Source organism: Poecilia reticulata, linkage group LG7 (genome assembly GCF_000633615.1).
Source record: "Poecilia reticulata strain Guanapo linkage group LG7, Guppy_female_1.0+MT, whole genome shotgun sequence".
Taxonomy (NCBI): domain Eukaryota; kingdom Metazoa; phylum Chordata; class Actinopteri; order Cyprinodontiformes; family Poeciliidae; genus Poecilia; species Poecilia reticulata.
The window spans coordinates 22,820,189-22,892,277 of NC_024337.1; the positions used below are offsets into that span (position 1 = coordinate 22,820,189).

At 38.8% G+C, this 72,089-nt stretch overlaps 2 protein-coding genes across 5 annotated transcripts in view; one reads left to right on the top strand and one right to left on the bottom strand.

The window, feature by feature from the left end:
- Positions 1 to 11,862, top strand: part of LOC103467511 (dedicator of cytokinesis protein 3-like) — a 60,416-nt gene extending 48,554 nt beyond the window's left edge. The window contains exons 39-54 of one of the 4 annotated variants that reach the window (XM_008413952.2): positions 721 to 807; positions 1,065 to 1,169; positions 2,144 to 2,285; positions 2,549 to 2,715; positions 4,230 to 4,316; positions 4,400 to 4,579; positions 4,686 to 4,769; positions 4,861 to 4,977; positions 5,716 to 5,858; positions 6,459 to 6,594; positions 6,732 to 6,813; positions 7,414 to 7,529; positions 7,658 to 7,748; positions 7,845 to 7,967; positions 8,159 to 8,241; positions 9,106 to 11,862. In XM_008413952.2, the coding sequence (XP_008412174.1) occupies positions 721 to 807; positions 1,065 to 1,169; positions 2,144 to 2,285; positions 2,549 to 2,715; positions 4,230 to 4,316; positions 4,400 to 4,579; positions 4,686 to 4,769; positions 4,861 to 4,977; positions 5,716 to 5,858; positions 6,459 to 6,594; positions 6,732 to 6,813; positions 7,414 to 7,529; positions 7,658 to 7,748; positions 7,845 to 7,967; positions 8,159 to 8,241; positions 9,106 to 9,720 (2,358 nt within the window). In that variant the 3' untranslated portion in view covers positions 9,721 to 11,862. The remainder of the gene's footprint in view (positions 1 to 720; positions 808 to 1,064; positions 1,170 to 2,143; positions 2,286 to 2,548; positions 2,716 to 4,229; positions 4,317 to 4,399; positions 4,580 to 4,685; positions 4,770 to 4,860; positions 4,978 to 5,715; positions 5,859 to 6,458; positions 6,595 to 6,731; positions 6,814 to 7,413; positions 7,530 to 7,657; positions 7,749 to 7,844; positions 7,968 to 8,158; positions 8,242 to 9,105) is intronic. The other 3 variants (XM_008413953.2, XM_008413954.2, XM_008413955.2) reach the window with 3 other exon arrangements.
- A 2,473-nt stretch (positions 11,863 to 14,335) lies between these two features.
- LOC103467510 (poly(rC)-binding protein 4-like) lies at positions 14,336 to 56,685 on the bottom strand. Its single transcript, XM_008413951.2, has 14 exons — positions 56,253 to 56,685; positions 39,350 to 39,539; positions 39,175 to 39,198; positions 36,845 to 36,877; positions 35,294 to 35,410; positions 31,007 to 31,138; positions 29,749 to 29,877; positions 28,328 to 28,402; positions 24,960 to 25,031; positions 21,680 to 21,721; positions 20,773 to 20,848; positions 20,260 to 20,309; positions 16,046 to 16,215; positions 14,336 to 15,274 (listed from the first exon to the last, which is right to left on the bottom strand). The coding sequence occupies exons 2-14, from the start codon at positions 39,455 to 39,457 to the stop codon at positions 14,929 to 14,931; spliced, it is 1,374 nt and encodes a 457-aa protein (XP_008412173.1). The 5' UTR covers positions 39,458 to 39,539; positions 56,253 to 56,685; the 3' UTR covers positions 14,336 to 14,928.
- Positions 56,686 to 72,089: the final 15,404 nt, after the last annotated feature.

Sequence of the window (72,089 nt, forward strand, 5' to 3'; positions counted from 1 at the left end):
CTGCAGAGGAAAATGCCCAGTGGACCCAGGTAGCAGCTGAAAAGAAATAAAACTGTCATCTTCCATTAACTTATTGCCTTCTTCTGCTGTTATTGCTATATATGAAGGGAAAAGAAAATTATAGAGCCTCCTCAAGCAGTGAGTGTTAATTTTTTTTACTGGATAAAAATAGCTCAATGTGTGGTTAAAAAGCACCCGGCAAGTTGGTACCGGAAGGAATGTAAAGATTTTTTTTAAAATGAACCCTGCTGCTTTCCCTTGGTACAACTTAGAAACTGCTATTTGATTAAATCAAGGAGAGCAAAGAGTTAAAACTCCAACATATCACTGGTTCTAGCATTTTTGTGCCATCCATAGCCAACCCCAATGGAGGGTAGTGCAGTGTCAATTTACAATTTTAGAATGTAAAATCTAATTACTTCCCTCCTAATAAGACGGCCTCTTTTCCCATGAACAAAGATGCTTCTTATATTGCCATTTAAAACATGTTTGTTCTTCAGTCAGTCAAGCTACTAACAGTGGGTGGAGTATCCAGAAATTTTTCTCAAGTAAAAGCTTCTGTTCGATCAGAACCATCTTCCTCAATCCTTACACGCAACAGACAAATATAATAACAAAATTGATCATTTTAATGGTGTCTTTTTTGTGTGTGTGGCTAATGCAAACAAAAATTTTAGATTAATTTCTCATTCTTCCATTATCTCTTTTATATCTCCACAGTGCTGGGAATATGGGATCTCTCTCTGCCGGGAGCTGGCTTTCCAGTATGAGACGTTATATGATTATCAGAGTCTCAGCTGGATACGGGTAAGTAAAGTGCCGCACGCAACGCGTTTCTGCTGCTACTGCTGCCATCAAACAAGCATCCTCTGTGATGCTGTAAGGAAAGATTTTCAGCTCCCTCTGTCACCGTGATGCTCGGTTGTGGGGTGTGAAGTGCAAACACAACGTCCCAATTACCTGAGCACGCCCACGCGCCTCTGGAAGCGCAGAGAATTCAGCAAAGTGTGTGATTAAATTATTATTCATCATGGCTCCGCTGCTTGTTTGTCTTGGTGTCACAGAAAATGGAGGCAGCGTATTATGACAACATCATCGAACAGCAGAGGATCGAGCCGGAGTTCTTTAAGATGGGCTTCTATGGGAGGAAGTTTCCTTTCTTCCTCAGGGTAAGAGACTGCAGTGATCGGAAATCCGCATTACAGCAGGAGACCGTGTCTGTTATTCCCACATGTAACTATTGGGATAGTGGACATGTCTGCTTTCTTCTGATGTGTAGAAAAGATGATCTGCAACTTGTTTAAATGTAATGTTCAACTTGTCTGCTGCTGGTACAAAATTTTAGCAGGAACACATAAAAGAAAATCCTACTATTTGTTTTTAAGGTCTTAAACAGCCTCGCCCCGTCTTATTTAATAGAGCTTCTCACTCGGTCGCTTGGCTCTGCTGACCAGCTGCTTCTGGTCATTCCCAGTGGAAGCTTTGAGGGATCAAAACCTCCAGGTTTAGTTATCAAGACCCCCAAGTTAAAGAACGCTTATAAATTTGACAGGTCAAGTGTCCAGTTTTAAAACTCGTCTAAAAATATTTTACTCATTGGGTCTCATTCAACCCAAATGAGACTGAATTTTACTTTATTTTGATCAGTTTTACTGCTTTGTTTTATTATGTTCGGTAGAATTTAAAAAAAAAATTAATTTAATGTTTTCTTTTATCTATCTCTCATGTTCAGCATGTTTGTTTCAGCTGCAGCTGGTGTTTATGCGCTTTGTAAATTAAGTTGTTGATGTTTATGGTCGGGGTTTGGCTGCAGCCAGTTCATTGGAGGTTTGAAAATAAGTAACTGTTTTAAATTTGGTGCATGCAGTCATTAATAGTTGCTTCTTAACTGCTCTAGAGAAAAGGTTTTTCATTTTAAAACTACAACCTTAGTGTGAAATATATTATATTATGTTAAGGTATAATGTTAGCTGTTTTTCTTTTCATAGTAAAAAACTGAAATTTGTGAGTATTACTATCACAGCAGCTGGTGATGAGATGAAGTTAATTTCAGATCCAGCAGGCTTGTGCTGCAGATTTTAAACAGAGTAAGACGTACAGGGTTTGTGTGAGGTTTGAACATTTCCCTGCTTTTTTTCTGCAGAATAAGGAGTTTGTCTGCCGCGGTTACGACTACGAACGGCTCGAGGATTTCCAGCAAAGGATGCTGGGAGAATTTCCACAAGCCATTGCAATGCAGCACACAAACCAGCCTGATGACACCATCCTGCAGAGCGACGCCCAGTGTATCCTTATAATTTCCCTACCGCTGGTGGCGCCACTCAGAGATGAAGATGTTTTGTGTTAATAGAAAAAGTTAATGATGACTGAAAAAGGTTGCATATTAAATAAAAAAAAAGAAAAAAACTAAACCTCAATCTGTCATTGTTCCTCCAGAGTCAGGCAGTTAAAGCATTTTCCCTTTCATCTCCCTCCTTCTCTTCCTCCTCTGTGAACATGTACCAGCATCTGACTCGTCTGTCTGTTCCTTGACGCGTGGCTTCCCTAGACTTGCAGATCTACGCAGTGACTCCAGTTTCAGACATCTCTGATGTGCCTCAGCTGGAGCGTGTGCCTGAGAGGATCAAGAGTTTCTACCGCATAAACAATGTCAGCCGCTTCCACTATGACAGGCCTTTCCACAAGGGACCTAAGGACCGGGAGAATGAGTTCAGGGTATGAACAGGATTGACACTCTCAGCTCAGCTCAGGCTTTATTCAGAAGAGTAATAGTCCAGGTGTAGCCTTTTAACACTTGAAATGGATCTAAGTGTTGAAACAGCAGGTAATTAAAGCAGCAGTGATAAACGACTCAGTTGATTTAGGTTGGTGTAATGCCCCCTGGTGGCCACAGTGGAAGCCACCAGCTTCTTTTTTTTTCTTTCACTTCAAATAAACCAGGGCTTATGCCTGTTTTTTCCAGTTAAGCCACTACATTAACAAGCATTTAAGATATGCAGTTTTGGAGATGAACTGTGTTGGATGTTTTTCCATTCAGTATTTAAAAAAAATAAAGACGTCTTTATTAAAATAGAGTTCAAATGCAAAATAGTTTTAATTATTCAGGACAAACCTAATTCCTGTAGCATCTAATTGGATTCAGTTTACTTAAACAGTGTCAATTCACAACAGACATCATTTAACGTTACAAGACAAACAGGCACAATTAATATGCAATCATAATCCAACATATAATCTAGTCATTTCACCACATTCCTCTATATATTGTATAATTATATAACTGTACAATCAATTGGCTTGGGACCATGATTCACAACAGTGCTGTAAATGGTGCAGAATATGTAAATGTTTAATTAAAACTTCAATGAAACAACAATACTCCATCAAGCAAAACCTAGTTTAAAATGAAGTTATTACATTATAAAATAAATGAATCAGTTTGCTTGTAAAATGAAAGACTAGAACTGAAAGCCAAAGAGAAGTGGTTGTATCACAAAGCAAAGAATTGTTGTCAACGATCATTTTACTCCAGTTATCAGGTATTTTGGTTTTCCTTGCTTAAACACTGGCTTTAAAAACATCATCAGACGTTTGTGAAATGCAAACCATACATGTGTATATGTTACCTCAGTATGTTTGAAAGTTTTTCTTTTAGTGTTAGCTGACATTTCTGACTGAGTTTTTATAGGAACATTTACACCTTTATAGTGATTGGACAGACTGTGGACACTGATTTTGGTTCAGAGACGATGAGTGGCATTATCGGATTTCACAAACATCTGTAGGAACATTTAATGTGTAAAATACAGCTAGAATCCTCTCGAATCCAATCGCAAGTACTATATAACATTTGTAGGCAGAATCTGAAAACTGAAAGATCTAACTGCTTTCCTTGAATTATTGAAGAGGTATTAGTTATTTCAAAACTGTAAATAGTGTTTACTACAGCTAAAATGTAAAAAAAAAAAAAAAAAAAAAGCCTGGGGCGCTTCAGAGACTTGCTTATGCATAATATTGTAGTTTTGCGTGACACAGTAACCCAGATTTAAAATCAAACCGCACAAAGTGTTAAGCATGTAGGTCACCAGTCTACAACTGTGTTTCTGCCTGCCAGGTTTTTTTTTTGTGTTTGTTTTATCTGCAAAACACAGTCAGATGCCCACTGGGTTTAACTAATATTAGACGACGCAGTTAGAATAACCGCGGCTTTTTATCTGCATGTTCAACAGAGTCTGTGGATCGAGAGAACAACCCTGATTCTGGCACGTCCTCTCCCTGGGATCGCCCGCTGGGCAGAGGTGGAGAGGAGAGAACTGGTGGGCTCATATCAAACGTGCAACGCGTCGCTTCGCATCGGACGCGTCGGCAGCTTTAACGTCGGCTTTCGCTGTGTTTTCAGGTGGAGGTGAGCCCACTCGAGAATGCCATTTACGTTGTGGAGAACAAGACCCAGGAGCTGCGGACTTTGATCAGCCAGTACCAACACAGGCAGCATCACGGCAACATCAACCCGCTCAGCATGTGTCTCAACGGCGTCATAGACGCTGCTGTGAACGGCGGCATCGCCAGATATCAGGAGGTAGAGCTGCAGGGCAGAGACGAAGGGGAAGCCAGTGTGAAAGTGATGAGTGTTGAGAGCTGTTGCTGTGAGAAATCTTTATCTTTTGTTTGATTCTCTGCAAAAGGCCTTCTTCGATAAAGACTACATCAGCAGCCACCCCGAGGACACAGAGCGAATCACGCATCTGAAGGATCTCATGCAGGAGCAGGTCAGACTCAATTTAAATACTTTAGTAGATTTTAGAATGCTTTGGAAATAGAAACATCTTGTTTTGCTTTTTTTTTCTTTTCTGACGTCAGGTGCATATTCTTGGAGTGGGGCTGGCAGTTCATGAGAAACTGGTGCATCCAGAAATGCGTCCTCTGCACAAAAAGCTTGTGGACCAGTTCCACATGATGAGGACAGGGTTACACCATGTGAGTTTTCATTTTCCTTTTTTAAATGTGTTCTTAACATACTGTGTAAAAAAAAAAGAAGCTGACTTTTAAACTTTTCCACATTTTGTTTTGTTATAACCACAAAGTTCAATGTATTTATTAAAAATGCAAACAGGGAAAAAAATATATCTGGCTCTCAAAATTGTTTACTAAGAAAAACTGAATAGTGTGGCATGTGTATGTTTTCAGCCTTCTTGAGTAAATACTATCTGTATAATAATACTATCTCTCTTTACGTGTGAAGCTCCAAATCTACAAGCTTTGCACAGCAAGAGATCAAATTGCTTGTCTTGCAAAATACGCTACGCTCAGTTAAACATTTGTAGTTGTCAGGTTTCTACATTCAAACATTCAGTTTTTTTCTGGATGTCCTGTATTTTGTTCTCTTCATTTTCCCTTCAACTTTTGCTGACTTCCCCCATTGCTGAAGTAAAACATTAACACATCATGATGCTGCCACCACCATGTTTCAGTGTGAGGGTGATTTGTTGTGCACTTTTAGTTTTCTGCCACGCGCTTTTGTATATAGATCAAACAACTTCAAGGCATTGAAGTCTGTGGTTGAAGCATGAGAGAATGTAAAAGAGGACTTGCACTCTATGAACATTCTGTGTTCAGTTTGGTACAGACATCTTTTCATATAAATATCATGCTTCTCCCTCGATCCAGCATGTTTGCGCTCATTGCTTGTGTGAGCAGTGTAAATATTCAGAGTAGTATGTGATTGGCTCCCAGCAGTGTGTGCCCGGCATGGATCGATTCGGCCCTGCAGGCTGCCCAGGGGTCAATTCTCCCAGAGGCATCCTCTCCTCGCACAACCACATGAGCCCTGAGAGCGTCCGGCTGATGCACAGACACAGGTCAGTCACTCAAACTTTCATCCTTTAATTTGTGCCGCATCACTTTTTAATCTGGGATCGACACTTACAGGCGTGGTCTGGCTTTTTGAAATTGTTTCTGTCTACCCATTTTCTAATCGATTAATCTAAGAATTGATCCGAGAGAAAGCATCGTTTACAAGTATTTTGCCACTTCTACTCGGTTACATGTTGAAGGGACTGGTTCAACTATAAATGATTATTAATACACGCCAAAGGCAAGTATTAGCAAAATTTGTAATATAGAAAATAATACCAAGTTGGAGCCTCATCTGGTTGTCAGGGAATAATAGCCAAATAGTTTTTAGTCTCAGTTATTGTTTGTAAATACCTGCCTATTAAGGCTAAGATTCAACACGATATAAGATTTCATTACCACAAATAATTCAACCTTCAAAAGGAGGCCAAGTTAACATTTATCTTATTGTGAATCTGGGATTAGTAGTTTTTGAACCTAAATTTTTCAGACTTTTATAAACCAGTGAATTCAATAAAGCTTAGGATGTTGGTTACCTCTGAAGACAAGCAACATTTACAGTAAATTTCACTTTTATGTTCTGAAACAACATGTTGGTCCTGCAGCCCTCTGAATTTGCAAGGCTCGATCCGTCACTCGTCGTCCTCCCTGTCCTCTCACACGTCGAGCGAGGCAGGAAACCTGGTCATCATGACTGACGGCCTGATGGGGGAGCACCCAGAAGAGGCCATGCACATGCAGGTAAAACTAATTAATCTCATTGAGATTATGTGTGGAATTACCCACATTTTCTCATCTGTCTCATAAACTGTCTGTTGTTTTCTCACTTTACGGTACAGTTTTTAAAAAATGTTTAGAACCTAACTCTTTTTTTCCAGCCGAGCCCGTCGTCTTCTAGTTTGAGTTCAATCCGCTCCAACTCCTCCCAGATTATAAACTCCGCTCCATCAAGTGCCAGAGGTGAGAGGCATAAATCCAGAAGGTCATGCAAGAAAATCATTCACTCACAGATCTGCTCAACAAACGTCTAATATTTCTTTAAATTGGTGACGTTTGTGGCATAGGATCTTGAACGAGTCAATCTAACACACACACACACTCGATAGAGTAGATTTTGTAAAAAAAAAACAAAAAAAAAACAGATCTGTTTGATGTTAGATAAATTAATTTCATTCAACCAAGAATTTTGCTTCTGATAGGAAATGAGACATGTACCTCCCTACCTTGATATTCCTTGCTGTAGGAATATCAATTAAAATTTTAATTTCATTAAAATCACGTTGAAAATTATCTGTACCTTCATTAATCAGTAAAAAAGTCTTTAATTACATCAAAGCTGTCTAACTTTTTGCATGTTCCTATTGCACAGTGAAGCATATTGACCACATAAAACAATGCCCACTGCTTTTAAATATACAAAATAACAATAGTTCAGAATAGATTTAATCCATATGTTTATAACTCATTAATACTGTATAACAACAGGATAATTGTACTTTCTGTTTTAGTAGAGAGATGTTGGTTAACACTTTTAAAAAAAACAAACTATTTTCTGTGTAGGCTCTCCGTCTCTGCCCGATAAGTCCAAACACAACCGAGAAGTGATGATGCTTCTGCCGTCTCACCGTGAGAGGGCCAACAACTCCATGTATTACAACGTGGCAGAGAACGGACAGGTATGGACGATCGACGCTACCCTGAACAATGCGATGCGTTACAACACTGCCTGTGAGATTCTCTTGACTTTCTGATAAAAAAAGGGGAAAAAATATTTTTTTTTCTCTCTTTTAATTTCTCATCTCAGCAGCAGAATAACCACATGCAGCGTGCCTTACTTCAGCAAGTTAGCCCCTGTAAGCCTTGTGCTGATCCTCACATGAATCTCCCAGAGAAAGGTAAGTCAAACAAAGCGAAATCTTACAGCGTAGCTGAGTTGTTGGTTGTGTGTGTTTTTTCTCTCACGTGAGGCCTCGATGTGGTTCTTCCTCCAGTGTTTTCCAATGCTTCCAGCAACTGGAGTCTGGATGGAGAGAACCGGGAGCAGATGAACTACGTCCCGGCTTCTACCGGAGGAGTGATCATGCCCCCTGTTCCTCCCAGATCCTTCCCGTCAGGTAGCGTCTCACTGCATCTCAGAGTTTAGTTTTTAACATCTCGTCTTCAGTTGTGATTGAATATTCCGTCTGCTACGATTGCCGCCAACAAATACAGAGCTCATTGACTTTAGAAATGCTCATAAAAAGGATGTTTTTCTTCACATCGACGTAATTTCTTCCTAAATTCATATATCCGTTTTTATTTCCAGGACATTTCATGATGCACTGTGATGCATTTCACCACCAAAGCACGGATCCTCCTCCGGCTTTGCCAGTTCGATCTCTCCGAAAGGTACCGGCGACTTTTGCTTCAGAATTTAAATACATCCAGTAAATAGGACATGTTGGTGGTTGAACATTATTGCCGTAGATTCACAGCGACAGTCCTTGGAGGCTGGAGTCCTAATTCAGACGTGTTCCTGCATTAACACACCTGATTCAGATACTTGAATTATCTTCTAATCTCTTCAACAAGTTCTGTGGGAGTCTTTTTTATATCAGATGTTTCCTAGTTGGGGAACATCTGATATAAATACCCAGAAAAGAAAAGAGGAAATTTGTTCTAAAAGTATTACTGATTGCACTTTAAAAATTAGGTAACTTTATGTTATTAAAGGTAAAGTTTAAACAGTAATGATTTCTTGGTTAATGTCAAGTTGTCATAACAAAGACATTTTGAATAATGTCAACTTTGTATTAAAAGTGTCATAATATACCGAATGATGCTTTATGACAACAGTCATAAATATCCATGAAGGCTTATTCATGTTCATGACAGGTGTTATGTCATGTTTATGAAAGTGTCATGTCAGTCTTATTCACCCCCCTTCAAATAAAGTGTTACCGAGATTTTTTATTTTTTTATTTGACAATATTTTATGTTTTAAATTGTATTTTTTATTTAAATATATATATTTTCAGTTTTAAAAAAAAATTAATTTTCTTATATTTTTTTATTTTTACATTTCACCTGCTCCATAGTGTGTCTGTCTGGCCCTTCGACTTGTTTGATTGAAAGAAGAATGTCTAATGTAAAATGGAGAGAAGGAAAAATGTATAGATTTGTCTCTGGGAAAGTCTCGAAGTCAAAAATTGCTAATAATTTTTGCTATGCAGAACCTCACTTCTGACAGCTGCTGCCCTTTTGTCTCCCCAGTCTCCTCTCCACCCTATCCCCGGCTCCCCCACTAGCCCTCAGTCAGCTTTAGGTGGAAGTAACTCCACGCTGTCAGGCAGCGCCAGCAGCGGCGTTTCGTCTCTCAGCGAGAGCAACTTCGGCGGCCAGTATCCCGATCCTGGTCCCATCAGGAACGACGCCTTGGAGCCGCTTCCCAGCCATCTGTGGTCCCCCCCTGATGAGTACATGTCTTCTCCCTACCTGCACATCCACTACGGTGGCACAGAAATTGACTCCATTGACCCCGTTCGACCTTTCCATTACCGCAACCCGGCTTCACACCCACACGGCCACCCACACCCGCACAGTCACCCGCACTCCCACCCTGGGCTTGAGAGCCACTCCCACGGCCCCTCCCAGCACCACCACGTTCCCTCTCACGTTCCCCATCACATCCCCTACCGCAGGCCACAGCCTCCAGCCGTGCCACCCAAACCCTACCTGAGAGAGGGCTGCATCCCCGAGGAGGAGCTGACGCCTCAGCCCATCCCACTGCCCCGCAGGATCTTCCACTCCCCCCACGGCCACAGGGAGGACCCAGGAAAACATCCTTGGGAGCAGTGCATCAGCGAGGAGCACGAGGAGAACCAATGAGGGGGATGCTCCAATCAGAGCGATCTTGTCTTTATCTCTTCATCTGCACTGAGCCATGACAAGCAGTACCAGAGCGTCTCGTGTGAAGCATGTGTGTGTTCCGGGTCGATCCCCCATCACCGTGTATTTTATCGCCAGTGCACATGAAGGGATGAGAAGGAGTGAAACTCCATCGAGCTGCAGTCCGTGGCACAAACTACCTTCGCCGCTCCACATGGCCTCCTAGGCGGGATTCAAAGAAGAATCTGCAGAACAATAACACGAAAAGTACTCTGTTCAAAAATTGATATTGATTGTACACAGCTGTACAATTCGTCTGTGAGCATGTTTTTTCATTTGACAATTATACGATTCAACGGTTTTTGTGGAACATTGCAACCGACACGGTGCCGTATTAGCTCTGAGCGACCTTAATTTTGCTTTTCATGTCCGTTTTCACAGCAAACAAACTATTACTCACAGTGGATTGACTTCTCTTGTTTAAACGCTTCATATATATATGAATAATTATTTTGATAAAATTTGCTACATTGTAGTGTTTTCGAAGGCTTAAACCCATTATGTTTTTTTTTCAGACAACACTGTTAAGTGCTCCTTAATAGTGAATCATATCAGATGGCGCGCCGCTACGTGTGTTGCTGCTGGACTCCCATAAATCTCAGCTCATTGAAACCGAGCCTGCGGCTCTCTGTTTGGACATGAGCTACCGATCTCTCATCCGTACCACGTGTATGGACAACTACGTGAATGTATTCAGATGAGATGTTCTTCTTGTAAACCGCACAAGCTGCAAATCCCAGTTTTCTGTTCAAGTGCTTCGAGTCCAGTTCTTATCTTAAGTCTTCGTTAGTTCGTTAGTCCTATGTGCGTGGCAAAGATATCTAGAGATGAACGAGGGACTGCTGGGAAAACGGAGGACAGAGGCAAACTCGCCTCGCGCCTGTCGGCTTTCATGTTCATGGCGAATACAGGAGGAAGACTCCTCTTCAACCCCCCGCCCCCTGACACTCGTCTTTGCTGGACTCCAGTCACTAACCTTCCTCTCCATGTTTTTCCTTCTGCGTTTGCCGTCAGGTCAGCGGTGAGGTTTGAACCCGCACAGCTGCTGTGGCACCATCGGGTCTCTCCTGGTGGTGTTGGAATCGCCTACCTGCCTTAAGTGCACTCTAATGCAGTCTGACCTCTCACCGTTTAGCGGCAGCCTTTTTTTTTTCCACTCTGTCCTCTCGCTGAAGGAGAAAACAAAAACAGAGCAGATATCGACCTAGTGATGTTTTTCTATGGTTTCGTTCTGCTTTGGTTTCAGATTGCTGTCTGTTTTGTTGTGCTAATACTTCTGACCTGCCTGAAGCTCTTTCTCATTCACCTTCTGCTGTTTGACTCTGATGATGGAGAAGGCTCAAGATCAACAAGGTGGAGAGCAATGCTCCTTTTTTTTTTTTTTTTTTTTTGCTTTATTTTTGTGAAGTAGGAGAAACTGCGCTGTTTTTCGTCCTTTGTTGTTTGGAAGGATATAGCTAATATTTTACTAATTCCTTGTTTTCCTGGCTGATTTTTGCAGGTGGATGCTTTGTGTTTGTGTACATCAAGTTGTCAGCTGAACTAGACAAGATCTATTTTTGTATGTGAGATCATCAGTTGTGTGTGCATATCACAGGAACTGACAGAAGGTATCAGATAGGCTGCTGTCGTTTGTATGGATTTCAGGTTACTAGTTAAATGCGGCTTTGAGGATAACAGGCGACTGAAGTGATACTCAAATAGGATTTTTCAATGTACATTCTGTTATTGTACATACAGCAGTATTGTGAAATATTTTTTTGAGATTTATCGCAGAAGCCCTAAAAAAAAAAAAAGATTTATTGTTGTTTTGTGTATATACATGTACTCAAGAGATCAATGTAATTGATAAATATCTATAATCGGTGTTTGGGAAAGGACAAATTCATTAGACTGTGGCCTGTCTCCACCATACTTCTCATATAAATACTTTATACACTTTTCAATGTGCTTTCCTGTACATATGGTGTTAGCATGATCAAAAAGTGTTTGGTTGTAAAAGTGGTTTTCCTGCTCCCATAACTGCTGTGGTATGGAATTCATTAACAATGCCAAACATTAAAGACAATCTTTTATCAGCTCTCCCTGCTTTCCGATACTCTTTCTTTCTTCTGTGCTGTGCTTGGAGGGCGCAGTGTGTGGCCAGCAGAGGGCGCTGTTTGTTGTCGGTTGGTTGGTACCATCCTGCCGGCCAACCCCGGATTTGACATCCGCTTTTTATTCTGCATTTAAACTGTTATTTCACAGTCAGTAAACACACAGGAATACTGAAAGGTGAAGTCATTTTAGGTAAAAAGGTTCCTTAGGTCTCATCCAGGCCTGGTAAAAGATAGACATTTAGAAAATGAAGATTTTTAACAGGTATGGTTTTCAGCATTAAGCCCTCATATTTTTTCGCTCACACATACTACACAATATTTTCTACCAGATAAAAATTAAGACATGTATGTGACGAATTTCAAAATCTTAGCTTTCTTCAGCCCTTTTCCAGGCATAACTGCTGTGGCAGAAATAAATAATTTTTGTGACTGAGTTGCAAAGGGAGAATAGCCAATTTTAGAGCAAATTTACATAATCTAAAACAACTGAAATCACTTTTTTTTTTTTTTTTTTTTTGGTCTGCTGCAGGTGCTTTGTTGCCCAATTTTACACCACACTGCTTTTCCATCAGATTTTTTTTCTTTTACATTAAAATCTGTGAGCTACAGAAACACTGTTACAATTAAAACATATAGTGCTCCTTGTGAAATGTCAAAATTTTAGATGTTCTGATAAAGAAAACACACCCCAAAGTATTCATATGACAAATTTATGTTAGCATCACAATTGTAGATCGTCATGATGTAAATGTGCAGTGTGACCAATGGAAACGATGAATGTAGAGCCTTAGAAAAGTATTCAAACCACTTGAAATGACAATGTTTTTATACACTAAAACATAACTTCAATATACTTGATTTGTGTTCTAAATATGCCAATATAATGTAAAGCATAATTGGGGACTAGAATGAAAATTACAAATTATTTTCAACATTTTCCCAAAAAAATTTAATCTGAAAAGTGTGTGTTTTTTAAATTTTTATATTTGATTAAAATAATTTAATTGGATTTGTCTAGCTCTATGCTTATGATTGTTGTCCTTCTAGAACCTTTGTTCCAATCTGAAAACTTTTTTAAAAACCTGTAACAGGATTTCTTACTAGATTTCTCTGGACTTAGCTCCATCCATCTTCCATTAATGCTGATTAATGAGACAACTTCTGAAGGTAATGCACTCAATTTTACTCAAGGATTTTAGGGGGAAAAATGGCTTTTTATTTGTAAAGAAATTATAAATCTTGCTTCAGTCAGTTTTGGAAGAAGAATGAAAGAATAGATTTTGGTCACATCTGACCCATGCAATTTCTTCCACATTGCTTGTGTCCCCTGGCTTCTGAGAAAAAGATAATTCTTTCAACAGTGACTTTATTTTTGTACGTCTCCAACAAAAGTCAGCCTTTGACTGACAGTTGTTGTGTCAACAAATTCTCCCACCTGAGTCGTGACTTGCTGTAGCTTGTCCAGAGTTGCCAAGAGCCCTTCGACTGCTTCTCTGATTAATTCTCTCCTTACCTGTCAGTTCAAGTGGACAGCCAATGTCTTGCTGGAATTGCAGTTGTGTCACACTGTTCCAATTTTTGGATCAATAATTTAATGTAGGCTCAATAAACAACCGAAAAACCTAAAAATAGTAGGAAACACAACAAAAGAAACCAAACGACACATAATTTCAGAAAGGAAAATCTTGTAGAAGTAGTTCTCTTTCACTGTTTGAGTTAGTGTATCTCCTTGTTAGCTACTGTATGCAGGGAACTGTTTTCTGACAAAAACCTTAACATTTATTAATGTGAACTTAATTTCTTCACTGACGTTTTGAATTATGATGTAATGTTTTAGCTCTTTTTGTCCAACATTGTTGACACACCGTCAGTTTGACTTATCTTCCAAGATGTGTGTTTTTTGGACAAGCAGGGATTGCAACCTCAGGGTTTCATACATTTATGATGCAGGCACAAGAAGAAAAAGAAGAAAGGAGAGTTCGGATAAAAGGCAGCCAGCTCCTTCTCCTGAGGATTATGTTGCTGCAGCACATGCAGATACTACATGTTTACAGCAGCAATGTTCACTTCCCCCACCCCTCACTTCTCTCTCTTGGATTGTGCTTTTTGTTTTTTGTTTTTTTGCTTGAAAACTCCTCTGCCTTGGACTCTGACTATATTTTGTCCTAAGGGACCTGAAGAGCAAGTTGCACATAAAAGAGAATTCTGAGCGTTCTTACATTAATGTCATGGCGGCTGAGATATTTTCTGTTTTCGTGTTTATTCTGCAGTCGTTGTTAAGGGGCTTGAGAGCACCATGATGAAAACCCCCTCTCATGTGTTTGTCAACAAAAACAACAAACTGAGCAACCCCGAATCTGATCTTGCATCCTCTATTTAATAAAATATAATCTATTGCATTTATTCTGAAATAGGATCGGCTGCTCGAATGAATTTGGAAACAGATGCACCTGACGTATCAGAAAAAAACGACTTTTAATAAATGAAACAATACTAATAAATAAAGATTAACCAAGTTTTACGTTCAAAGTGAAATCCAACAAAAACAGACATAACACTGAAGTAAAGTACAGTACCAGAGCAGAAATTATATAAAATAAAAAAAAAGACACCCTGGGACAATAACAAATTTTTTAAAAACTTCTGGAGGCAAACAGACATTGTATAAAAGCATCAAACAGTAGACAGAGATTCGATTCTGATTACAATTTACAAATTTATTGAAGGATAAATACTTTGCTGATTTTTTATTTTTATTTTACTTGTGGTACACATGTAAACCTTTTAAACACGTGTCCTTGTGGTGAGTTTTTTTTTCTTTTCCCCAAAATGATCAATAACACTAATGAGGCGATGATGAAACCAGTTCATAGATTCACAGGAATATGACAAATTATAACTGTAAATAAACCTTAACGACATCCTCCAACGCTCTCCGTTGCTGCATCGTGGAGTTAAAATCCGGAGCATCTCCTCAGGTGGATATGGCTACATCAGGCGTTTCTTCTGTAGAGGAGCACTGCAGCTGCATCGTTTCAGCCGACTCTCATCAGTAAGGAGCAAACTTCTGTCTCTCTGGCTTTTTGATGCAGTTTGCTGAGGAGATCTTGGTGGTGTAGGCGGCAAGGGTGGTGTGAGAGGGCGCCGCGGTGGCGGCCACAGTGGGGGCAGGGCCAGACAGAGTCAGAAAGGGGACCGATTTCATCCCCAGGAGGCCAGAGAGCGGCACGGCACCGTACGGGGTGCCCAGCATGTGAGTGGGGGTCAACGTGCCGACGGCGGCCAGAGTGGGTGCGGGAGAGGCAGTGGGGGAGGTGGGCTGGGTGAAGGCCATGTTGAGGTCCACCGGAGAGGCCATGGTGGCTGCTTGGGCCGTGGATTTGGCTGTCTCTAAACTGAGACGGTAAGAATAAAGAGACATGAAGACAGGAAAATGGATTACTGGATTTAACTGCATCGCTGTTCTGCAATTAAAGGCAGAGCAGACGTGTTTTATGGTTCCAGCGTAGGTGGTATTCTCAGTCAGTATCTTAGCAGTAGATAGCATTTTGCTTTGTCTCAGTTTTTGTTAACAAAAATAAAGTTAAACCATAAAATTGAGCAAAGGTTTTGTCAGAGCAAAGTCAGTTATAAAAGCTAAGTTATGTCATATTTGTACTCAGTCTAGTTAATAATGTTTACAGTATTGTCACGCAAAAAGCTAGAAAATCTGTGACCTTGTGAATGTGATGAGAAAGATCAAAACATTCCTTAAATAGGTAGTTTGTCCATTATTCTGGCATTTAGCAAATGGGATTACATTTAATAATCTCACCTGAAACATTTAGTCTGATTTGATGTCTCACTATGAGAAAAAAAAGTTTTCATTTGTAATTTTTCCTCATTTTACTCATGTTCCTTAAATAAACAAATCCTGTTTGCAAGTATTTTGTGTTGTGCGCAAAATTCAAAATGAGTGCGATTTGAAACTATGTTCTAAAATACAATACTACATTATAAAAAAAATAAAAAAATGTCACCACAACCTAATTCAGGTTTTCTTCATTGCCTTTTGCGACATCACGAGCAGCAGAAGGCGGCACCTCATTAATACTAATGACTTCTGACCCTCTCGAGCCAGTGTGCTCCTCCTCATTAGATGACATTTTCGTGTCACTGGGTCTTACCAGGAGGTAATGAGGTACTGGGCCAGGTTGATGCTGACTGGTGTTCCTGTGATGGTGACATGGCGGTCGCTTGTTCCATCCAGCTGGCTGCCAATTTTAATCTGAGCTCCCGACACCTGCCGGATCTCGTTGATCTTGGTTCCCTGACGGCCGATGATTGAGCCAATCAGCTGCAGAGGTTAAAGGTCAATCAGTTTGCAAGGTTAATAATAGGCTTACATTTCAGAAATCAACACTGTTACAGATTGTTTCTGCTTCTTCTTCTTCTTTTTTTTTATGAAATACGTTTTTTACTCTAAGTTCAATACATTTTTTGATGACTATTTACCTGACTAAAATATAATGGATTGGATGCTCTATCCTTTTGGACTGTGTTTATCTTCAAATATCTTAAAAACCAAAAATAGCCAAAAAGTTGGGCAAAAATTAAAATAATAAATAGATAAATTACTTCAGCAACAAAACTTTCTGACTGAAACATGCTCTTAGTTACTGTTGTAACAAAAACAGCGAGACATGAAAAACCCGGACTTCTGTTTAGCTGACCTGACACTGACAAATTCAAATATTGCAGTTAGGTTGCTGCTCTTTAGTTGTTTGGTCATCCATCATGAATGTCAAATGCACTTTTCTACCCTGCCGGGGTCTGGCTTAATTGCTGCTGCGTAATAACGGTAAAGGAGTCGGGATGAGGCACATTTGCCTCTCATTAATCTGAGTAGCTAAAAGGTTATTGATTCCTCAGAGTGGTGACGGCTTCCCAAACAAATCACTTCCCAAACAAACGCTAGCTAGATGCATCTCTGCACTAATGGAAAAACATAATGGGAAAATAGCTCGAATGCACAACATACATTCCTGTTCCCGTCGGCCTGAGCGTTCTCTCTGCTGGAAGCAGAAGAGACAACGACCAGGCCTCCTCTTGCGTCCCAAAAAACATTATTACTTTTGTTCTGCTTTAGTCACCCCCATCTGGACCCCAGGCTGTTTAGTGACAATGGATATTTAGCGGGAGCGGAGTTAGCGGCTACATATGAACTCAAGTGCATGTGTCAGGTGCTCAAGCAGCAGAGTTTACGTAGCCAAATATACAGCAAGTGAGGCAGACAGTGATGGAATGCTTGTAGGATGAGTGTGTGGCAAGTGTAACAGCTGCTGATGTTTATTGACCACTGACTTTGTCTTGACGTGAAACCCACAAACTCTGGATTTCTTCTGTCTGCGTTTCTCATTTCTTCATGTCTTTCCTGACAAGGAAACACCTCGGTCCAAAATCCATCAGAGCGACTTTGCCTGGCTATTATTGGCTCATTCAGGTGGGGTGGGGGGCGGGGGGGTGAACAGAGAGCAGCCAGCCCAAAGAGCAACACTACAGACAATGGTCGCCACAGACCATATATAGCTGATAAAGCCTCTTCCTAACTGGGAGCAACAATCTCCACCGGCTATCAATAGCATACAGCTGTCATCAGCTCGCCTGCTTCGGCGCTCATGACCTCATACTGTTATCATTTCTGTATGAACAACCTGAGAAAAAGAAAATCTAAATATACGCAGGTGTGATTTCACGGATGATTGCATTCGTTAAAAGCGACGCCGCACGGTGCCTCTGGTCCACTTGCGGCCTATATATCGATGAGTTCCTGCTGAGACATTCATTTAAAAAGGACACAGGAAGAGGGATGGGGTGGCGAAGGGTGCAACCATTTTTCTTCCTGCTAAATCTCCCCTCTTCCGCAGAGGCACAGCAGCACAATGCTGACTGGGTGTAAGCAGTTTCTGAGAGCATCTGTGAGCCTCTGTGTGTGCGTGTGTGTGTGTATGTGTGTGTGTGTGTGCGCACACATGTAAGCCTCCTTTAGGGCTTCAGTGTGCGATCACAGAGTGGGTTTGTGCGGCCCTGAGGAGGATGGGGGAGCGGGGGTTTTCGGCGGGCCGAGGAGGCTCAGTCACGGCTGTAAGTCCTCTCTTCTGGAACAATGGCTGGAGCTCACAGCTGTCCCTGTCACGTACCATGCTGGACTCCCTCGGTCCTCTGGTACATTGTGTTGTTCGGTATGTGGGGGTTTCTTTGGGGATGGGAGGCGGTAACAGGGAACCTGCTGGTTATTTAGAAATGATTAAGGCATCTAGTTATATCCTACACACTATCCATAAAATGAAAACAATGGCTCTATTTTCATTTATTTTTTCTGTATTTGGCATAAATTATGTCTGTTGCTGATTTGTCATTGCTCCTGCTAAATAATGCCATAAACCTACACAATAGTGTAAACTCAGGTCCATGCAAAACTATTGATACCACTGAAAATTAATTTTTTTTACGTTATCTCACAACCTTCAACGGGACTTTTTTCAACAAGGCAAGACAAAGCTGCACACATACTCAGGCCCCTAATATGGTACACATAAATAGAGATACCTACAGAAGTCAAATATTTAGTAAAAAGAGTCCAAGTGATCCATGAAGGAAAAGATTAGTAAGTCATGAAGACAAAAGGATCAATGCAAACAAATAATGAATAATGTTCTAGAAAAGTTTAAAACAGGGTAAGGATATTAGCCAATGTTCAATTTTTAAACTTCTAACAGAGCATTGCTCAGCATCTGAAAATGGAAGGAGTGCAGCACGACTGCAAACCTAGCAATAAATATTTATCTATCTAGATAGGTATCTATCTTGCACAGACTGAAAGGCTGTGCAAGAAAAGCCTTAATCAGTCACTCTGGAGGAGATGTACAAGGCCACAACTCAGGTGGGAGAATCTGTTTAGAAGACAGATTAGAAAGACTGGATTTATGGAAGAGTGACAAGAAGAACCTCATGGTTTAAAGAAAGCTGTCTTCATCTTAGTTTGCCACAAGCCAAAAGTGAAACAGCGAACCGTTCTCTGGTCAGACGAATGCTTTTTTTTCTTCTTCCTTTTTCTTATTTATTTTGGAATACCTGCAGTAAACAAATTCCTGCCCCTCACTATCTACTCAAAACCCCCAAACAAGACAATGGCAGCATCAAGTTCTGGGGAGGCTTTTCTTCATGAAAGACAAGGAAGTGTCACAGTTGGTGGGAGGATGGATGGGGAAAACTGTAAGACAATCTTTTCAGAAAAAAATGTTTGGAGTTTAGAAAATATTTGAGACTAGAGTGGAGGTTTGCCTTCCAGCAGGACAACACCAAATGTACAGTCAGCTCTACAATGGGATAAAGCTTATTCATATGTTAGATATAAATCCAGTAGAGAATCGATGTTCACAGGCACTCTCCATGCAATCTGACTGAAACAGAGCAATTTCCCAAGGAAGAAAAATGGGCAAAACAAGCTAGTAGAGATATTCCCCAAAAGATTAATATCTGATTCCAGCATGCTGAATGAAACACACGAGATATTTGATATTTGTTTGTAAAAAAATAATGAAAGCCATGAATCTTTTCCCGTTCTCTTCACAATTATCCACTACTTTGTGTTGGTCAAACACATGAAATCTCAATAGAATACATTGACTTTTTAGCTTAATGTGTTAAAATGTGAAAAAAATTAACAAAAAAAAAGCTCAGTGGCTTTCTGCAAGACACTGTAAACACGAACCTTATTGTTTAACATACTCTGCAGCATTTCATTTGCTGTTCTGAGGATATGAGTGATAAATATTCATAGACTCCATTGCAGTATTTACTTCTCTTATTGTTTGGAGGATGCAGCCGTGTAACGGCAGAACTGACATCGAAGCAGCCACGCCTGACGCCGGACTGATTATTTCATTGTGATTTTTGCTCTGAGATCAGAGAGTCTGCTCATCAAACCCGAGCGGAGGCTGAGCAAGTGAAGAGGGAACGGATCTTTCTCTTTCTGTTTTCTTATTGGCTGTTTTGACAGCAGACGGCTTCTAAGTAGGTCAGGAAACATGAGAGGATTTCACTGATCACTCATGGGAGCGAGTCTAAGACACTGCGAGTGCAGCCCGCACAATAAAGCAAAAACGGATCCATATCGGCTCAAAAATCCTTTTAACCTTGGCGTAGTCCGAGGTTAGGATAATGAGGGGATAATTAGCGAGTTGCCGACATTGCTTTTATCTCTTTTGAAGTCACACTGCAGCATCTTCGTGGCTGCATCTCATCACCTGCTGCAGAGCTGTGTGAATGTAAGATGAGGACTGGATGTAGAAATACCGACACTTAAAAAAAAAAAAAAACACAAGTGGATTTTTCTTACATCATTGGGAATAAGAAGCTCCTGAGATGTTTGAGAGTTTGAGTCCAAACCTGAGCGAGAGAGAGAAAAAATATAAGCATTCAGAGAATAAAACCAACATATCAAAGGTTTTACATAAAAATTGAGCTCCCTCAGTTTACAAAGCTGCGCAATCCACCCCTGATGTGCTGCAAAAAAAAAAAACTTTATCAGTGGTAAACTTGCAGATACAGCCATTTCCATTTTAATGGTTCCATGTTTAACACAGCACCCCCCCCGCGCCCAATTCTTTGACACTGAAGAACATATCATTACACATAATACTTTCTCAGTCAGGCTGTCGGGTTCAAGAGAGCTACGAAGCCTCGTCTCCTCCCGGCGAACTGACAAAGCTCCAAATCAGCTCGGCTAATAACAGCCGACCTTTACCTCCCATAACTGTGGGCAGGTTAAAAAAGCCACATATGGTTACAGTGGGGGGCGTGTCAGAGCAACGGACTACAATCAAGAGAAGTCCTGACTAATAACACATACCAGGCATGATTGTCGAGGCAGGCTGGGCAATGGGACTCAGGCCTTGCTGCATGGACAGCTGGTGCAGCTTGGCCAGCTGGAAAACAAAGATGAAGAACTTGTACCAGAGACACGTGAACCACAAACTCATCAGGTTGTATAAAATGTAGACACGGGCCATTGCGCTGCTCTCACAGTAAGATTCCTTGGCTAAAAGTATGTTTTCATTGTTCCTCTAAAAAAACGAATTACATTATCTAATTAGCTATAGATTCAAAAGGGAGAAGCAACAATTATTCCTGCTGCTGCAGATATTATATAACACACTGCGTATGAAGCAGCTGTCACATTCTTTCCCGTCCTCCCACGTTTGCCATTGTACTGAAAACAATTCAGGTCTAAATGTGATGAAATGCACAATTTGTTGAACATCAAGTCCTGTCACGTCTTTTAATCTATAGGTGTTGCTTTTGAATGTGAATAGTGTTCATGCATTAGGATGAGGAGTGTGGAATTCAATGGTCAGCTGTGACAGAACAGGATGGCAGGACGTGCTTTGTCACATTCCATATTTAAATATCAACTGACCATCTGGAAACTAAATATGTATAATCTAGAGGTGGCCTCTAGTGCTCAGATAATTGTTAGCAGAATATATATTACGTTGCAGACAATGCAGCATAGTGTGAGATTAAGTTTCTTCAGTTTGCTGACCACCAACAGAGAATTGAGGGTCAGCATTGCAGTACTCTACAGCATGTCCTCCAGGACTTTCTCTAACATCTCAATCAAAGGACCTAAATATGCAACAATAATAGGACAATAGGAGCAGTTTTGAAACGCAACATTTTAAAACCTCTGTGTAACTTGCTATCATAACTGGCCCATGTCTAGTAAAAACACAATCCTCCTATAGAAGCAGCCATACCTCTGAATGTGGAATGCCATATTGATTTTGCAAGGTGTAGGCCTGTAACAGAGCATTCTGCATTAGTTAAATTATAGCAGTAAAAACGTCACACAGGCAATAAATTTGCAGCTTCCTAATGAAAGTGCTTCGCTGTGAATACAAGCTGTTTTTGCTAAATAACATGGAGCAGAGAAAGAAACAGATGGCCGCATTTCCACTAAATAGAAACAATCATTGGATAAATCTAAAGTATAAATTCATTCTTGTGTTCATTGATTGATTCAGACACAACTGTTAGCTTTTGTTGGACCCAGTGTGGAAATGTCCTTTCTGTGTATTTTTCAGAGCTTTTGCCATGATAGAGGTCAATAGTATTTGAGTTGTGTTGCCAGCAGCATTAAAAATAGCTTATTAAAGTTTTATTAAGAACTGCTCTGTCTGCAGTTTTCTGATTTCCTGGACAATCTACACATATGAATAGAGACATTTCTATACCGGGTCCAGAGCTTATTCCAACAATGATGGGTTTATGGTTGCCTTGAAAAAATATATTGTTGCAGAAAAAAATACTCTTTTGATCCAGTTAACGGCTATGTTATAAAATAAATACACCTTAAATGTCAAATATTACACACAATAATAATAATCCACTGCGGTGCATGATGTACCATCACTGCAATGATGGGTTAAAAAAACAACCTATCCAAATGTACTTTTTTCACCATGGTTTAACTCCAATTACCTAACCTGAAGTAATAAATAATTTTTTCCCACCTCTTGTGCTGAAATCCATATTAAAATAAAGGAAATGGTTATTTGCAATGAACTATGTACCCGATAGCACAATGTCAGGCAAATGGACAAAATATTAAGATTATTACATTTTTCAGAGCTTCGTGCTACACAAACATAACTGTCCTTATAGCTATGAAGAGTCTAGTACATTAATAAACCCCCAAAAGCATAAATATTTCATACTTGGTGAAGCCGACAGGGTCCCATTGATTGCTGTATGCATTTTCAATGCACTATAGAAGAAAGAAACCTTTAAAATTGATTGATACAAATTCCACTTTTCTGGAGTGAGACTCAAGCTTTTGCTTTATAGTTTGCTCTACTTTCTCCTAATGTAACTGAACCAACATCATATGTGTACTGAACTGCAGGTAGTGTGTCCTAACACTGATAATGTTTAGTTATGCTATGCTAACCTTGATTATCATTATGTGTTTTCCTGGTTTTGGTAACTTGCAACACTAAATTGCCAGTTATCTTTTTGAAACCAGCATAACGTTACAAAAAAAAATTACAGTCGATATGGTTTTAAATATTTATTGAAAAAATATATTACGCAATATGTGCAGCATGCATTTTATCAATGCAGGTTTTGGTCTTATTAAACAAATGAACAGGAAATGGCTGAACACTGACTGTTCATGTCATAGCAACAAAGCTATTGAAAAGCATCAGAAAAAAACTAACAAAACCTAACATTTTCAATAAATCTGGAATCTGGAGTGGTTTTTGGCACATAATGCAGGTTGCTCACTGAATCAGATAAAGCTGCACTAGGTAAGGCCAAGGACAACAGCTGGATGAAATGGAGGAAAAGCAGCTGAAACCGTAGATTCACTGTGTGTTTGGCTTCATCCTCTACTGACTGAGAGTAATTCAAAAACTCCTTAGAAATGTATTTGTTTAGGGGCAGCAAAATGTTGCACATTACTGAGAAAATAATCTTTAGTTGATAAAAGCAATATTTTTCAAAATTCCTGCGGGAGAAAACAAATATGTCAAGGGAGAAGAAATGCTGAAAGTGCCAACTCAAAAGAACTGCAGAGCAGAATTTTATCAAAATAATTCTGCCACAATTGACAAGACCAAAGACAATGAATTCATCAGTCAACTAACTTAATAATGTTAAGTTTCTGGTCTTGTATTTGAGCCAGGCTAAACAGTGACCTCCTGAAAGCGTTTATTGTAAGATGATTGATGGTGTCCATTGTGAGTTCCTATTCCAGTCAAGCTCAGTTTTGATTTGTATGTCTGTCATTACAGCACCAATGCTAATTGTTAGCAGTGATTTGAATTTTTAATAAATTGCAATCTTGCTGATAAACATGAATAAAATTTCTTTAGCCATCCTACTAAAGTTGTGAATAAGTTAAATAATAAAATACTGCAACATTTGTGCATAAAGTCATGTTTAATTTAAATGATCTTTGTTCTTTTAGTGAATCGCCTTGAAACACTCAGGGAGGGCAGAACAACATCCTTAGTTGTCTGTGGTTATATGGTGATAATGTCTCAGGATCTACTTAATGAACTCTGCTTCAGAGGGCTGCATTGCTACAGAAGCATTAAAGTTGCACTTGATCATTGACAAACGATTACAGCCAGATTTTATTGCTGAGAAAGCAAAATGATACATTTAGGTAGAAATTTCTGAATAAAAGGTGTACTGCGTAAAACCACAGCTGAAGCCTCAAAACTCAAGAGACCATCCGACATCTGAAAAGCAAAACATGGATCTATGGATGTATCTATCCATCTGAATAATTAAGGGGGTGTCTTTATATCCCTCCCTCATTACAGTTATGGCCCTACCAGACAGCACTTAGCTTAACTCAATTTTGTCTGACGCCAGCAGTCTGGAATCTATTACCAGTCCATTCTATACGGTCATAAATGGGAGAGGAGAGCCCATCCTTGAACTGTATCAATGCATCAGAGCTGAGTCTAAATCCAGAAGATCAGAAACAGTGTAAATTCATGAAATATTGGTAGAATTTACAAACCCACTTAATGCGTTGAATGTTTAGATCTTACTATCCTCAGCCAGAGGCTGCCCTTTCCATGCTGATAACATGACAGCAGCTTCCTCTGCTGTCATGGGACGAATATTCCTAAAGCCGAAATGTTTGTGGTGCAGAGCTTGGCGGGACAAAAAAAGACACAGTGGATCTGCGGTGGTGGTGCGCAGTGGCATCAGGTTTCGGCACTGCTTATAGCTCCTATGAAAGGCAAGAACAATAGCTGCAGCTTTGCGCTCAGCTGTTGGTTTTAATGCCTCATACCGCGTGTTGGACTGTGTTTCTGTGCACCTCCAGCACAAGCCGTGCTCTCTATCATCACTCAGATCCTCACAGAGCTAACACTCATTCCTCCGCTCTACAGGGGAGTTTAAAGACTAGTGCTTGAAACAAGCTGGCTCCCAACAGAGACAGGTTTATTCAAGAGACTTTAAGGAGAATATTACATGTTACACAGACTGCACATCAGGGATCAGTCCACTTACCTGCTGGAGGTCCAGACCACCCTGGGTGACTGAATAGAGAGGGTGGGGGGCAAATTCTGATGCGTCAAAAACCTAAAAAGACATGGAAATAAATGAGGGAGGTAAAAAGAGATTTCAACGCCATGCTAAAGTTTTCACACAAGTTGAATTTTGCTTCATTTTTTTGCAAAATGCAAACAGATTTTGACATAGTTTTTTTTTTCTTGCTGCTCTTCCATTAAGGCCAGAATAGTTGAGTGCATGGCTGATGGTTGTTCTGTCAGTTTTCTTCCACCCGAGCTGTGGATTTCTGCAGCTCCTCTTCAGTTAACATGGTTGTTTTGGCTGCTTCTCTGGGTTAATGTCCTCATTTTGTTTAGGTGGAAGACAGTTTGCCCTGTTAAGTTTGCAGTTGTGTCGTACGTTTAATATTTTCAGATGATGGATTAAATAGTTGTTCAGTGAAGAATGTAAAGCTCGTAATGTTGTTCAAGAAACTGACCCAGTTTTAATCTGCTCCAAAGATTTCCCCTGATCTGCCTGCTGAGTTTCTTGGTCTTCATTAAGTTGTTTGTCCTCTAATATTATCTAAAGCAGCTGTAATTCACTGAGATTTAATTTTGGACTCTGTTTACCAATCAGGTGACCGCTGTAGGCCTTTAATCCTATTGGGGCATCAGGGTGAAAGGGACTAAAAACACAAACTCTCTGCACATTTATTTTTGAAAACCATATACATTTTGTCTTCTGCTTCACAGTCGTGTGCTACTTTGTTTTGGTCTGTCACATTAAATCCCATTATAGCACATAAAGCTTTCTGGATCTAACTTCACAAAAAGCGAAGATGTTCAGGGGAATAAATACTTTTTCACTCCAATGTATAGGTTACCACATTGTCATGCCTGCAAAGCTCTGCAAATATTTTAGCTTGGAGTGCAAGTGGGTGGAAGTAAATCTGTGCATACTAGCCACAAGTTTGAGAACTACATATGATGTGAGAATAATAAATAGAAGCTTAAAATGTTTAGTTTATTTTTAGCTGTTGCCACAGATCAAATTTGGTCCGCGATAGCCTCTCAAGCCTGCATTTCTGACACTTTTACACACGTAATAGGCTTATGGGCTATGACTCATTCCATAGACCCTTTCCCACCCTATTTCATTTCCCTCACAGATTTATGCATCCTTATCACGGCACAGCTTTCATTAAAGCCTCCTCTCAGTGACCGGCGCCATGCCCCGGGTTTAATTTTATTGCCTATTATGAGGAATATCAAAAACACAGAGCCATTCTGTAAATTGACTCGAGTCTGAAGCAGCACAAACAGTGTCAGAACTGCTGACAGCTATGCAGAATATCTGGCTGCTGCTACAGCCAGAGGAGACGGCAGGCCTCCAGCCTCACTTGCTAATCTTGTGATTCGCTCCACGGGGAGGGGACGGTGGGGGAAGGTGGTCTGAGGGTATCTGCCCCTTCTCAAACAACAGCATCCAGTCATTTTACACACGTAAAATCCACTCAGGCTCCCACCAGTGACCTTCAATAGAATTCTTGTCTTTACAGCAGGGGTAATAACAAAATTAAAAAAACAGAGGAAAAAGAAAAAAAAATGGACCATGCAAGTGTCACCTCCAAGGAACTTTAGGAAGAACTCAGTCTGGTCATTGCCTTCCTACACAATTCCACTCGATTCTTATCTCCCTTCAGTGCAACATCTGGGATTTCGCCCATTGAATTCAATTTCTTTGCTTGAATTTCAATTGGGCAAATCCCCAACCAGAAGGAGGAGTCTGGACACACAACTGTTTAGTTAATTGGTATCCAAGTAGTGAGCAGGGTCCGGATCAGAAAGCAGGTTCTGTACCGGAACTCAGGGAAGAGAGTTTCTCTGTCCCATCACAATGATGAACTGGGTCCAGTTCCATCGCAGGATGGATGGTGGATTCATAAGAGAAACTACCCATCCTGCTCCCTTATTAGTATTTTTCCATAAATATTCCGTCCTTCCTCCACGGCTCTTACTTTAGTTTTACTCCCCCCCTCCTCTGACAGTAGTCAAGTCAAGTTTATTTATATAGCATTCTAAAAACAGGTGTGAAAAACTGCACCAAAGTGGTTTACAAGAACAACAAAAACATAAAATGATAAATAAATAAAAAACAGGGTATCAAGCACTACTTCAATTAAATGGCAATGAATAAAAATGAGTGTTTAAAAGCGATTTAAAATGATCCAAACTGTCGGCAGATCTAATGTGGAAAGGTAAATTGTTCCATAGAATAGGGGCAATTACAGAAAAAGCCCGATCTCTTTCTTCTTAAGTCATTTAGCATTGGAGCGTTGTTTAAAAACGTAAAAATAAAAAAAAAACGACTCAAAAGGACTTGAAATTCCAAGCTGACGACTTGGGGCTTGACTTGAATTTTGCCTGACTTGACTTGAGACTTGACTCGGACTTGAGGACAAAGACTTGAGACTTGCAACACAGTGACTTGTGCTATCTATCCAAAAACAATATAAAATTACTATTCTGCTTCATTAATATCATTGGTCCTCTTCTAACCATTTGTCATTCTGCTCTGTTTTACTGCTACAATAATCACATCACAACATCCACCATGAGACTTATTGCATTTATATATTTTTTCTGATATAATTAAATAAGAAAAATGTTGAAATGCAGTTTTTTATTTCCAAGTAGTTGTCCTGGATTTCCACAGTAATAAGCAGATAATTTGCTAAACAATAAACAAATCCAAAGAAATACAAAACGATGCAATAAGTTTTTAAAGTATAAAATATAAAAATAACAGGGATAAGTTGTTCAGCTTTCTTTTGTCTTTCCTTTGTTTGTTTCTCTCTTTCTTTCTTTTTTTTTCTTAAAAGCATAGTGTACATAATTGCAAATGGAACTTAAAATAGAAAAAACTTATGCCTCATAGATGAAAACACTTAAACTGATTTATGGTGGCAGTTATTTTAGTTCCCTGTCCTCCGTAGTTTTTTTGTTGGAGACATTTGTTGGTGTGTTGGTGGACAACTTGAAAAGTCAACTAATAACTTCCTGGTAATCTTGTAGTTTCCTCTGTCATGATGAGGACATTTTTTTATTTTGGTGAAATAAGTCCACATATTTTAATTAGATTTAAATATGTTAATTTAATTAACCTTATAAGAAGAAACAAGTCTCCTTATAATTTATTTTAGCTATGACTCGCAACCTCTTAAAATAAAACCCAACAGAAGTAATCATGTCATTTATATTACTGATTTATTTCTTTCTGCATTATTTCCTCTATTTGGGAATTTTTCGGCTCACAACTTTTTTTTTTGTAAAACTACAGTCTGGAGCCATCCTAAAATCATTTTTAATATTTCAATTTCTTACCTGGTTCCCTGCAATAAGGAGAGCAGCTGGTGAAGGACTCGGTCGGTAGGGGATGGTGGCACCTTTAGGTGGAGACTGAGGAGAAAAAACAAATAATCAGAGGCTGAAACCTTTAACAAAGGGAACATAAAGTTATACTCTAAACATGAATCTCATTAAATCAGTGAGTGATAAAATTATTATTTTAAAATTAAAACAATAATTCTAAAAGAATAAAATAAAGACGATACTTAAAATATTAGCAATGTTTTCAGCATCTGTCGTTGTCGTATTTGTTTTTATTTTTATTTTTTTCTGTTTTACATTGACTATGTACAAATACATCTCAAATTATATAATTTAGATAAATGTATTTCTTTCATTAACTAGATTCAGAAAGTTCATGATTATGGCTTACAGCAATTGAGGCCTCAAAATGGAAGTAGTTTTTGAGCTCCTCTTGCTTCCATCTTGATTTCATTTTCTAACAGAACTTGCCAACTTGAATCTTTGTCTGAGTTTCAGTTTTTGAATTAAATCAGCAAAAAATAAATTTGCCATAAACTACAACAATAAATGTTACATGTTGATAATAGTTGTGTTTTATTATGTGACACACACCGAGGTTGTGGACGGGCTTGGATTAAGCCTCCACTGATAGAGTTATTTCAAGATAAAATTATTCAAACGCTGATAAGAGAAGGAGATTACAAAGCGTACACGATAGTCTACGCCTTTGAGTTGAAAATGTAGAACAGTCATAAAATCTTTGTATAACTTTGCATAATTTAAATCTTGGGAGCCAAAAGCAAGATGCCGCTGGAACAGAATCCTAATGAAAGTTGCAAGCCTTTGAAGAAAACTGGTTCAAACTAGCAATTAGTCAGCCAGGTCCAGCTGCAGCGCTAAAACAAAAAGCCGCTTGTGCACTTCCATTAACACACATTGAGAAAACCGGGCTCGGGTTTTTTTTTTTTTTTCCTCTCTCTTTCTGCCCTGTCAGTTTCCTCAAGAGAGATGTTGCCTATAAGGTGTACAGAATGTGCTGCTGGCCACTTTATTTTCTGTGAGCAAACTTCTGTCTTTTAGGAGATAGAGCTTTAACCTCAGAGCCAGACCTCCCCACTTCATGTAATGTCCTGTTTTCAGTACAGCAAGTCCTAACATTAAAGAAGCTTGCTCTTTTGTAACTGCGTGACCCCCCTCTACACAATGACTCTCAGTGTGGCTGCGCCAGCTTCAATGCAACACACTCATAGGAATATTGCATAACAAAGAGGTCATGCAACCAACGAGAAATATGTGAACTACTGCAGCAGTGGAGCCAGGAGCTGTGGGGTGAAACTCTAACCTGCACGTCAACAGCAGTCGTTACCTTCCCGCTGCTGCAGCAGGAAGGCTTTCACAAATGTCAGCAAAGAGAGGAACCGTGTGCCTCCTACCTCCAGGATTACTGTGCAGATGAGCTTGACACACTGGATTACCGAGTCCTGATTCCCAGATATCGTAACCCCTCGCTCAGTAGAGTTGGGCAGCAAATCCCCTGCCACCTGTATCTGAGCTCCTGTGCTCTGTAAATGTTACAGGATACAAAGATCAATTTGATTGAGGAGATAAGGCCATTCATGATCACACTGCCGTGACGCTTCACTTTGCTTCGACTGGATTCGATAACAATACGTTTCTTAACCTACGTGGAAGGAGACCAACCGCACAGGTCGTTAATAAACATTAGTTTGTTTTTTATTTGGCATTTACTGAATGGTCTTTCTACTTTCCAAGAATTCTTCATTTACACAAAAAAAATTAAAAGCAACATTTAAAAGTTAAACACTTTGCTAAAAAATACAAACCCATTTGCAGTAATACAAAACTTATTCACAAAAAAACCCATGTATGTTTTAAAAGAAAAATACAAATGCAGACACATTAATAGTGCAACCTCATTATCTTTTATGTGTTTTTCTGACAGGTTTCTGTTTTATAAAATGCTGTGTTTTTATTTTATTCTATTTGTAAATACAACTCAGGCATAAATATTTTATGTTATGTGCATTGTCTAAAAATGCAAATGCAATCAGAGCTAAAAATGGGTCCAATGACATATACAACACTAATTAATTAATCAATAAAGCAATAATATATGCATGTGTGAATATCTTTAAATGTAGATGATTTTAGAGTTGATTCCACTAGTAAGTGGCAGAATACTTGGATGCTTTTAGCCTTTGACACAATGACTCAAAGTTGTTGTACTTGCAGTATTTAAGTTTGCAAATACAAAGAGATAAAACCAAATTTAGCTTTATAAATGAGGACAGGATGTTGATTTAAAGACTATACAACTTAATCAGGGGTTTGAAGTTGGGGAAGAACCTCAGTGGTCTAGGGTAGATAACTCTCACACAGCAAGGCAAAAACTGCCATAATACAGCCCTGTAACCGCATTCATTCATTCATTCATTCATTCGTTTGCTTTTTATTATTTTTTATGGCAACCTGGGTAAAAGCTGGACTTCTTTTTAATAGCTTACTTCTTCATTTGCATGGGACTCTTATGCTCGAAGGACTTTAGCCAGGAAACTACGAAATGAAAAGGAAGGTCGCTCACCTCCAGCTACACCCTTCATCTCTCATTTCCAGAAGCAGATTTGCTCTTTTTATATTTCATATATTCTCTGACATGGATTCATTTCTCACCTCTCTGATCTCCTTTATCTTTGCGCCTCCCTTCCCAATGAGTGAGCCACACTGGCTGGCAGGGATGACCAACCGAAGAGTGACTGGTGGCTTGGAGCTTATGGTGCCATTGGCCACCAGTGCATTCAGGTCCTACGGTGGGGTGGAGGGGGAGGAAACACAATAGGGCGAAATAATTATTGGAATGCAGAAAACAAGAAGTGAGAGGAATATATTTCCTGCAGCAACCCTCAAACTATAGCTAAAGTCTGTTGTATCCATGCTGGTTGAAGAATCATAAATTGTCAGGTACAGGCGAAATTCCCAGGAGGCTGGGAAGGAATCTCTTCTTCACTCCTGTCTGTTGTCTTTAATGACATTTCAAACGTTTAATAAAACCACAGGAATCTATACAACAGAGAAAGCAGTAACCACATGGAAGATTGTGGGGAAAATGTGCTGCTCGCTTCCAGGAGGATCAGTTTGAAAGAGCTGAATTAAAAATATATATATATGTAAACACTGTCTTATATGTTTCCAGAGTATTTTATGGTATGTTTAAAATCATGTAATGTGTACATACTGCTACTTCGATTTTCTTAGTTCTGAGGCTTAGTTAAAAATCTAATTGAAACAAAGGGTTCGAAATCATTTGTTGTTTCCATTATTATTCACCTGTTTATCGTGCTGAGACAGACTGACAGCTAATAGCTTATTTTAAAGGCTGAAAAAGCAGACTGCGAACTACCGACCGGCAACTCTAAATCCTATTGATCAATAGGCTCAATTGGTGAGCTGACAGCAATTCTTTAGAACCAGCAGTTATCCTCCTGCTTTCAGTCATCTGGACCAACTGCTAGAGGCCCTGAATGCTGCAATTACATGCAACTCACAGTAAAAATGTAACAAATCTCTTTATCAAAAATTTATAATTTTCATTGCTTGATTAAAAAAAAAAGTATCTGGGCCAAATACCTTGTTAAGATTTGGAGTAAAAATAGAGAAGATACACCTGTCGGCCATCTATTATTAAATGACAAACAGGATATAAAACTCTAAAGTCTGGGAGTTTTTGATCTGTAGCTTTCAGCTAGTTGATGTCAATATTGTATTCGTAAAAAAACCCTCTCAAAATTCCTTACTGTTTAATTCAGGTAGACAGAAATTAGTCTCTTATCAAGCACAGATTTATTTTTTACCTCTTATTTTCCAGCAGTATTGATTTGCTGGAAGGCGGTGCTTTTATTTGTGTTGTTCCTTCATGCTAGAAACATAACCTGTGCAAGTTGCCATGGTGATGCAGCATGGCAAAAGATAGAGGACTCTAAAAATCCAGAGTTGAGCCAAAGGTTATCTCAGTGAGCAACAAATTCTGCATTATTTCATGTTTTCATACAGCAAATGAAAACATTAATATTTGCAGTGTCTTGCAAATGCACTCATGGGTCTTGGTAGAGTTGAGAGTGATACTGAATATCCTCACTTTACCTTAAAATAACGGTCTTTATCATTTTTGTACCAAAGTTAAAAATGCAGCCTGAAACTGAATTTTTAGATATTTAGGTATCGAACCAGTACAAAGTACATGCAGGGCCAGTATAACAGTTAATAACATCTTTAGTTTTCATTATTTAAGTTTGATATATTATTAACTTCTGACATTTAGGTGTTTTTATGTTGAGAAAGAGACTTTCTATCAACACTGGCTTTTTTTCTTCTCACTTTTCTATAAAGACTAGATTACATGTCTGCCTGACTGAGCTGGGAATTTCTGCAGCTTCTTCAGAGTAATCATGGTCCTCTTGGCTTGTTTTGGTCTGGGTCTTGGTAGCTGAGGTACCTTTCTTGCTTTCTTGCCTTTCTTTCTATTTTCAGATAACAGTTTTCTGTAAGATGTTTCAACATGGGGAGATTGTTTTATCACCCAAATCTGTTTTAAGCGTTACCCATGTCTAACCTTGGTCTTCATGATGCTGTTTTTTTGTTGTTTTTTTTCCCAATAACAAACCTCTTATGTACTGACAAAATGACTTCATTTAGTTTTCTGGGGGAATCATTGTAAAGGGAACTGGATCCAAATGCACTATGACTTTTATTTCTCCCATTTCACAATTAATTGTTACTTTGCTTTGCTCTATTCTAACATATTAAAGGGAGTGGTTGTAACACATTGTAAACATTGCTTTATATTTTTCTTCATGAAACAAATAGAAGCATATTTATTATCTTGATTTATATTTTAAAATGCATTGTTGTGGTAAAAAAGCAATGTTATATATTTGCAGCTGCACAGTGTGAACAGTTCAACTACTGTAGCCTACATCTATAACCTGGCTCTCGACACAAAATACAAAACCTTTTTTTTTTTTTGCTGACAGGAAGCTGTTAACATGTTAAAGGTTATCTGATGAAATAGCCATCTAAAGTTAATATTTAAACGTACAGAATTGGAAGAATGTTAATGTATATATGTTTTTGTTGCATTTGTAATTGAAAACTCATTAGTTATGCTGTGTGCTATTTGAGTTAAATATTTCATTTAATGAAGAATTTTCCCCCTTTCAACATTTGACATGTAAATGTACCACCTCACCTTCAAAAATCCCAGCAAACATGGATTTCTTCTCATCAGTGGTTGGTATTGGTGCCACTTTTGCTGCTAAAACGAGTTTAACTCATGAGGAGAACATGAGCTATGGATGTGCAGCCGTGGGGAATTTTACTCATGAAATAAATCACACAATAATTCAAATAACTGTGAACTTTAAGTTTAAAGGGATATTTTGATGAGCCTCTTGTGTTTCCGTGCTTCATGGCTATATTTAGTGAGGCGGATCGGGCTCTCTTGACGTCTCGTCTCATTAGAAGAGGAACACGCAGACTCTGGGCATCCTTTTCTTGATTTGATCTAAATATAATCACCACATCTAAATGGTCTCGAACATTCCTATACTTTCTCAATGTGATGGAACAAGGCTCTTAAAGCAAAGAGAGCAGTTCTCACAGGCACTTTTAATGTAAAGCTGGTCTCCTCACATGCATTCCTTTAAAGTGGAATTAACAAATCAACTTTTTTCTTTTTGCTAATAAACTGTCTAAAGAGACTAATTAGGGTTCTCTCATTTTGTGCAAATTTTGACATTTTTGTGTACATTTGTTTAGTTCTGCAGTATTTATCTTTTGGAGCAAAGTTACACTAAAGAGTGTTGCATTCCTGACCTGGGACATGTTGATTCTGGTCATTGAGTGTTTGCATTTGCAAAAATATGACTGAAACATTGTTAATCAACAGCAAACAAAGAAGTAAATTAACTTGCACTGTTGTGATAGAGACAGAAAAAGGAGTCTAATAATCAGTTCAAAAACAATCTGATTATTCCCTTTGTTTTTAATTAAAGGTGTAAGACATTCAATAACCCGACTATACGGTGGAAGCTGCACACAGTGGGTAGGCCAGCGCATTGCCATGGAAACTCAGGAGTTTCAGGGATGAAACGAGGTGAATGTGAAAGATCTTTAATGAAAACTGCACTGTGCTCCTGCAGTGTGTATTTTTACTGGGGGGTGTTGGCCTGAGCATCTGTTTTCTTGTCAGACTTTGCTGTGAGGCCTAAGCTGAGAGGAAATTCCACTAAATTAATTAACGTTGTGCTAGACAGTCACCAGGGGACGTTACGGATTGAAAGCCTAGATCAGGCATGTACAATCATCTCGCATCAGCAGGTATACATTAGTTGCAGTAACAATTTTTTTAGGCTGAACCCAACATGTTTCACCTTAATGTGTTTGGTCGTCAAAAGTTATCTGTCAGCCATACATAAAATTTGCAACATTTTTCTACATTTTGTCATACGATGATCACAAACTTAAATGTATTTTTATAGATTTTATGCTACAAAGTAGCATCTACACACTTTACAAAACAATCTCATCTGCAGGCACCTTAAATGCTTAGAAATACTGAAATAGTAATTTTTGTCTTTTAATGTTTTACATTGGACTGTGGTCATTAGCTTTAAGAACACATTAAGGGAAGAACGTGAGGTGAAGCTTATGAGCTTCACCTCATCTTGTTATCATCTGGTGAAATGTGTTTTTGGACTTTATCCAGACTTCAAGTGCAAGCTTTATTTATGACTCCAATATGACTATGGCAACATCCTAATATCTCACTACAAGTGTTTTCTGCTCTTATCTCAATTTGTTTCATCAAACCCTCTCAGAAGGTTGAAATTATGATTGATCTGCTGTTTTCATCTCTCTCAAATTAGCAGTAAGCTGTGGAGATGTTGAGTGTGTCACACCGACCTCCTCCAGTTTGTACGTGATCATGGTGAAAGCTCTGAAAACGCTCTCCGTGGAGCCGGTGATGGTGATGATCCTCTCTGGACAGGAACCCTCTGAGATGTTGACGCGCGCGCAGCTCTGTGGAGCAGTCAGCAGACAGCATTTCAACATTTCAAACATTATCTGTAAAACAACTGAGAAAGAAAGAAAGAAAACAAAGTTAAAAGAGAGGTTAAATAATACGCTGCAGCCAGAAGATGGATTTGATCTTCGTCTTGCGTCTCAGAATTTGATGCAATGGCGTTGTAATAATATTTCGGATAATAATTCAGATTTTCATAGAGTAAGCTTCTGTACAGTTCTGTGAAATTAGAGCGAGTAAGGCAACCTTTAGTTTGTATTCTTGTCATACATAATAATCCAGTTCACCTCTTTCTGGTTTAGTTTTTTTTTAAAATAAGTATTATTATTTTAATGAAAAAAAAAAGGTTTTCTGAGCTTGTTTGATGTTTCTATATTAGGTACAGATACACAAGCTTCATCCCACAGTCCATGTTAGGTAAATTGATCTCTCTAAATTCCCCTCAGAAGTGAGTTTTATGTGCCTGTCTGCTTGTCCTGTGTGCCTCTGCGTTGCCTTGTGATAGACTGCCAGCCGGTCCAGATTGTACTCCAATGGCTACTTAAGATTGGCAACAGCTTATTAACCCTAATTTAGACTTTAAAGATTTTTTTCATCCATCATGAAAATTCAGGAAAAGCTGAATTAAGCTGTTCTTTCTTTGTGGTAGAGTTCAGGCTTGAATAGCTTTTCAAACGTAGATAAAGGATGAAAGTGGATAAGATATTTTACTAAGTGCAACTCTGATCTCCATTAATTATGACTCCTGGGACATTTTTATCTGGGTTTTCGAAAGTTTTCTTTAAATTTATTTTATTTTGTCTTTAAGGTCATTCAAAGTTTCAAGACAGGGTTTAGAGGAAGACGTTCTCAGAGAAACTGAAGCAACAAAGGTCAACACTGCCTGAGTGGACGGCTGGAAGGCTACCATGGCTGACTGCTTTATCCTGCAGCTCTGCACAGCTGCATTGTCCAGTGGCCTCACTGTTCCTCTGTTTATCCTTCTGCCTCATAAAGCACAGCATTAAACCTTTTCAGTAGTGAAGGAATCAAATATGCCGCCACGAGTGTCAGTCTAATTACTTTTTAATACTGAGACCTAACCAAGCGGCATTAGTTTGGCTGCACTCTTGAGATTCATAAAGAGGGAAATCGGGGGACAAGTGGAGAGAAAACGGGAGGCTGCTTTAATTGGGGAAGGGAAAGACGAAAGGGATTTGTTGAGCTTTGCTTTGGGAGAGCGGAGAGAAAAGGTTTAGATTGAAAACGTGTTTTCATTACCCCAAAGGAATTTCAAGCAATGTATTTGTTAGGAACGCTTTTCAGCTCGCTAAGTGTCACAGAAAGTATGAAAATGTGACTAAAAGCGAAAGAGAAAACGTGTCTTCATTGGTCAGAGCACGAATGATAAAAACAAATGCCACTTAGGTCTAAAGTCATGAATAGTTTACCTCTTCTCGTATTCGCTTCACGGTCTCTCCTTTCTGAAAAAGACAAGGGCAGCTTTAAACAAAGATGAACACGATTCAGTGTCAACATAGCAGCATATTCAACCCCTTAGTAAAGCTCAAGCTCTAAACCTTCACATTCAGAAGAAAGAAAAAGTCATTCTGCAGCGCATCCTGGTGATGCCCTCTGCATAAAAACATGATCAGAAATACACTGCTTTGTTAAAGTAACTCGATTCTCTGGAACTTTTTCACATTTAGTTTTAACCACAAACTTGAATGTGGGATTTTATGTGATAGATATTTAGGGTATACCTAACTCCATTCCATTACAGGTACATATTTTGCTAAGTGTATCTATTTATTTTTTGTCTTAAGTTGTAAAATGACATGAACAGAGGTTCCTCGATTACAAGAGATTAAGTTATGTAAAAGTTTGCCAAAAGACTTAATTAGCGTGAAATGAGATGTGAAAATTAAGATTTGTTCAGGATGATATACTATTTGACATGAAAGGGAAAATGTTACATTTTGATCTGATATGACCAGAGCATCTCTTTCCAAATTTGGCCATAAAATTGAACTTCTGTAAAATGCAGAATACGACAACAAATCAGCCTTTTTCTTGCCAGTATTCCATAAATGTCCTATTAATGAAATGCATCACCAGTGTTCATCAGGTTAACAGACTCAGCTGTGAATCTCAAAGTTAACCTCTTGGCTGCTAGTCTGAGTAATGCTTTCCTTCCACAACTTTTCTGTTTCATGTCTTGGTAGATTAACAGTTGTGCAACACTCTTTTCTGTTTTCCGTCAGACACGTACTTATATAAACTTTAATCCACATCTGGCTTAAAAAGCCAGATGTGGCTTTTTAAGCCACATCTGGCTTAAAAAGCAATCTGCAGTTGCTCCCTTGTGAGCAACTGCAAGGGAAAACAGCATGTGACAGATTCGTGTCACGACCTCTGCAGGCTCTTTGAATGCTTCTTCTACTCCATCTCACTGTTTTGGGGGGGCTAATGTCCATCCAAACTATTCTCGCCCTTGTCTTCAATCTGATACCTTTCAAAAAGAAGATCAACAGAGGCATCAACTCACAGCTCAACAAACCTGTCACTTTTTGTGTTCCTGGAAAACAAAATCTAACATTTACAGTGTATTTGTTGGTAGCCTATAAGATGGGGAAGAGACGTGATGTTCGCCCCAGAGATGGGAAGGGCGGAGACGTACTCTATCAGTTCAGCTGCTCCACATCAAGTGCTTCTCTCTGACAAGCTGCACTTTACAGACCAGACTCATCTCCATCTTTCTTCATATCTCCTCCTCTCTGTTGTTTCATCCTTTGTTTTCCCCCCGACTTATTGTTTCCTGCCATGCACTTCGCATCCATTGTGACATCTTTCTTTCCAATCAACTGCACTCACTTATTTTTTTTTCTTCTTCTTCCTCCCACTGATGTCTTTTAAGGTTCAAACTCAGGGGGGAGCAGATGAAGCAACCCACCACCGACACACCTTTCATGGCAGACGCTAAAAGTGCTCACATGGGGCCAACGCTAATATGCCTTTGGAGCTCGATTTCAACAAGAGGCTTGCGGTCAATGGACTAATGGTTTTGTTTGATGGATTACTGTGATGCTTTATGGGAGGAAGGGGCTGGTGAGGAGGTCTAGAGAGAGGCTTGGATGGAGGCAATTATATTTTGGATGGGGATATTTAGAGCAAGAGCTGTTCGTTAGACGGCATTGGTATACTTTTGAAAATAAAAACAGAATCTGGATGCAGTGAAATGTTACACAGACTCTTCAATTGACATACAGAGTTCCTATTTAGGCTGGAAACGTATGCAATTTGATTTCACTATTTTTCATATGTGGAAAAAAATGATAGAACAAGCAAATAAATGTATTGCTATAAATACATTTTAACTTAGTTTTATAGTTGTTTTTAAAGTCTTTGTGTCATCCCTCCCATGTGTCGATTTTTTTCTTTTTCTTCCTTGGCTATTTCTTTTTTTTTCTATCTTACCTTCTTTTCTTTCTTGTGCTCTACTTCTGTCCCTCCCTTGTTTTCAATCCATCTCTTTTCTTGCTCCCTTTTGTTTTCCATCTCTTCCCTCATTGTTTCCTACCTCCCTTCTTTCCTTATATCCCTCCTTTTCTCCACAAGGTCCTCCTTTCTTGCATTCTTGTTTTCTACCTTCTTTTTTTACAACCTCTCTTGTACATGAGATTACACATCAGGAAAAAAACACTTTAAAAACAGTATTAACCCTGCCATAGTGATTATAGCTCTGATCATGTTCAAATAGAAGTAATTGAAAAATCCTCACCTTTCCTATGATGCTGCCTACTTCCTGTAAACAGAGAAGGGAAAAATAGTTAAATAAAGCCTTAAAAGAAGCAAAAACAGAACCCAACATTGGGAGACAAATTTATTATTTATGAAGCTGTCGCAAATCTTGTGTTTGCAAAGCGGCCTTCGGCATACATTTATTCATGACCAACCTTTCCGTGCATGAGCAGTCGTAGTGTGAGGGTCACTCCCAAGCCCCCGTCTCCGAAGTCCTGCTCACAGTTCATGACGATGTGGGAGTGGCACGCAGGGAGACGCATGAACAAGGCTCATTCGCTGGTCACGTGGGCGAGCGAAGGCCACGACTCGTTCTCTGGCTCGCCGATGTCTTTCAGTTCTGATCTAAGAGAGAAAATGAAAGTTGTAATGATGACGTTCCCAGCTTTCATCTATGCGCACGGGAGCTTTTCATTGCAGTTGTTGCTTTTCAAGGACTCAGAAACATTCAACAGCCTCCTCACTTATTGGCATCCAAGATAAGGACGTGCATCTATCTATCTATTAAAAATAACCCCACCTTTCATTCAAGTGTATTTATTCAGTTGGGGGGGGGGGGCATGGCTCTTTTCAAAGGCACACTTGGAAATAAAGAGGGAAGGTGCTCTTACTTGCAAGTAGTCAAGTTTATTTTCTTATTTGAAATGTTTTTAAAGTCACAATGACAATTCTAATGCTAGTCTAGCATATTTGAATATGCTATGCTTGTTATAACTGGCAACTAACAAATAAGAACAAAAATACAATACGTAACAATATATTTAATGCAAAGATGTATTAAAATGTGGAGGGTTTCTGTCTAGATTCAATATTGTTCATATTCATCATTTATTGAACATTATATGACCTCATTAACTCTACTGGCTGCATTGTTGTTTTTGGAAAAATCATGCTTGTGCCGCTCCTCCCTGCATCAAATCGAAGATAAATTCTAGTACATTTATAGAATCAAAAGGCTCTGATGCTGCATGATGCAGTTTCATGTGCAGAACTTCTTCATTAGCTGCAGTTGATTTAATATTAATGGAGATATTCATAGCAAAGTCATAATGAACAGTACTCTGTGTGCTATTGACCAGAGGCACCCGCAGAGTCAGCAGTGTTCCTGTTTGGGGATCCAAACTGTCAGAGTATAACCGGGAACACCAGAGTTATCCGTATCTCTGCAACATGTTTCTCCCACAGTGAACATTGCTATTTTTTTTGTCAACAGAGTAGCAACATATTATTTTCTTCTTCACATGCGTGGATTAGATTCCTGCAAAGCTAATCTAACTGATTTTGAATTGTGACGAAAGTGATAAACGTGAACGTGTTTAGAGCTCCAGTCAAAAGTCGGGTTTTATCTGCCCCAACTGAGCGGCCTAGATCAAAACGAAACAAAGATACAGAAATTATAATCGGGCGGTAAACGAGAAGCATCTGCACTGATTCCAGCGGCAGGAGCTCTGTGCGTGTCAGCCATGTGCCACTCGGTGTGGAGATTAATGTGGGAGTCACCTGGCTGCTCATACTTTCAGCGTGATGTGTATAATTAGTTCGTGTTCTCACTGATTTATGTATGCCAGTGGGAACATGGAAAGAGAACAGTAAGCAGAACCTGCATTTAGCTATATTCTCAGACTTATTGTTGACTTTATGTAACCAATGTCTATCTCAAAATGCAGTTTGAGTTTTAAGTAACCGCTCTGTTGAACCCAGATGAGACTTTATTGGGCCCCAATAGCTTCGTGGAAACCCATAGCCCAAAATGAACGAGAACAACAGCAGGTTGCTATTGAAAAACAAACAAACAAACAAACAAACAAACAAACAAACAAACAAACAAACAAAAAAAGTGTTTAAATCTGTCAGTTTATTAGTTTAAAACCACTGCTGCGGTCTTCACTGTTGACTCAAATATATTGCAGGATATGAAACAAACAAAACTGTTTTAACTTATTAAGAAGTTTAACGCCTACTATCTTTCATCACCTTGACAGTATTCCTTACTTGCAAAAATGTTCACACAAATTCAGTTTCTATTGATTTTCTAGCAGATTTAAAACTATTCGAGTTGAATTAAAGTTATAAGCAAATAAAAAGAGTAAAACACAGCAAAACAGAACTACCTTTAATGCATACTCTCACATTACAACACAGTGACAATATACAGTGTTTTACTATATGTTCACTTGATTTCTAAAGGACACATCCGACTCAGCAACATTATAACAACAAAGCTGCACTCAAACCTTAGAATTAAACATATTTATTAAATAAATAGATTTATTGAGTATACAAGATCCTTGTTTGAGATTCATGAAGCCTGTATTTATGTCTGAAAACACAAGAATGTCTTTGCGACAAGATAACCTGGCACAGTATCTGTATTTGTGAAAACAACAAGTGTTTCAATCAGTTGGCTGTTTTTTATGAGCTGGATGCATCGTCACAACGCTTGTTTCAAGTTGGAGACTTGAAAACATTCCATGCGCCATTACAAAGCCCAGCGTCTGTTCAAAGCTACATCTCTGTCATAACGAAAACAATTTCTAGGTATTTGATTGACTAATTGAACAACAGACTAATACAAATCAGTTTCACATAATTAGATAAAATGAGTCCGCAGCCAACAGTGGAATCCTTCATTAACATGGATCATATGAACCACAAATAATTGTTTTCTCTCATAATCACTGAGTTGCTTGTTTGTCTGCCAAATGCATTCCAACCAGCCTACAGTTGAACTGTATTCCAGCCTACTGCTGCAGTCCTGCTGCCTGATGAATGTGAGCCTTTTTTTTTTCCTTTTTTATGAAGCTCCAAGCCATCTACTGAGCTATGTGAAAACATCACATTTAATAAATAGCTGTTATTTTAGATATGAGATTCAGTTCCCCCAGAGACCTGTGCGTGGGCAGGTTTATTGTTTTCACTTAGTGCAGCAAGGCCACCACTATGTAACTGATTTATTTAGTTTATGTGCAAGCCTCTTTCTTAAGTTGTCACCAAGTCTGACACTTCCTGTGAGTTTTATATTCCCGCCATGGTCGTGAAACAAAGCGACATGCCAGGCCGTCACAATGCGGCTCTAAAGCACATATCTGTGGTGTCGCTTTGCCATGGTGAATTCCAGCGAATAGACCCTGCTCTGCTTTATGAAAGGCCTGCCTATTGGATTGTCTTACTCAAGTATCACTTTGAGACTCATCTTCTTTCACCTTCCCATAAATATCCAACAAAATCCAACTGTTTGACTCAAGATAAGTGTTTTTTTTTTCTTCTTGCTCTTAGCTACTAATGTATGTCCAAGCAATCAGGGCTTAAAGCTTGATCGATGCCTCCTGAACACGTGTTATCGCAGAGCACATTTGAGCAGCCTGTGGGCTAACTCAATTCCATTAGGCACGGAAAGGCATGGCTAAAATGTTAGCACTTTATTGTATTAGGAGTTAATGGTTGGAGGGATCATTATGTGCATCTCCGTGGGTTGATAACAAGGCATGTGCTTTGTGTCTCTGTGAGGGCGGTGAGCCTCTGAACTCCTCATTTCCAGAATCCCAAGCAGCAGCGTTCCGCGATGAACACAGAGGCCCTCTGTTCTAAATTAGACCTGGTAACTCAGAACAGAAAATTAGCAAAGTGCAGACCTTGGCGGAGGCTGCCAAAACGCAGACAGACCCGGGGAAGAAAGGCAGAGAGCTCATCCTGCTCCTTATTCACAGACTTTGTAACCCTTTTGTTGCTCTGACTGACTGAACACATTACATGTGAGCTCCAGTTGTGAGTCACCATTTGTAGTCATATCTGCTGCACTCCAAATTAAGCACGACTGTGATGACACACACAAAAACATACACACAAAAACAAATGTCCAAAGGTGGAAATTACTCATCGTATTGCTGACTAAGTGAGTTACACTCACAATTGCTACCGAATTATCTATCAACACAACAGCAAAGCAACACAGTTCTACAACGGTGAAGGTTAGATAACCGTTATGCTAAATGCAGGACATATGAGGAAACCAACTAGGACTCAGCTTCACGGCTAAAACGGATGAACTCCGAGGAAGTGATGAAATAAGAAGATAGTGTTTCTTCCAGCTGGAAGCAACTGTGTCTGCTACTGCAGTGGAAGTAACAGGATTTGGTTGGTTAAAAATTAAGAGCTAAACAGCAAGTACAATAAGTTAGACTTTATTTTAGGGTGTTTTTATTGACCTATAAAAATAATTTTCCTACAAGAGCTTTTATCTCTGGAAGCCTTCCTGAAGACCAGAGAGCAGAAAGGACCATTAGTGTTTTAAAGCGAACTTAATGAAGAACGTATTAATTTTAGCTTAACTGAAATAGGCAACTCCAACCAGGTTTTTACATACAATACACGAAAAACCATTTTTTTCTTTTATGTTTTCTAGGTCAATTAGGATATTACCACAATTATTTTGCTTGCTTAATGCCAGTAAAAAGACAAATGTAGTGCTTAAGAAATGTTTAACTTTCTCTAAATTTACAAGTACAATTTAAAGTTCTTAGTGTTTAGAAACATTTCTGTGATGGCTCAAACATTTTAGGCATTCCTTCTAACAATCTCATTAATTTTGCATTCATTTTGACTCATTTCTTCTGACGGTGTAACTGAATCAGGTTTGTAGGTTTTCAGCCATCAGGGCCACTCCAAAATATTGAACTTATGGTTTAAATCAATTTGTAACTATTTGGCTATATGCTTAGGGGTCATTATCTATTTGAAAATGATATTTTTACCTAAGCTTCGGTCTCCTGGTTGATATTTTGAGATGTTGTTTCAGTATTTCTACATGATGTTGATCTTTCATGATGCCATCTATTCTGAGTCCCTCCTGCTGCAAAACATGCATATGAGAAGACGGTCCCTTCCAGTTAGGATGGTCTTCCTAGGCTTACAAGCTTCTCCCATTTTCTTTCAAATATAACAATGCTCATTGTGGCAAATTACTTACATTTGATTCCCACCAGACAGCAAAGCATGTTTCCAAAAATTAAGCTCAGTGCATCTGAAAACGGTTGTGGAATCCATGTGTGGTCAAGTCACAGGTCTTTCTAGGACTATTTCTAATAACAGATAAGACTAACAGAAACTCAGACTTTAAACACATTAAGACTAAAAACTTCCTTTCAGTATTAAATGTTTAGATTTGAACACAGATTTATGACAGTCTTCACTGAAAGATACATTTAAGGTTTGGCATAATCAGGGCCTGAATAATTAATTTAAAGCCACACAAATAAGTTTTACAGATTTTTGTTGTTGTTGTTGTTATACTGCTGGTGTACGCATTTTTGTTTGAGTCATTTTTGATTAGTTTATCAAATTTAACTATCAGTAACAGCTCTGGTAATTAACTCTGGAATAAAAAGATTGGTTAAAGAGGTCAAATCTTAAAAATCTAATAATTGTACCACAAATACCAGAACTAGAAGTGTTTTGTTGTTTTGATGATGATGAGTAAAATAGTTCTTATGCAAATAGCCAATTATCTGGAGCATCAGGAGCACCTGCCAAGACTTTTTTTTTCAGTTTGGAGAAAATAAAACAAGAATGTTAAATCTGAAAAAAACTTTTTATTTGAAAATTACTTTGAATTGAGGGAAATAAAACATATTTAACATTTATTAAATTCAGCAAACACTTTATGTGATGGACTTTTTTCTGAGAAATGGTCTCAAATTTTAATAAGTAATCCAAATGCAAACATTCAACATAACATTCAATCTATATAATAAACTTGCTAGTAAATGAGAGTCAGAAACCAATGCAGTGTTTTTGTATCTGACTTACATCAAAGTTGTGATGGATAAAAGCAGCCAGCGTACATCCCTTGACAACCACCAACAATATTTTCTTTCTTGTCATGTTTTCGGTATCTTTCATTCCAGAGAGACTGCTGAGATTAAAAGGATCTGAGCAACTGACTTGTGTGGAGATTCGGACACCTGTTCTGAGGCAACCGCGTCCCACAAAGAACCGGTAAACAGACGGCTACAGGCTGGATTAGGACACGCAGGAGGAATGAGGCCATGCCTTGTGTATCCTGGCGAATGACAGAAACAAGCTCTGCTGTCTGCATGGAGGGGCAGAGAACCTGCGCCGTGGACAGACAAAGGCTGAGAGGACGAGGCGGCCTCTTGGACACGCAAGGAGCAGTAGGTGAAAGGGTGTTGATGTGTGTACACACGCACAGCAAGGGCAAGACATCACAACCATTCAGACACACACGCACACACGCACACACACACACACGCACACACACACACACACACACGCACACACGCACGCACGCACACACACACACACACACACACGTCACACCACTCTGTACACACCCATGCATACCGCAATATCCCCAGCACCACCACCTCACGCTCAGCTGCTGGGATGAAAGGAGCCAGCCATTTTTACAGCACACACATGTACGGAGAAAATGCGAAGCTGAGACACAAGTGCAAACATGCTTTGATCTGCTGAGAAGTTCCTCAGGACGACTCAGCGCATCAATCTGTCGTGAACCAATTCGAGCAACAGCAAAAGCTCGAGCACATGCACTGGCACAATGACAGATGTCCTCAGAAGATGATGATGCTGAAAAACTTGACGCGAGGCACAAGCAGGCCTCCAGGATGCTCTTCAACCAGCTCTTTGCTAGTCTCCTCTAAATTTAAATGAGATGCTTAGGGATTACACACACACATCCATACAAAAGGACCTAAAATTGGAACTATGTATATAAACATAATTTGTAACCTGACCACACAGTGAGGGCAAACACTGCTGGAGAATGACTGCATGTGGCATCACAGTAACAGTATAATACAATTTACAAAATAGTTTCACATTTTTTTCAACCACAAATCACAATGCCTTTTCTTGGGATTTTGTGTGATAGACCAACACATAGTGTAGCCTGTAATAGAAAAAAAGTGCTAAGTGTACTTTGCACTTTCTTTTCCTATAATGTGGTAGTGAAACATTCTTGTAATATGTCTTCCTTTTAATAGTATTTTTATTTTATACATATGAAAAGGGAATAATTTGCATTACCCTGATACCCTTAAATAAAATGCATAGCAACCGTGTGCCTTCACAAGTCCCCTATTTGGAGAACAGATTCTACTTGTGTAATTGGCTCTCAGCGTAAACATTGTGGTTCTTTGAAGATCTCTGGAGCTTGGTAGAGAACCTTAGTGAAGAAAATGGGAAAAAACCCAAACTTAAACTTGTCTTTCAGAAAAACAAGCCACAGGCTGAAAAAAGCTCGGTTAGCGGCTTCCCTGAAATCAGGACAAAGTCTCTAAATACACAGCACCAACTAGATGGTTTAGATCGAAGCATATTCATGTGTTAGAATGGTCCAGTCACAGTTCAGACATAGATCCAATTTTGAATTCATGGTTGAAATGAAAATGTGCTGGTCAAATAAGCTGTCCATCTGAATTAGCCCAAATTTGGCAAAGAATGAGCAAATCTTTCAGTCTTGCTGTGGGAAGCTGGTAGAGACCTACCCCAAAAAGATTTACAACTGTGATTCTTTTGGGGTATGTTATAAAGGGGATGTTATATCAGTCATTGACTCAGGGGGGCTGAATATAAATGCCACATTTTTCAGATTTTTATTTATAAAAGAATTAAAACATCTATTTCTTTCGCTACACAATCACGTGCTGCTTTGAGTTCGTCTATCACATAAACACCCAAACAAAAGAGTTTGTGGTTGTAAAGTGACAAAATGTGAAAAGGTCCAAGGGAGAAGAATACTTTTGTAAGACAAACCAAAGCAAATTTATTTGTACAACACATTTAAGCAACAGGGCAATGTAAAGGGCTTAGTATGATACAAATTAAGAACAAATAACAAAAAAGGCAAAGGATGGGAAGATAATGAAAAGAGCTATTCATAAAATTTCCATGAACATAACTTCACAGACTGTGCTATTTGAAGCTGCACCAAAAATCATCTTCATGGAAAAGTTTGCTTGAAGAAAATGAAGCTAAATCTTGTCAGAACAGATTTTCAATAGACTTGCAAAGCCTTTCAAAAAACTGTTAAACAGAAACCAAGGACAGAGCTTACACAGAAAAACCCCGACACACACACAAAAAAAATGTATATTTCATGCTTTTTGACATAAAAGTTAGAATGCATGTATCTATTATGTGTCAAATATCATGTCTTTATAATTTACGAGCTCTCGAATTGATGATAGAGAGGTTACAACAAAGCAGCTTCAATTGCTCAATCTCTGCACTGACGCGAGGGTTTTAGTTGTGAAACAGGAGAGGCTTGAAATTAAAGAGCACTGTTTCATCTCTCGGCATGTCTGTCTCAGCTCTGTCACATATAATGAGACGGGTCAGGCCTTGGCACAGAAGGGCCCATGTGCTCCTATCTGCCCCCGGCTTCATCTGTTGTTAAAGCGTAACCGTGTCAGCCTGCAGTGCAAGTCGCCTGTCAACCGCGGGGGCCCGGGAGAAGGCTATCAGACCCCCTGAGCCCGCTGCTCTTGGAGCTGCCCGGCAGAGAGGGGCCCAACAGTTGTGTTTGCCACAGCCACGGTGCCTACATGTGGGAGGAAGCTAGTGACTAACCTTCGGCAGTCAGATTTTGAATCCATTAGATGTGAGGCTTTAAAAGGGACTAAAATATTTTTTTTGAAAAAAAAAAAAAAACATTACAATATAACCCAAAGTACAGGTCAACTAATTGTTATTCTGACTGGCTGGCAGCTTTATTTTTATTTTTCAGAATTTTATTTTATTTTTTATGAAATCACTAATAAATTAAGAAAACCAAAATCAGCTTTAGGTCTAATGCAGATACCATCACGTTTTCCTACAATTACCAGGTATCTTGCAGAAAAGGTTGCACATTAACAACATTAAAGCCAACTGTGCCAGGGAGGCATCTTTATCTATTTATGTCCTTTCATTAAAGAGGCAGAAACCCAAAAAGTGTTTCCTATTTTAACCCTCGTCTGTGAAACTAAATTAGCTTTGAAGGATTTTAGGTTTGTTGAAATGGGTCTTATATTTTTGAAAGAGACTAAGAGTGGCCTGCCTTTTAGATTTAGAGTTAAATGTTGAGAAGATCTGATTTGAACAATGATGTAAAACAACACTTGAAACCCAACTGTCATTGCAAGTGGAAGCCATTTAGGCATTTGTCACCTACCTAAAAATGACTTTATAGATTCTGACTAGGGACCCAGTAAATATTAAACTGGTGTTTTAGACGCTTTAGATGATAATTAGCTACAAAAATAATATCTATTTTCACAATGCTTAATGTTGGATTTTGTACGTGCTTAAATTTTTTTTGTATGAGATTTTGGTCTTCTCTCTCTTCTCAACTTGATTTGCTTTTGCTGTTTATTAAATAAATTAAAACTAACAACTTTCATCATTGCATGTACTTTGCTTTTTTGAGTTTAGTTTGCAATTACGTCATTTTATGTTAGATGAAACATTACCTACAGCAAAATGTCAGCAGCACATTTCTTCCTCCTTAGAAATAACTAAATTAGATTTGGTCAAAAATCAGATTCAGAAATGGGTATTGGCAAGGGAACACCTGGATGTCCCATCTCTAATTATGCTCAAGCTATCAAGTTGTTGCTGCAAATTCACAAGAAATAGCCAAAGGTGATTTAAATGCAGGAGAAACATATTGCGTCACCTGTAAAGCCTGTAGCGGAGCACGATGGCCTGAGCATGCAGAGCTGCCAGAGATCCACGGCTACTGATGTTTATTGATTAAATGACAAAAAACAGGAGCAGCTGGTGGAAACCTGTCAGCTCACATTCAGCCATATGCTGTGAAGCTGATTGGGTGGCGCTTCACAGAACAGATGTACAAAATTAAAAGCTGTCACAGCAACCCAGTGTGTCCTAAAGGCGCAGAAGTGGATTATTCTAAGCGGGCTGAATCCTTGAGTCACTTGAACTGAACACAATCAAAGTAAAGTGTTCTATTCTCTGAAGGCAAGATTAAAGATGCAAAGATCCACAAACAACTGAAAATGGCTGCAGCAAAGGCCTGGTGAAACATCACAAATGAGAAAACCCATTGTTTGATGTAGTTTCTCCAAATTTCATAAAGTCAGTGCCTCCACAACCTCCTGGTAAAGCAGAATAAAATATATTTTCTTTGAATCAATGTTGACTTATATTTAAATCCCTCAAAGCTGCGACTCCAGATCTTTAATTCATATTTTCGCAGATAGATGTGAAATCCAGTAAACTAAAGCGGGGAGTCTTGACTTTATGACTAATTGCCTTTTGTGTGAAATTATTTTATTTCAATGTTTTTGAATTCACGTTGCTCAGGACGAGGGTTTACTGTGAAGACAGTTACTTGAAGCAGTTGGCTTGTAAATACAGGGGCGATAAATACAGAAAATTACACGCGCTGTATGAAAAAAACATTTTTTACTGTCTGGATGTAAATCTGACAAACAGTTCTTTGTTTTAACTCAGGTTTAATCATCAGATTGTTTTCTATCCACTAAATGCCAGAAAAGATGACAGAGAGAGTTTCTTGAGTTGACTATTTCATCACTTTTTAAAGGAATTTCGGGAAGCCCAGATGATGACATAACTTTGCAAGCTTCTGATAGGTTAATTTTTAAGGCAACTCCTCACACATGCAGCTTATTTTTGTGACATCATGGCATTACAAAACTCGGACTTTCCTCACCATAGACAGGGCTGAAAAGGTTTGAGAGAGCAAGCTCTACATTCAGTTACACCAGTTCTGTCAGCAGGAAATCTCTGCAACTATTATGAGAAACATAAGCAGGAACGGCAAAAAATATTTTACCCAAGTAATAAAGTTTTAAAAGCATTACTATTACATTTTAGAAAACTTTTGAATTTAAAGTAAAAACAATCTGTCTCCAGCAATCCAAAGACTGCAGGTTTGCCAAAGGTGCAGTGTTTTTGGACTGTAGGAGGAAGTCGGAGTACCCAGAGAAAGTCATTGCATACAGAAGCAGAACATGCAAACTCCATGTTGAAAGACTCTTGACTAATATTCAAGCCTTGATCCTGCTGCAAGGCAACAGTGCTACCAACAGATAATTCCAACTGGATAATTCCAGTTGGATAAGTCCAACTGATGTTAAACAGGACAAGGTTAGTTTCATTTTCTGCCAGACAACAAGGAAAACTGATATCATGCACTGTATCTTAATCAAAGTTGTGTAATGTAACTTATAACATATTATGAACATATAGTATGAGACAGATATCCTGAAATGCACCGCTCCAGATCAGAAACAACCAATCAGAAATGGGAGGAGGAACTTAGCACTGTCATATATTTACATATTTTTTATAAATTTTACCTGCTGCTTACTGTAACTATTTTATGTATTGAATTAAAAGGAATAAATGAAAATTAACTTGTGCTCATGTCAAAGGGTTTGTCTGCAAAAGCAAGCTTCTCTGGCCATATCTGATGAGAAGCTAAGACACTTTCTCACTCCATTATTAATGTCAATTGTTCAAAAGACATCAATTCTAACTCAAGGTTACTTTAAGCACATACCTATTACAGAGCATTGAGTCATGACGTTGTTTTTACAGAAGGTGCCATCTTCCGATTAAATAAACAAAATGTTCTTCTTCCTCCTTCTTCTTACAGCCAGCAGAGTGGCAACTACTGAAACACGTGGATAATGAACCTTGCAGAGCTCCGTTTCTGAGTTGTCAAGTGTTATCTCCCAAGCGGCTGTTGGTTCCAGACACACAGTGACAGTGTCTGAGCCTGAATTACAGCTGGCTTTAGTTTTAGTGTAGGTGGACTGTGGCTGAAGCCAGTTGTCAGATTGGTCTGAATGACCAATTTGTCTAAAAGCAGAGGCTGTTTTAAAAACCCTTGAAAGATTTTGAGTAAAGTGTTTTCCTAGCTTCTCGGGAGTGTTTGCGCTTCCACGTAAACCTCTGGAATTTTTCTGATTGCTTGCTTTGCTTCACAAAAGCATCCCTCCTATTATCAGAGAGCCTCTATTGGCTTCATATATCATTCTCAATGGTTTTTTCCCCTTTCTTGTACTGCGGAGAATTCTCCATGGCAGGGTATTAACTCTAGCTTTTATCCCATCCCTCTTATTGGATGAAGGTCACTCCCTATATCTGCAAAATGACTTTTCTTTCTCCTCTTTCATCCTGCTTTCCTCCCATCCTCCACACCAGGGCATGAGTCAGAGAATCTGACACCTCAGGAGGAGAGAGGAGAGCAGAAGAGATGGAGGGAAGCAAAAGGGGAGGCAAACAGAGAGGCAAAAAAGGAGGGACAGAGACATTTGGAGGGAGAAGAGATGAGCTGATCAATATCTTTCAGAAACAAGGAACTGGAGACGATCTGGTCTGGCTCTGCTTCCTTGACACACAAGATACTGTATCAAACATGGCAATTCAATTTGTCAGTGAACAGTTGGTGGTGGGACTCATTTTCTTCCCTCCGATTCCAACTCTTTGTGTTTTATTTGGCTTGAAATAGTACTATTTCAAGCATTTTTACACTCGCAAATTGGCTGAACCAATGGCGTGGAACTTGTGATAAAACACTGCCATGCACGTTGAGCTAAAACTACATATTACATAAGCTTCAAAACAAACTGAGCACAAGCCCAAAAATAGTGCCGTCCGTGTTAAATATTTCATAGCCTTGCCAGCTGAAGGGGGATAAAAAGCTTCTTTCCCTCTTAGTCGCAACAGAAAACACACACACACGCGCATACACAGAGATGCAGATGGCCAGCTGAAAAGAAAAACCTCCATTTAGCGTACTGCGGAGCAAAGCGGATTACTGTCGCGAAGGCAGTCTTTTAGCTTTCTTGCTCGATGTACAAGACTTATTTTAGAGAGCTGTACTTAGCATATACATATCGCTATTTTCTAACTGATTATCTGTGCGAGAGTCAGCCGAAGATTATAAGAGGCCCAAAAAAGAATTTAAATTGGGCGCCCCACTACCACTTAATACTATTCCCAACCAACTAAAATAGCATCATTAATTCCTCTTTAAAAGTTTTCTCAACCTAAGTGTTTGCATGTTTACCATTTAACACCTCTACATTTATGGTTTAATGCGGCCATGTCACTACAATATATAAAAATTTGATCCACACTTAAAACCGGTTGCCGTGGATGTTTTTGGGCAACACTTCACCACTGCAGCTTCCACACACCATGTGTAGTACTCTTGCTTGTCCCTGCTGCAAATCCTATGCAACTGCTTAATTTACGATTAACTCCCCTCTGTATGCCAGATGCTTGAAATTGAAACTGATGGCTTGACCTACTTCCTCATTAATTTGGCTAATATTTAGCTGACCCCTGCCCCCCCGGAGGATCTAATAGAGCACTGAAATTAAATTTACAGTAAGTTATCTGATTCTTAAATATACAGTAAAACAAATAATAAATAAAATCAGATGGTGACATGACAAAAGTGAAAAGCAAAAGTACAAACTGGAGGAATGCTTTTATTCCAGCTTTTCCCTTTAATGCTGTGTAAATATTGGCAAAATGGTTAGAAAAACTTAAAGATTAAAGTCCTTAACAAGCCTTTCTGCCATGAATAGTAAAGCCACATCTGTATATATGCCCATGAGATATGGAGAGATGTATGTTTAAACATAACAATAAAAAAGACGTTTCCTATTTTAATTTTAAAAAAACAATGATCATATGATGGTCACATTTTATTAAAATAAACATTAACATTGCTAACTGTAAAAGCAGCCTCGGTATATAACTTCTGGGTTATCTATAAATATCCACATTCTGTAACAGTCTTAAAACAGATTGCCAATATTTCCAAATGATATGTGTTTCATAGTAAATAGAGTCAGGAAGTTGTTGCTCTTCAATAGAGTTTCAGAGTTTTGTGGTAAAAAAAATAATACCTCTACCAATGCATCCAAAGCATTTTATATACAGTTTATAGGATTACTATATTAATTTTGTTTGGGTGCGCAGCAGTTTTGCTGCTGCTGACAGACAAAACTTTCAGAGTTAAATTGATCAAAATATGATGTCCTGTTTCATAAGACCGAAACAACGGAGGAATCGGCCTCGACAGTCAGTACCATCAACAGAACTGAGGCAGATCATGCCCATCTCTATTGATTATAACATATACATTTGTTCAAAAAATTCAAATTTGAAATAAAAAAAAATAAAAATTCTACATTTTCCATTTATAATCTTTTGATTTAAAATTTAAAGTAAGCTCATCAGTCATAAATACAACTAAGTTGTTGAGTTGTGAGGAGTAAGCACTCTTGGGGGCCCCCTGCCGACTTCACAGCCAGAAACAGGCCATTGTTTGCTTATGACTTTGGCTGGTTCTGCTCAGGACGAAATGGACAGAATGAAGCCAGCTCTATGGGGATGACTTCTGAACTAAATAAATCACGCTCATGAGACTCTTTGAAAGACACAACAGCAGGGTCACGCGGCCTGCGCGGTCAATCCGTAGAGCTCAACACAGAGCTATCTTTTCATAGCTGGGACCGCCTAAAGCCCTGACTGTGTTCAGACGAGAGTCACATTGTGCCCCCGAAGAAAGAATCTCCTGTTGTTTATCGGTATTCAAGCTACAGCTACCAATCAACAAGTATTCACATTGAAACAGTACCAAAATGGTACAGAAGGCTTATTTGAGCGTCAAGAGTCCGTAGTTATTAGAGTGCAACGAGCTCTGGATAATTGTTTGAATGCAGGTTAATGCCTATGGAGGGATTTTGTTGAAATCATGCAGCGGAAATTAATTTGTATCACAACAACACTCCTTTGACAGCAACGTAGAATTTAACGTCTGGCTTTAAATGATTATCATAATTTGCCTCGTAAAAGGTACAGCTCCATTACACAGCAAGATGTAATTGTGACCAATTTTACACAGTAGAATGACACAATTCCAGAAATATGTTGGTGATTTGTCTAAATTATCCTGGATACTGGGTACATAGCTATAATTTTTATTTCTCTTTGCAGAATCGAGTAAAACATTCTGCACGTGGTTACATTTACTTGATGACTTCAAACTAAAACGACCCCCTCCCCTCCACTTTCACGTTCCCTCATCTCCTTTCAGTCGGCCAGAACAGCAGCTTAGTAGATGAGAAGGATTATTGGCAGTTCCCAGATGCTGGAGCAGCACATGTCAGGATCTGGCCTCTGTTATTTATGAAGCCTCTCAGCCCCCAGCCTCTCTCTGCACCACAGATGCAGGTGGGCTTTCATTATTGAAGATGTTCTTCCACTTCTTATTAGATCTCAACCTCTCAGAGTGCATTAAGGAATTGAATCTGGACAGAGAGGCAGCAATATGTGATGATCTGACATTGCACCCCCTGGAGTTCCTCTAAAATACAGTTCTGCCACACATCAGCTAAATTGCTTGTTCTATTCAGTTTCCAGGAATAGGCTAAGTATTGTGTTTGCACTCCAGCAGACGCCCTTTTAACTGCACACAACCACAGAATAGAATCGTGTTTTGTATTGATTTCTCTTCGGTGCTCAGGAGGACAAATCTAAAATGAGTTATCCAATTTTTTATTTTTTAAAATATTTTTAGTAAAAAAAGACCATGTTACGTATTTTATCCAACTCCCAGAAACTGTTATGTGATGGTTTCACATTTGTCTCTTTCTGGTTAGTCAAATACCTTACCAACAACAACTCAGTCAGTCAGGGTTTTAATCAGCTGTTTTTACATTTAAGGTGAGCAGTAGATTATGTTATTTACTAGTCTGGATAAAATACACACTTGCTAAAAAGAACTAGCAAATACATCATTGGGAATGTACTAAGAAATTGGCTGCTGACTGGAAATAGGAAATTTTGTCTTTCCTGGATATATCTATCTGTTGTGTTTTTGCTTTGCAACAGCGGCAAAATCCTGTTTAAGTGTAAGCTATATTACACTCAGTGTGAAAATGCCTCTAGTCAAAATATTTAAAAATACATATTGATAGATTGTATATGATTAAATCGAGAGCAGGTGTTATTTCATTTGAAGGCAGATTTTGGAAGAAAAAAAATAGTGATATTGTACACTAAATGTTTTATTTTTACTTGTTAGGAGAGCTAAATCAGAGCTTTTGAAAACTTTTCAGAAATTTGTATTGCAATTTGATCATTTTTGTAGAATATTTTTTATTTAATTAGGTAAAATAACTCTACCAGTTTGCTATAGAAAGAACTGGAAGAAAATATAATAATTCTGTATTGTGACAAAGAAACAAATGCTGTCACTGAAACTCAATGCAGTGACAGAATTTTTTTTTTAGTCTGATAATAATAAAAGTGAAGAGCAGGTGTCCAGCCAAATGCCACCAGCGCTTAGTTTCTGCTTGAATTCTCGTCTTCTTATCATGAACACAGTGCATCTATCCAGTGCGGCATGGTGCAATTAGGCATCTTGGTGAATAATGGTGCTGTCACACACACTCGCTGCCTCAGCACCAAGCAGGCGCCCACTGTACTGTACTTGTTGAGAACAGTCTTTGTGGTCAGGGTTGGCCTCTTCTTCAGCAGGGTCCGCTTTTAATACCATAAAACCGTCAACACACACTCTCTCTCTCTGTCTCTGTCTCAAACACACACACGCACACGCACGCACGCACACGCACACACACACACACACGCGCGCACCCCCACACGCACACACACACACACTCACACACACAACAGACCAGTTGTCTCCTCATTTGGACACTTTCTGCCATGTGCTGAATTTACCAGCACAGGTATTTTATGGAGATTAGGGCTTCAATAATTCAAATATGCACTCAGAAGATTTATTACACAGGCTACTACTCAGATCAGTGCGTCAAAATATGACAGATCATGTAGTGGCTGGATAGAAAGATCTGATTAATTTCAGGAGTTTAAATTAACACAAGTTCCCCTCTTATCGTTTAAAAAGACATATTGCAAGAAATAACAGCCGATCAGACCTAACATTTCACTTTTCACAAGCGCGACCTCAGTTGTAAATTAGACACCAAAGCGTCCTCTTACCCGTTTTCATGGAAGAGGTCTCGGGCTGCTGTTCTCACTGAACTATTCCCCTGGATATGCGTTTATCGGCCTTTGTATCCACATATAGTCCGGTGACTCGGAGGTGCAGAGCGGACTGTCCTCTCGGTGTGTCAGCAGACTGGAGTGCAGGGCGCCTGTGCGCTGAGGAGGGGAATCACACGCACACACAGACACAAGCACACGCTCTTTCTCTCACACGCACTCACTCACGCACGCACACACACAAACACACGCACACACGCACAGATATGCGTTTTCTCCAACTACCACCAACAATCTTGGGAATAAAAATCTCTGGGCTCGGCTGCTTTCTGTGCTATATGCTCTGTTTGAATCCCCGCCTCTGCCGGTGAGTTGGTGGGGTGTGTGATCCCTTCTATCCCCGCAGGACCACGATCTGGGAGTGCTGCGCACTTCTACCTTGCGTCGCAGCGCAGCTCCCACGTTCAGTATCAACGTGTTGGAAGTTTATCAGCAGTACGCCAGCATAATCGTGTATTTGATTCAGGAAAGTTGCAGTGCTTAGAGCTTTTTTTCACCGTCCAATTTTGCTTCTTTCTCCCCTTTTATAATTTTTATTATGCAAATTACACTTTAAGTGTAAATCTCACAGCAATTACCTACAAACTGCAGCGGAATACAGGCTTAAAAGTACAAATATGCAATACAAGGTCCTCTCGACAGCTTTTGAAGTTTTAGATGCATCAGATCAATAGTTTTCTTTCACTTGGCGCCATCTAGTGTAACTGTCTGTGTACTGCTAACACTACGATGCATTACGTTGAAATTTATGGTCTTTAGCCAAGGTTGCTTTAACATCATCCTTTGGCGAGTCCAAATTGTTGGATCCGGTGTCTCTTATCTTCCCTTTCCATATATTTTCTATAGGGTTTAGGTGAGGAGAGGAAGCAAATTCCATTAATACTGGCACTGATGGAAGTGTCCTACTGGAAAATGAAATCGGCATCTTTGTAAAACTTGTCAGCAAGTGGAAGGATGAAGTGCTCTAAAATTGTAAAAACCCACAGTCAAACTGAAATGCATTTCTTTCATCCACCAAAAAAGGTTAAAACACTGAAACAGACTTCTGACATTGTCTCCAGTTCAGGACAGACGTAAGGTCAGGATCGTGTTAGTTTTATGACTTTTTCGGTTTTTAGTCCAGCTGGAGTTCACATCTTGTGAATCTCCCACTAACCCTTGAATAGGTGTTTCTTCACAAACCTCCCGAGGCTGTGCATTATCCCGTTGCTCCCGCAAATTTTTTCTACCACACTTTTCCCTTCCACTCATCTCTCTATCTCTAGGCTTCATGCAGCACTGAAAACAGTCAACTTTTTAGCAATGATCTTTACAAGCTCACCCACATTGTAGTTGGAGTCAGTGGTAGCTGGACAAGTGTCAAGTCAACGTTCTTGAACAACAATTAAACCACAGCAGCAAAAACAGATGAATGGCTTTGTTTGCAACAGAAACTCTCCTACAGGAATTAAAAAAACAAACAAAAGTATTTATTTTTGTAATATTGAACCTTTCCATTCACAATCAAAAACACAGAACACTAACAAAAAAAAAGTAAGGCAGACTAAACAATATTTGAATCCTTGTCACTGACGTGAACAGAAAGTATAGGTGAAAAAAGGGTAGCTTTTTATATCTTCCCTTTTGATAAACACATGATCAAAATCAAAACAGCAGCATCTTCACCTTACATTTTTCAGATAAATATCTCCAAGGAATTCTAGGTGAGTCTGTAAACAAACTCAAAATAAAATAAACAACCATAACCAAACCTTGCTGCATTTGTTAAGCAAATTACTTTCAAGGATTTTTTTTTTCAGTTTAGAGTGAAAAACACAATTTTAACTCCTCACAACAATTACTCCGCTTATGAATCTCTCTAACAGAAGTTCTCTCCCAACAAAGTGAATCAATAATTTAAAGACTGAGCTAGACTTCTTGACAGCTCCCACTGCTCTCATGTGAAAAAGGAGCCATCTGTGTAATGGGAGCTTCACACTGCCGTTGATTTCACAAATGATCCCAGGTGCCTCTCATTTACACAAAGAAATGAAAAATGGGGGGGAACACAAAGTTTAGTTTTCTCCCCATATTGTTAGAGATCTTAATAATTTCCTTTTTTAAATTGTCGCCTCTGTAAGTTATTGCAGTGTGTATCGTTTGTGCATTTGATGGTGACATTTAATTTTGATTTGAAAGACTGAGGCACAGCAGTAAAAACTCGATTGCTGAAGTGACTGCAGGAAAAAAAAATCACACAGTTGGTTAAAGTTATTAAGTGCTTATTTCCCAAAAGCACAAAAGAGCTGCTGGTTTTCAGTCACTTACTGAGATGAAAGAGCTGCAGATATTGCTGCAGTGAGACGGATCAACGCAGATGAGAGGACACAGTGGCAGAGACAGACCAGACAAACAAGGACGTGTTTTTATTAAAACGCAGGCTTACAGGTGCAGGTGACACATAAGGTATTAAACTTTTTTTTTTTTTTTTGCAATGCTGTACAACATTGGCACATCAAGAAACAAGACAAACACAATCTGTGCAACTCCAGGTAAAAGACAGTTTTCATTAGAATCCGTGCATGAAAAATCTTATATTCGAAGTTTAAGATTATAAACCATCGCTTGTGTCGCTGGTTTGATGCCTCATCTACCTACCTGCCCTTATCATTTGTGTCCTTGGCCAAGACACTTCACCCATCTTGCCTGCTGATGGTGGTCAGAAGGGCCACAGCCTCGTTTCTGTCAGCTGCAGCCTACTAGCTTTGCCGTCAGCACCGTGTGAATCTGCACTTTGAGATTTCAATTTGATATTTAAAGGGCATTATCAATAAAATGTAGTATTATTATCAACAACATAAATAAGCTCAGATGTTGACATACTCATAGGTCACGTGTGTATGTCAACATACACACGTGACCTATGATTCTACCCTAACGATTAGCTGTTAGGGTAGAATTTCAAATATTATAAAAATTGTTGCACAGGAACGTTACCTTTCAGTTTTACCATATTTACTGATGCCTCACTCCTTTGATCTGTATTAGGATAAAAGAAAAAACAAGCATGCGGTATTGGTTATTACTTAATTTTACCAGGAAAATAAACAAAAACCTTTAAATATTATTTAAAGCAACAATCGTCAAATTGTATTAAAGTAAGCAAAAAACAAAACTGTCACTCCGTAATGATCCAGAGTGGGCGCCATAATACATAACAAAATGTTACATATAATGGTCAAGGGAGCACCAGTTAGTTTTTAATGTGGTGCCCACATGAATATGGCTCCACACATTCATGTGGGCACATATTCAGTGATTAGTGCATTTCTCTGTGCACTAATTAGCACAGAAAAATCAAAGGTGGAGATTTAATTTGAAGGGACCCATATTGTGGATCTGTTCTTTTCATACTTATTTAGTTTCAAGACTCAGGATGTTCTATTGTATTTCAGTTCCTTGGAGAGGATCTTTTTTTAGGGTTGTTCATTATGTTCTTCATTTTATGAAGCATCAATTTTTTATTTAATTTTTTTTTTTTTTTTTTTTTGCACAATCATCTCTAGAGGCTCCAGAGCAGTCCCCAGAGCAGAGCCAGCCCTTCTTATCTCCTTGCTCAGCTTTTTAGACCCCCGGCTCTTATAAGTTAAAAAAGCTGAGCAAGCTGATAAAAAGGGCTGGAGAGCACAACCCCCAACCAATCATTTAATAATTTGCTTTTCACTTTTAACTTCAGTCAGTTGATTATGATTATGACAAAATGCAGGACAACAATTTTAAGCAAATAAGAGTTTTGTTTTACTAACCAGCTACAATACAACACAATGTAGCAGACAATAATTAAAATAATTTAATTTCTACCACACCGTCATTTATTAGGATAACTGTAATCTGATTAGAAATGCTCTTTTCCCTTCAGTAGTGAACAGAAAAGCATAATAATACACAGCCATAAAAATATTTCAGATCTGAGATATATATCTTTACATAAGTGTATATTTTTTTTCATTTCAGCAAGATTTTTTCAGCTGCAGGAGGAGAAAATATAAATTTAAACAAAAAAATTGCAACTCCGATCACAGATTACACAGAGACAGCGGTGTGGTGTTTACACAGACAGTGATGGAGCGAAGCTCCGTTCACGGGGGAATTAAACAGATTGTATTTGAAAGAAATGAGACGTCTTGAATGCAAACATTACAAACTGAAAATATAAGCTCTTGATATTTGTCATTTTAATTCCTGCATACGTGTTGGCGTAAACTCTAAAATCTGGGCAAGCATTTGATACTAATGCTCACCTTGGAGTCAATAATATCAATATTTAGATTAATATGCCCAGCCCTTGCGATGAATCCTAATCTCCATTTCTGTCTTCTTCATCAAACATGCCTTTCACTGGATCTTCCTTTTTTTTTTGTCAAAATTATGTTTTGGTTCCTTGGGTGTGCTACTCAGCTCTCTGCTGCTCACCATCTGCAGCACCAAAGGATTCAAACTTTCCCACAAGACAGACTCAGACACCCACCTGCCGAGCGCTGACAAGACTATTTCTCTGACTTCAAATGTGTTCATTTTAAAACAAAAAACACTTCTATCTCACTTTTGGAATGTTTTATCTACTTTAACTCACTTTTAGCAACAGAAATTGTAAAGAAATGTAACTAAATGTGAAATGAATGTTATAAAGTGCACATTCTCAGTTTAGATATTATTTAAAAATTTTTTTAAATAATAAAAAAAACATTAATAGGGAATGATAGATTTATGAATAAAATAGGAAAATAGATACATGTCCATCCATTTTCTTTCACCCTTTTTCCCTCAGTGGGGTCAGGAGGGGTGCTGGTGCCTATCTCCAGCCAACGTTTCGGGCGAGAGGCGGGGTACACCCTGGACAGGTCGCCAGTCTGTCGCAGGGCAACACAGAGACACACAGGACACACAACCATGCACACACACACTCACACCTAGGGGCAATTTGGAGAGGCCAATTAACCTGACAGTCATGTTTTTGGACTGTGGGAGGAAGCCGGAGTACCCGGAGAAAACCCACGCACGCACAGGGAGAACATGCAAACTCCATGCAGAAAGACCCCAGGCTGGGAATCGAACCCAGAACCTTCTTGCTGCAAGGCAACAGCTCTACCAACTGCGCCACTGTGCAGCAAATAGATACATGTATGTAAATATATATAATTATTCTGGGGATTTACAATCAATAATCTTTACTCTTAATACCAATCCAAGTCATTAAAGACATCTCAGACTATTGCTACTGAAGTTCTGTTAAGATGTCAAAATTTCTGTAGATACATTTCATAGTATGTTCATTTCACATAAATCTAGACTAAAAGTATATATAAAAAATACTAGTCTGGAGAAAAGCAAGTAGGGCACTACACCAAGGACAAAAACAGAAACTCCAACTCTGCATGAATGTGATATTTCTCCATATATGTATTTTTTTGCCCTTAGCTGTAAACAAGCCACCTGAAGAGAATGGATTTCTTCAGCTTCATGCTCTCTACCTTCTGGAACAACCTCTTTGCCTGTGAGACATCCAGACAGTTTAGTTCGCTTTCAAAACAGCAGTTTGAGGATGAACTAAACCAAATTTACAGTAAGGTAAATTACTTACTTACAGAAGTACGCCACAGTGTTTTCACACGAGAAATAGAAAGAGCGCATCATTTAAATTCATATGTACCTTTGGAATCTATGGTTCCCGTCATTCCACAACATTTGCACCTCGTTGTGTAACTCACTGTTAGATCTCCTCACTGAAAGGTCAACTTTAGTTGATCAACTGCCTAATCGCATAATTTATTCCTTTTATTTATTCCTCTCTGGGCTCCCCTCATCCTGTAGAGAGTGTAGACAGAGCGTCTCCAGTGATATCACCCTTGCAATGACATCACCAGGGTTTTGTTTTTGGCTTCTGGCTCTTTACCCTGATTAAAAGGCTGGGTTGCCACTGGTCAGATTAGATGTTTGCTGATAACAGAGCAGTGGTGGTGGAGTTCACAGGGGACAACAACAGGAAGTGAAGAAGCTGGTTGGAAGACCATGTAACTGATCAAGAGGGAAGCATAGCGTCAACACTCCCTGCACAGCATGAGGGGAGTCAACCTTGTCCTGCCAATTCTCAATATATTATACAGAAGTACAATACAGAATTTTTTTTTTACCAGATTCATCTCTGTATTTTTTTTTGGGAGGCTGCAATTTTTCTTGCTGAAAAGTGATGAGAAGTCAGATGTCCCTCAGTTCAGGACATTGCACCTAAATACTGCATGTGTCCAGCTAGAAACCTCATTAATGACCCCCGAACACTTGAACTATGGATTTTTTCCCGCCTGCTGGCCGCTGAGAATAGATGTTGCTGTATTAAGTCCAGGACCAGCAGATTTTGCCGAAGCGTTTTACCAAAAGGTCATCAGATTACTGAACTGTATATTCAAATATACCACCTATACTGGGACCTGTTTACAGTTTGTTTATGCTCTGTTTTTGTGATGTTAGATTCAGAATTAATGATTTCAGAGCATGTTCCACATTTAATGTGATATACACCACTTAGAATTCAACTGAAAAATAATAATTAAAAAAACCAGAGGAAAAAGGAGAAAAAATAAATAAATAAGATGCCAAAAAACCTGACACAACCACCACTGTTTTGGTTGTGTTTTATGGTGTCTATACAAAGTATTCACCCCCTTGATTGTTTTAACTTTTTATAAATCAATCAGTTTTGATGTGATCAACAAAATTTGAAAATAAACCAACCTTTCCAAGTTTTCCAGGGCCTGCCACATCAGATGCAAGAACTTTCTTCTACTTGATCATAGAGTTTCCCAGATTCATTTTGACAAACTCTAGTTGAACCTCCATATGAGTTTTCTTGAGCTGTGCCTTTCTCATTTGTATCCATCACCTGATTTGTCCTTTTTAGTCATCTTTTCTCTACTTTGCTTGGAGTGTTTTTTTGTCTTCATGCTGTAATGGGAATACTGTTCGACCAGTGATTGAATCTTCCACACACACGTGTCTTTTTAATAAAATCACTTGATACACACTCACTGCACGCAAATGATTTTCATTCTACCAGCGCCATTTGTTTGGACCTCTATTGTATAATATCAGTCACTGTAAGGGAGTAAATATCCACATTATTATCCATGCAATCAATCATTTTAAGTAAAATATCATCTTTGGCCATTATTTTTGTCTAAACTAATCCTCACGTTGTAATATTTTGTAATATTTATCACTATGCACATATATATAAACTACAAATCTCCCCCAAAGGAGCTAAGCAGAAAAACTCTTCATGTCTCTCAAAGCAACGCTACAAAGATTTTATAGAAATCAAATTTTATTGACACAAAGAACTATTAAAGCTTCACCTGGACTCTGCTCAGATCAATCTTTTACACGAGGTGCTTGTTCCTTGAACAGTAGGAGGTGCTGTGTGATTGAAATCCTTCAGGCTGAGAGAGAGAGAGAGAGACAGAGAGAGAGAGAGAGAGAGAGAAAGCAAACTGCCTGCGTGGGTCGAACCAGCTACTAGCTATCAATCAATGTGATATACTAAGACCCATTTTAGCATATGACACCTCCATCACCTGGGTGAAGGGACTCAGATTGCTTTAAAACAAGTGTCACAAACAATGCAGCAACATAAACACAGTCAGCAGCCCAGAAAGTCATCAAAAGGCCTCCCTCTGTGTGTGTAGGTGCATTTCTGCCAGCCTGCACAGTGGGAGGGGAGAGAAAAAATGTTTGGTTTAATTGTATTACTTGGATTTATTTTTAGAGATTTATCCCAACACACTGTGAATATGTGTCTTAGTTTGGATGGATTCTAATTAGTATTGTTAACTCTGAAAGGCTCACGTGTGTTTTCTTTGTTACATCATAATTTCTATAATCAAGTAGAGCTGAAAATTAGATGGTAATCAAAATTCACAAAAGCCCCGCGTGCGCTGTAATCAGCCGTAGTATGTAGGATCCCACTTGCTTTCCCCTGCACAATGCACATCATTCCTGCTTGTCTGGGAGCATTCAGGCTGAACAACTGCTCCTGGTAGTAAGCAAGAGTGAAACAACCAGAGATGGCACCACGACAGCAAGTATGATCCCACAGCTGTGGAGCATCTTCCTTCTGCTTTCCTCTCCTCCGGGGCAAAAAAAAAAAAAAAACACGACTGAACCATCCCCACACTGATCTTGTCAGCATTCTTCAGTCTTTGTGTCATCTGGGGGGAGACACATGTGAAGAAGGGCTGAACTCCTGCTTTAGCCGGAGGCTCAGAGTAGGTTCAACTTTCATTAAAGTGCCCTCTGCGGCAGCTTGATCTTCATGAAAGCCGAAATCATCTTCGATTCTCTTTCAGTCGCGGAGTGATGTTTTGATTTTTTTTCCCCCTCCCTTATTTTTGTTTAAGAAACATCAAAGAGATTTCTAGCACATAAGTAAAAAGTAAATTCCTTTATAATTTACACGAAGAGAGCGCCAAAGCTACAGGTGCTCCCGTCTCCAGTAAATAATAACTTCTGCAGACTATTAAGAATGAACCAGACTTACACACCTGTGTATACATTCTCTATAGCATCTGAAGGTGTTTACAACTGTGTCGGTGATTTGCATTCCGATGCATAAATGTATTTTAGAAAGCACGTTTCCACACTGGATTCCTTTGAAGATTCATGGCTTTACTTTGAAGTGAGTGCACTGATTCAGACAATGCAGTCAATGCCAGCAATGGACAGAACAGATGGAGGGGGTGAATACTAATGGGAGATTTAGTCTTTCTTGATCTGCAAGTGGTTGCTTTGTTGAGCACTCCATGAACAGAAATAAAAAAAAATATGTAAAGAAAAGTCCCGGATGACATGGTGATATGTGTTTCCATGTTTTTATCTATTTTCTATGAACATGAAAAATCTGTGTGTGAACGTGTCTGAATTTGTGAATGCAATTGGGGAAGTTTTACTCTAGTGTAAAGCATTCTCAGTGGTTAGAATGACTGGAAAAATGCAGTAAAAATGATCAGAGTTTTTGCCTGGAAATATAACTCTAATAAATCCCTAATACAAACAGTATGACATTCATATATTCCCATCTTCTCCTGTCTGTGCATAAAATATGTCAAAGCAACTACATTTTAAAGTATCTCCAGCTCATTATATACCTCAATGCTCCAAACAGAAATAAAAAAAAATCAGAGTGTCCAGACTTGAATGTTTAATCTCTTGCTTGTGAAATGATTTTCTCATACTGTGGTGGTTACAACCTTCGATATTTAGATTGAATTACGGTCTAAGTAGTAATGAACCTCAGCGAGCTAAATGTGCTGCTCCCATATCTGAGGAAAATTCAAGATCACTTTTTCCACGGTTGTCAAATTGTGGTGCATAAAGCTGCTGTCATTACTTGATCTACCTGTTAGTGGTACTAAATTTTAGCACCAGTTATTTATAAAGTAAATATCAACAAACCAGCTGCGATGTATGTAGAGCTGTTAAGCACTAACATCATCATATTGATGGGAAACTCCCCTGAAGAGAAGTGCAGTGGTGTTTATTTTTGTACAAACTGAAGTGGATAACATTAAACCAAGGAGCAAATGCTACCATTTGGGTTGTTTTGAAAACATTGGGGTAAATGAGGGCAGGACCCGGATTTTGTATTTGTAGCCCCCATGTAAGATTTTGAAGTGAGGGAAGATGGAGAAACCGACTTTCCTGTTTCAAAGAAACTTTTGATTAATTCTTCCAAATGGATCTTGGAAGTTTCACCTCTTTGGAAAAATACAACAACGCCATGGTATTTTAGATCAAAAATAGATATTCATATTAGAATGGCAGAGCCAAAGAGCAATTTGGACAAACATGCAGGCGGGAATGATTGAAATTAATTCAGTGGTATAAGGTCATGACATGATTTAATAAATACTATATCAATTATGTCATAGCATTTGCATTATGTCTGACATCCATTTTAGTCTACAATGCGATTCTTTTTACTAACATAAACTGTATTTCATAAAGTCCAGATTTCCAAACCAGCTGCCCTCCTTCACATAGTTAAATATTTTTGTCCCCAAAAAGCAATTTGAGTTTGACATTTAGATTTTCTGTGAGTGTGGTCACGTTTAGTCCATTTCTTTTTTATGTTGTGTCAGCATTGATGGGATTTGGCATACATTTTTAGTTAGCAGATAAGTCTAATAGACATCTTCCTCAGATTGTCACTCCTGCATCCTGTTCCCATAAACTACAAAATCGGATTACACACACACACAAAAAAAACAATCTTCTTACATTTAAAGTGACTCCAAATACATACTAATCAACTTGAAAACCACAATGAAGCACATGGTAATAATGTTTAGTCCTCACAAAGACTGTGAAGAGTGGGTGGAAAAGGTACGCACATATTTGTTGCTACAAACACAGTATGAATCTTTACTTCAGGCCTGAACAGAGTGTTGTTTAATTATGTCAAGGTGAGCTATGTTCACTCGAAGATGGTCATGTAAACAGCTGCATCGGTCTGATTGAAGTTCTCTAGAAATGATTTCCACTCGTGAACAACGACCCTGCATAACGCCATGGACTGAAAATGTTCAAGTCTTATTTCAACCAGGGTTTTAAAATGTCTTTCAGGATGGATGTGTAGTGAAAAAGGTGGCATTTAAGTGGTCCTTTTTCATAAAAAGCATTGAGAACCACTGGTTTAGCTGTTGGAAAATGATTTTAGCTTACAAAAAAGGTGAATGAGTTGCTGCAGTGCCAGAAGAGAACATTTATGAGAAAATGACAAAAGCTATTTCTTTCTGGAGATGGCCGAGACAGAGGAATTTTGACTCTCACCACTTAAGCAAATATGTATCCCACAGCATGAAAAGCAGCTGTAACAGATGAGATGTGCAGTGCAGCTAAATAATCATTGTGGGTTTAAATCCTACTTGTTAGCATCTTTTTGGAAGCCAGATACGGTTTCAGCCATCTTCTGATGCAAAAATAATCATATTCCTTGTATTTTGTACTGATATAACATACGTGCTTTTTATGTTTCTCCAAAGCCGCTTGTCTCCACGATCAGTTAAACAATGTGAAAGTACTTGCTCATGAACATAAAATAAATAAATAAATGATTCAAACATGACAAGTTGATTTCCTTCAGTCCTTACATAATCAGATTTTAAAGCTGCATTATGCAGTTCTTAATATGGAGACAACTAGGTCACAAGTCACATCTCAGAATTTGCAGAAATAAATGTGGGATTGAGAGTGAATTATGGATCTCTACTCAGCTCACCATGTGTGTGTCCTTGAAGTAAGTCTGTTAGTGCGTGAATGCTCAAAGGCAGCCTACAGATGTGGTTGCCTCCTCTGCAGCCTTGTTATTTACTTTAAATACAAGCAAACGACAACCTGAAAGATGTGACTTGTCAAGTCAAAGTAATGTATTCCTATAATGAAAAATACATAATGTATGTCAAGGTAAATGTATGTTCGGCATAACATAATACAATCTATTTCTTAAATATCTTTTACACAAACTCAAAAAACGTTGACAAACCCATTTTTGTGATTTGTGACAGATCCCTACTTAGTTTTATTGAATCACATCTCCCTCTAAATTAAAGTGTTCTCCTGCTGTGAAAGAAATTAAGCTTTCTCTAAAACCATGTTCCAATTTCAATGAAACCATTTTTAAAAAGGGGCATTTTGTGCAGGTAATTATCTCCATTTTAATCTCGGAGACAGAGAGCCAAAGCCTAGGGTCACATGCTCCCTTAATTTGGTGTCTGCAAAGAAACTCAAAAAATGAAGATGACATCATGGCAGATGTGAGAGGAAATGTCTCTCCAGGCTATGTCTCAACCAGTCCACAAGATAATGTGTCATCCGCAGGTGCACAAATGTGCAATGCAGGCAACATTATGGCAGCACAGTTTTCTGTATTGTGGTTGGAAACCGCCTGTAGGCAGGAACTTTATCTGATAAGTATGTGGGAGGTTCTGGCTTTTATTTCAAGGAGAGGTAAAGAAAATTTCAAGGGTGCAAAAGAAGCAGAGCATGTAAAGAATTCCAGCATTCCTTTTTTTTTTATCAGGATACTGAGTTACTTGGTGAGTCTTGCACTTTTACCAGAAGTAGCCAAAAAAAGAGAAATATTCCTTTAATACGACTTTCAATGCCATCAAGCCTCCAGACAGCAACTTCACAGAGAAAGCTATCTGCACTGTCTCATGTGTCACATATGAAATGCTTTCTTCAAACAGCTTCTGATCTAGAAATTGCAAGAAGGTGAAGACAAAGGTAATGAGACACAAAGCCATGACAATGTGGCAACACCAGCTATGGTGAAATTCAACTTTTGAAGCAAAGAAATTTCTCTCACATACTTATTGTAGGAAGTATGTAAAAAAAAAAACATGCAAAGTGCCCCATAAAAGTCACACTACTTGAACCTTTTCTCTCTTTGACATTTAACAAGCAGAAATACTTTGGTGTATTTTATCAGGAATTTATGTTCAAGTAAAGTACATTGGTGAGTAAATAACATCCCACTGAACCAGAAGGCTGGACAAGAAAAGCACTTAACTCTGCTTTTTATGAACATGAATGACCAAGAAGAAAGCCATTATTAAAATAAAGTTCACGAAAAGATTTTATATTAATACGCAGCCAATCACTATTATATTATGATTGCTATTTTACTATCATTATTATCATTTGTTTTTCAATTTTATTTGCTTGTTATATAACTTCTGTGTATTATATGGTGTAGATTGGCAAAAAGTACGTCCGGTTGTTACTTACAATTGCCATTATTATTATTATCACAGGTCAGTCAATTTTCTTGTCTTTTTATGAGAGTCAGTTTTTAATCATTTTGATTTCATGTAATATAATTTATTTGTTGGTTCTTTAGGGTAGGTTAAATGGAACAGGCGTATGAATACCACAACATGTTTTTAATTGCAAATTTCTGATAATCATCTGATAGTCCATTTTCAATGTTACATTAAAATGAGATAGGGTGTCATTTTTAAATTTTATTTCATTTATTTAATCTGCTAAAAGACCATCTCATTTCTAAGCATGACCTGGGCTTTTCCTTTTCAAACAGAAAAGGAATTAGTGGTAAGCTAATTATTTTGTTCTTGGTTATGCATGTACACACGTTTTCTCTTGTGCTACTAGCTACTTCTTTTCTTTAAAAAAAACTGTACCAAATAAACAAATAATTGAGTAAATAAAGGCAACGAGATATCATATCAACAGACACAGCAAATATATGGCTCAATGTGACCAAACTGTTTGTTCACCATGCAAAAAAAACACATTGTGGGGGAGTCATCATGCTGCTTTTCTTCCACTGCAACAGGGAAGTTCGTCAGGTTGGAGATGGAGCTAAATACTGGACAATACTTGAGGAACCATTAGCAAAATGCCAGAACATCAGTGAAATTCAGTCTAGTTTTGTAAAGCTGGTAGAGACAGAATTCCCCCCAAAATTCAGGAGAGGCAAAAAGACTTCCCTGACCTTTTCCTTTGCTGAACAAAATACATTTTCTACAAAGTATTCATTTGGGGTTAATGGTATATGTACTTTTTATATACTTTTTCCATTAAACACCACTTTGTGTTGGTCTGTCACATAAGATCCAAATGAAATGCCCACAATTTTGTGGTTGCAGCTTGAGAAAATGTGCAGAAGATCAAGGGGTGGGAACACCTTTCGCAAGGTAGTGTAATTATTTTTGTTTGCTGGCTCAAATAACACAAGATCCCATAAAACAACCACCCTGTAGTTTATGTGTAATTTAGAGAGAGCCAAAAGCACTTTTCTCTAACACAGGCAAGAAGTAATACAAGTAACATGCTGTGAGAAACGCATCATATCAAAGATTTGAGTTATACTATGTGCAATAAGCAAAGAAACACAACAATTTAGAAGAGCTGCAGTGTTTCACAAGCTTTTTGCCTGTTTTCATTCCGTTCACGGTTAAGATACTCAGTCATCTGCATGCTCCCATGCTGGGAATCAACAAGAACAGTAGGTATTTTGTGCTATTTGGACTTGAAAGGTTTAGCTGTGGGTTATGCTTCTCATTTTACACTTTCAGGTAACTGTAGTACTACTGGCAAGTTCATCCCAGCTTTCATTCAGAGTTTGAATCCAAACCTTTGGACTTTGCTGCAAACCTCAACCCTATATTTTCCTGTCTGATTCCTTAAAACAGGCCAGAAGTGCCACAATATCCTAAAATAAATAAATACAAGTATTAAAAAAAAAAGAAGTTTATTTTGAACAAAAGCATGAAGAATATCACGCTCTGTTCTTGTGAGAACTATCCAAAGAGGACAGCTTGTAAGAACAACAGCTGCTTAGTAACTAGAGCGTGATCTATTACACATACTGATTTCCAATAAGTTCAGCAACCTATACATATAATTACATCACATTAAAATGAACCCTACCACCAGCACAATAGTATATATATAAAAAGAGCACATACAAACAGCTGTAAATGACATTCAAATAAGTAAAAGCAATCCATCCAGCCTAATCAAACATATCGGGGTGTCTCATGTATAAAGAGCATGTCTGAGCCTCCAGGGGATAAACCAATAGATCCTAGAGAAAGGTTTTGTTTTGTCTGCACATGTCTATACACATTCCAAGAATGTGGAGAATGGTAAGCAAGCAACAAGAGGGGCTTTGTGTTCCTCTATCCACTGCCCACCCAGTAGATTAGCCTCTTATCTGTTAAATGAGACTGTGCCGACAGATTTGGATAGCAGGCCCCTGGCATCAGCAGCGTGCTCTGTGCACTGAGAGCTCTGCTGTATCACAGATAGTCCCTTCGCAACAGCTAGGCAGCACAGACAGCCTTGGACCAAGCAGTGGGTGGATATGTGGAGACACATAATAGGCAGCTTCAGATGCTGCCATTCCTCCTGCTTCAACACTGCAGGTATTTCTGCCCACCCCACTCCCCCCTTTCAAGCTGTTTCTTGTCACAGATACAAAATTATAGCCATCTTTGTGTAAATTACATATTGTTCTGAAATCACAGTGTTAAGTAATGCAACAAGAAGACAAAAAACACAAGCCTTTTTCAAATGTCACTGTCACTTGAGCATAAAAAACACAAAGGTAAAGACACAAAGAATGTGCTATGTTTATTCTTGTAAAGTACTACTTAAGTGTTTTTTTTCAGGCTTGCCCATCTTTTCCATTGTATATTTATGCAAATGATTGGTAGCTGCAAAACTCTTTTCACGCCAGTCAATACTAAGTGAGGACAGTATAGCTACAATCCAATAATTTATATTTCTCGTATTTCTGTAAAATCTGGTAAAAGCTTGATCTCCTCTGCCTGTTGGAGAGGAGATCAAACGGCAGAGCAATGTAGATGAAAAACAAACACAATTACAAGTGGTTTAACGAAAGCCTCCCCTCTCCTGGAACAGCATTACTTACCAGGGAAATATGTGAAGTGACAGATTCTCAGTAAAGAGGAAACCTCAGGTTGGTTTATTTTGAGTAAAAAAAGGGGCAATCTAACCAAAATGAGTCCTGGTTGTTCCAGCCTTGAGAGTCCAGCCAATGGCAGAGAAGAGAGTGTCTTTATGCAGTCTGCTATCAGGTAGTCCTAAAAGATGACTTATCTTCATATTTCTCTCACAAAATGTACCAGAACATAAAGTTTCTTGCCAAAGTATCCATACCCCCAGAACTTTTTAGTAAACTTTGATTACTTTCCC

What these genes read in the sequence shown, in the direction of transcription:
- LOC103467510 (XM_008413951.2), bottom strand. Translation starts at nt 39,457, where the DNA reads ATGCGTCTCCCTGCGTGCCACTCCCACATCGTCATGAACTGTGAGCAG. An exon ending in AGATAAAGGAGATCAGAGAG is followed by an intron (nt 29,878 to 31,006) that starts GTGAGAAATGAA and finishes TAACATTTACAG; the next exon opens with AGCACAGGAGCTCAGATACA. An exon ending in TCTGCACAGTAATCCTGGAG is followed by an intron (nt 28,403 to 29,748) that starts GTAGGAGGCACA and finishes TTTTCTCCTCAG; the next exon opens with TCTCCACCTAAAGGTGCCAC.